The following is a 72,089-nucleotide window of genomic DNA, read 5'->3' on the forward strand; positions in this document are numbered from 1 at the left end:
GGTTGTTGTTACCGGTACTCGGAATACATCGGACAGTATTGGTTTAAGCGTCATCTACTGATTCGAAGTCCCGAAATTGAGTCCCGATTAGGGGCGTTTATAACCTTTTATAAGAATTTTTAAAATGCATTATATGGTCAAATAATGTGTAATTTGGAAATTTTAAAATGGTGGTGAAAATTTTGAAAATGATGTACTTTCAGCCATATCAATATCTCAAAATGTCCCATACCACCTTCATTTTCCCTTACGACATATTTCTACCTAAGGTGACTTAAAAGTTCTTACAATAATTAAGATCAAGATTGTTGACTATTTTGAAGAGTATGTTTTTATTACAAAATACATTTAAGTACATTTATTATCAATAATGAATTAAAATAATTTAAAGGGAAAAAATAATGCAGTGATAGCTTGTATAAACTTATACAAGACGGTTTGTTCAGATTGAGATAAAATATTGCCACTTCTATAAATGAAAAAAATATGAAAAATCCCATCTGTGTACATACAATGTATGTACTAACAATGATTACTACAAATAATTCTAAATCCAGTCAAGTTTGAAAAATTCAACAACTTCCTCATGAAACAACACTATGATGTAGATTTGACACAGCTGGTATTCAGTTGGTGAGATGAGATTAAGCCCGATTTGTGGTGGGGGGATATAGCCCCTCCCTCCTGCCCTTCACCCTCAATGCCCCATCAACTCCCTACACAAGAGACCGGTGCGGTGAGATCAGGCCTGGTAGGTGGTGGAGGACACGTTCCCTCCGTGTCCGGTCCAGTTTGTGTGGATGAAGTTTCCCGGTTTGTCCAGAAGCTCGTATGTGTGGGCTCCAAAGTAATCTCTTTGGGCCTATAAGAAAGAGGTGTCATTATAAGCATACTAATATCATTTGTTTTTGAAAATGGTTAACGGAAGATCAATAATAACAATCAAATCGTTTGTAACTATCATTACCCTAAAAGTGTAAACTTGTATTAAAGTAATCTGAAATGATTCAATTCTAGCTTTGACTAAAAATAAAAAATACAAAAAAAACCTTTTTAATGGCAAAGAATCAGCTTTGTTTTATTACCTGAATGAGATTAGCTGGTAATCTAGCAGATCTGTATCCATCAAAGAAAGCCAGAGCGGTGCTGAATGCTGGGGTGGGGATTCCTAAGGTCACAGCTGAGGCCACTACCTTCCTCCAAGAATCCTAGAAAAAAATCAAATTTAGTTTAGATACCCATCACAAATAATTTTTCACCTCAATTCCTTAGCAAAACATAACTTAGTTAGAATATAATTAGGTCAATTACATGTAGGTTAAAAGCCACTAATAGGGGTCATCATAAAGATCATTTTTTACCTGACATTTCTGGACCTCCTTCTTGAAGAAATCGTCCAATAAGAGATTACTGAGATTTGGGTTCTTGTCGAAAGCTTGTTTGATGTTACCTAGGAATACACTAAATGGAAAAAAGAATAGAGATTTTTAGACAACTATTGCATGGGATCAATTGATAAACAGTCAGAATCACTTGATAGTAATACAAAATGTACATAAACTATGAGTTTCTTCTTCTTAATTGATATTTGAGACAACTTTTTTCATGCCCAAATGAGTTGGATAAAATATAAACATAATTATAATCATCATGTCATAAAATTTTATATTCTGATTCTATAATGCACAAGAAATGATACCAGCAATTTGATGCGACAAAAGGAGCTTTAATCTTGTACAATAATACTGTATTTCACTTTGTTGTACAATACAAATTCATCTGCACAAATCACAAACTTTACACTGCAGATCCTCAGCTTCCCGGCTCAACACACACCTTCTAATGATACAGCCTCCTCTCCACATCAGGGCGATACCTCCAAAGTTCAACTTCCATCCCAAGTCCTTGGCAGCTTCTCTCATCAACATAAAGCCTTGGGCATAGGACACTATCTTAGAGGCATACAAGGCCTGCAAAACAAAATCAACTGACATCTAATTGGTCGAAGTATCAGTTTTGTTAATAGGTTTAAAATATTCTCCTATCCAATGATATAACTTAAATCCAGGATTGTCAAAAGAATTGGAAACTTGTAATGTATATTCTAATGTGCAGTTATATTATCTGCTTACATATTTGATGTCATTCACAAACTGCTTTTTATCTCCCTCGTACTTGGTTTTACTGGGACCAGGGATTTGTTTGCTAGCCTCGATTCTCTCCCCTTGAAGTGAGGACAGGCATCTAGCAAACACTGCCTCAGCTGATAAACAAATCAAGAAAAATCAAGATTTCCATCAATAAGTATTCTACACATAAACCTACTGGTTATTACCCCATAAGTATTGAGAGAAGTTTTAAAGTTCAGAGCAATAAAAGCATTAATATGTAATACATTAATTCCCAATAATATAAATCAAACAACAAATAGCAATGTATAATTTGAATATCTGATTATTCTTGCATCAATGACCTCTATACATACATGTAAGTACATGTAATTTAACATCCTTACCAATCAGTGACACAGGGACTCCATATTCAAGTGCAGAAACGGCAGTCCATTTGCCAGTCCCTTTCTACAGATGAAAATAAAGTGAAATTTTTTTTTATAAAACAATATTCTATTTTGCTGAACTCTTTTTCATTGACTAAAAGAACTTTTATATGTTTTAGTTTTATGGCCTTATGGTTTTGGTAATCTTTGTGACTGACCTGTCCCGCTGTGTCTCGGATCTTCTCCAGCAGGTACTTCCCATCTTTGTCCTTGAAGCGTAGAATGTCGCGGGAGATTTCTATCAGGAACGAGTCCAGCTCGCCTTTGTTCCACTCTTCCAGGACCTAAAGAGATTTCAATCAACATATATATCGTAAAATTTCATGCTTCATTACCCTTGGAAAATTCAACTATTAAGGATCATGTTTTTCATCTAGTCTTGGGTTCAATTTTTCCTAAAGCCTAAAATTGGTGAGGTAATTGATTTTAACCTGCAAAACATGGCGCTAACAACATTAACCAGGCGGAAGTAATTTAACATGCAATGGCCAATCCAATTGTCTATAACATGTTAAAATCAAATTACTGAGATATATATTTAGACACAAAGCATTTATTCACCAAAGTCTGAATAATAGAATAATGTAGAAAATAACCTGATTTACATCTAGATGTACATATAAGTTAATTATTTACTTTCATTAATTTCTACAACTTCTGAATGTAAAGAACTGCTGGAGAATTTAAGAAATATTGGTAAATTTAATTAATCAAAACAAAGTTTTCTATTTTTGGCATCTGTGCATTGCTAGCAATGTAATGAATCTCTGACAGGAATAAATGACTACCAATTACTCTCAATATAAACAGAGCTTTCTACTTTGACGGCAAAACAAACAGAAAAACTCTGCTGAAGGGAGAGAACTCATAAATCTGCAAGCTGAATTTAATTGGCTCAAAGTAAATACTGGCCAAGGTTGCATTGATTTGGATTCTTACGTCGGCCATTTCTTCCTGGGACATCCCTAGCGCGTCCTTCATCAGGTGGTAGGCTTCACATATCAGCTGCATGTCACCATACTCAATGCCATTGTGTACCATCTTTACAAAGTGTCCGGCTCCATCAGGACCCACCTGGATAAACACTCAGGAGTAAATGCATGTGAGAGAGAGAGAGAGAGAGAGAGAGAGAGAGAGAGAGAGAGAGAGAGAGAGAGAGCTGTTCAGATAATGTTTTGTTTTCACAATGAGAGAGAAAGAAGAACAGAAGGAATGTTTCATAAATACTCCAAAACAATTTTGCATCAAAATGAGAAAGTACATGTATTTCCTATATCTTGGTTGTCACCAATGTGAAAATGTGCTTTCAACATATGATGACCAGAAAATATACTTTCAACACTGTTAGTAGCTAACCTACTGCCAAAACTAAAATGCTTTTCTTTATTCTTTATACATCCCTTACATCCTAGCTTTAAAATTAAAGCACATTGTCTTTCTTATTGCGTACATTATTTCTAAATGAATTGCTGTATTTCATGCTAATGGCTTGACTTTTTGTACATACCCAATCACAGCATGGCTCGTTGCCAGACTTGGCTGATATGGACTGGAAAATACCCTTGATAGCTGGCCTTAAATATTAAAGAAAATAAATGAGTCCGTTGAAAACTTTATTTCTCTTATTATTTGACACCAACAAGATGTCAACTCATGCTTAAAACAATAAATGTTAAAATATATAGATGAATATTAATTTAAAGAGCTATTTAACACAAGAAATGGCAGTTAGTGTATATCAATTGTGCTTGTCCTTCAGAATGTCTGATACCGGTACGTTGTTTTTATACAAATGCAGAATTCTAACTACCGGTACAAGTAACGAAATTACTATCCATCGTTTGACCAATATATTCTGTACTGGTTATCAGATTGTTCTGACTCACCAAGCTTGTTCTGACCCCCCTGGCATCAGGGAGGGGCCGTATCTAGCACCGTCTTCTCCCCCCGATACACCACTCCCCACAAACAGCAGGCCCTGGGCAGCCAATGCCTTACAGCGCCTCTATAATCATGTCAGAGTTAAAAATAAAGCCAAGCTGATAAATAATCCAAGTTTTATAAATATCTCTTTCATCTTCGATAATTTACTTGATTTTTCATAAAAAAAAAAAAAAAGCTTGTAATAGATGCTAAAATAAAAAAATTACTGAACAAATGTTTTTAAAGGCCGGGGTCGACCTAGATTTTCTGCCACCTGGTAGACAATTAAGCCTATAAGGGCAAAAAGGCGGGGCTACCTCCATCACTGTCGGTGATGTATTCTCTTTTGAGAAGTGGACAGGCATAGCCTACATCCAGTGGATGTAGGCTATGCCTGTCCACTTCTCAAAAGAGAATATCGGTGATGCTGATAAGAGTAAACATTGCATGTGGCTCAGTCCGCTTTGTTTATATACTGGGGAAAACCCAATCTATTAAGAGGGGCTGTATAAATTTTCATATAAAGGGATTTTGATCAGTTTATAATTTTATTTATGTTGTTTTGTAACATATATGTGTGAAGATGATAAAATTTCAATACTGATATATGGCATCCCTGAAACAATAATGGTTTCAAGCATGAAACTTGATCCAAGTAACATTTAGCAGTTCCCCCACTTACAAAGAATAATCAGAGGTTCTCTAGGGATATTTTTCATTCAACTGACTAAAATCCCAGTAGATTGTCATTACGATGTGAGAAGAAAATATGAACACTAATTAACAGCTGGTTGTTGAGAACTCAAATACAACGTTTATAAAACTTTCATTTGCTTTTACAAGCAAACATATATTCATATACCCCTTATTTACCCCATATTAATCATCCTCTGGTGGGAACTAGGAACCAGAGTGAAATTGGAGGGAAATGGAAGGACATCACAATAAGCAGGTAGAAATGAATATTCCAGCTTTGGAAGTAACTAAATGTCGTGGAGAAACTTTTTTTAGCTTTTGACACACTGAGTTGCGATTTTGATGAAGTTCCCGTTGAGAAAAACAGTAAAGGGTTTATTACAAAGTTCTTAGGACAGTGACCCACATTTTGATGACTTTGTGATAAGTCAGGTTCGGGAGACTGAAGATTGAAGAATGTCAGCATTGCTTGTGTTATTTCGTACATCACATACAAAACTATGGTGGCTAGTGGAATGTGCAGATCGAGTAAAGTAGCTTATACCATTGGAAGGACAGAAGGTTGATTTAAATTTCGACACAGAGATATCAAACATAAAATAGGAAGTTTTGCATATGAATTTACTCGCATTTTTTACAATTTATCTACCAAAGATGGGACATTATGCATCTTTATTGCGGACTCATGAAGATTCTTATGTGGAACTAAAAGTAATGTGATAATTTTAACTTAAGGTTTTTAATAAATTTCAATAATTATCACACCAACAGTGTTATTCAAGTGATGGATTAATTTTTAATCAATGCCAAGGTAAAAGATTTTTGCAGGTTCATTTCTCATGCTGTGATGAGTAATCTACAGAGCACATGGCTACAGCCACTTCCTGTGTAAACAAAACATTGGTAATCTCCGCCTCCAATGTCAATCACTAGTTTAGAATTCAAAATTTTGAGCTGCTTCAGAACTTTATAAGATGAATACTCTTTTAATAATTTTTTGTTTGTAAAAACTTTGACGTCAATTGATAGCTGCCTTGGTAGCTACTTCCACACCAAAAATTAGAATTTTTTATTCATGAATAATGCTATTAATTTGAAAATATTCTCTCTGAACTGAAAGCTGCAAAGAAAATTGAATTTCCCATTCATTTTGTGATTGGCTGCTATTTATACCTGGGCCCCGGCCTTTAACTTTTCAATGAAAATCTGTTTTTTTTTGTGTTTCTTTTTTACAAATTAAACTCACATTACTGTCCTGGTATTCTGAATTTCCTCCATCAATAATGATGTCTCCCTTTTCAAGTAATGGTACCTACATCCAACCAAAGAAAAAAAACACAAATGTAAAACATCTATATTCACCAACAACTGTATCAACAACATTTTTCAGTGATTTAAATATATGCAAGTTTCTCACAACCAAAAGTTAAATATTACAGTTTAATAGAACAAACACACTTAAAACAAATTCATATTATTTAAATCAAGGTCAATTATAATCCCCTGCTACAAAAACTTAAGGATTTAAGAAAATGAAGGAAATCCATTAAATCAACCAGTTGTCTGAAGTTATATAAAGATTGTCCATTATGACTTTCAAATCAAAGAAACTGCGTGTTTCTACAGAAAAATAATAAAGATACATCTCTGCTCTATATCTTAGTGCCTAAAAATGGATTATCCCCTGACCAGTTTGAGAATGAAGTCATCCACTGCCTGCCCGGCCTTGACCAGTAACATGACCCTCCTTGGCTTCTTCAGTTTGCTGACCATGTCCTCCAGAGATTTGGCCCCCACAACCTTTGTACCTTTGGCCTCATTTTGTAGAAACTGTTCTACTTTTTCGACAGTTCTGTTAAAAGCAACGACCTACAAAAACCCGATTTCCAATTAACTCAGACCAAAAATTGAATCCAAAATTAAAATATCAAAGAACGTATAATTTTAATATCTTATTTATACTTCAATGTTGACTATGTAGCACTATAATACAGAACATGCTTATATTGAAATCAAGCTTATATTAAGTAATTTTCGTTCTTTTCTATCTAAAAATGTTCCAGTATTACAAATTGATTGCATACATGTATATTACATTTACAATGAATCATTCATTCATGGGACTTTTCTTTGAGTGTGTTTGCAAAAAGCTTAAACTGTTGAATTCATGCAAAATGTTTGGGGTTTTTTTCATACAAAACTTGATCAATGTCTTACTGTATAACCGTTGTCATTCATGTTCAGAATTAGATTCTGGCCCATGACTGCCAGTCCAATCAAAGCAATGTCCCCTCTGAGGAGAGAAAAATATGAAACTTGTTGAAAATTCTGAGACCAAATTACATGTACTACATACTGAATTTACAATAATGGCCTATGTTTTGTCTTATAAATAATTTTTTTTCAAAATGACGATATCGATAGTATAGAATACATGGTCATCCATGCTTAATACAGTTATTTGAAACTCTCTCTCTCTCTCCTCTCTCTCTCTCTCTCTCTCTCCAAATTGAATTTATCAAGTTGATTTAATGCTTATTCCATCAACACATATATATATGCAAACTGACATTTTACAAAGCCAGGCATTTTCTGCCCTTCATGCTATGGGTAAAATTTGTAGTGTTCCATAAACAGAAATATTGTAATTCAATGACCTTTATGTTGATTTTATGAACTTGTTATGTCAAATTTTGACTTGGTATTGATTACAAAGTTTAACACGACAATTTGTTTGATAGTTAGTGAGGCGTATCAACAATAAAATTTCTGTTGAACAGAAAACAAACTGGTCATTAAAAACAGCTGAGTTGATAAATTAACATCTAATACATATACATAGCTACAAATAAAACTATAATGAAAAACTTTTCACCCTCATCAAATAATAACTAGAATGGTCCCCAACAAATGACATTTTTTTTTATCATCAGGTACTAGTGTTCCATCTCTCCAAAAAATATACAAGCTATAAAAAGAATAATGAACTCTGTAACTTATCTCCTATCTCATCAGCATTATACATACAATACAGTCAAGATGAAGATTTATATCAGTATATGGTAAAGTTCACTATATTCAGATAGCTCACCCATTCATTTTAACTTACATGGGCACTAATTTTTTAATCTTTAATAATATCTCCACTTTTACTAACTTTCATGTGACAAAATGGGAATTTTTAAAATTTGGTCTTCACTTGATTTATCATTGCATTTCGTACAAACTAAATTTATTTTAGTAAAAAAATTATGTATTTTGTAAGTTATGAAAATTTGTTTAATTAATAAATACAAAAGTTGCGACAAATTAGAATTTCAGGTGATTTGCAAATGCTGATCTAGTCATTAGCATTGATATGCATGTCCTTGCTCAGAGTATGACATTACAGATTTGCTCCCTTCTAGCTACTTCAGCAAATTTTTAACACTGGTGGTAGATAAAAGGATGATTGCATTCTCTGCAATGATGAAACAGGAAGTTTGCGTATCTATCATTTCCCTCCAAGTCATAGACACTCATATCCCTAATCAGGAAGTTAAAACTCGCTTATGTTTGTTTTCCAAGTTTCTTTACAACCCTCCCACATATACGCTAAAATAAAAACTGATGTCAGGAAAAGAAATATGCAAGGAGAAAAAGTTCCTTTATTCTACATTTGGGCAAGGAAACTTAAAATTTTCAAAAAGTACAACAAAATTTTCTAATCTCTGCTTAAATATAAATAATACTTTACAGTGAACTTTGATTGCATGCAAAGTAACAGTTCAGTGTATGTGATTTCGTGACATTTTATAAAGGTAATATCTTTTGTGTGATCAAATTCCCTTGTAGCTTTCACAATTGGAATCATGACGTGTTTTAAAGGTAAACATTTCTGAGGGTGAAATTTTCCCTCGTTGGTTGCTTTATATAGATGTTAAATTCGTTTACAAAAAGACAGACTATTTAACCTGTCTCACCATAAACCTTTTTGTTCAATTCATTTTTTTTAATCTGAACAATTTTGACCATAGGAAAGAATTTTCGCTGCAAGTGTAACCAACACTTTGGGACCTCAATAAAATGTTTATGTTGAAATGCAGTTGATCTTAATAGATATTTGAAAAAAAGATTGACAACAGTATATACATGTAGAAGCTACATGCTACAGTTGGAAGGGTCCATGCAATTTCCCTATATACAATTTAAGGGGGCATACATCAATTATTTAATATCAAAATTACTTACACCTACTATAATGTTTATGTTCAATGCTACAATTAAAACTGCTGTATCAGCATTCTTAAATTTAAAAGATCAGGCCATATACTGTAATCTTATCTGGTTTACTACCTTTAATAAAACAGTTGGAATGGTCAGGAAATGTTTATCATTGTTATTTGTTGAAAGGTATCGCATGCATGAACTTTTTAGTATAAACTCCAGCTGATGAAGAAAGTAATTGCATTGCGTGTCTTTAAAGCATATACACACCTATCAAATATCTATATGTGTATGAAGAAAGAGTTAACCATTTGTTTACAGGGCATAATACTTTGTGTACAGAGGTTAATCATTAATCAGAGTATACATATTACAAATAATTTTTGTAAGACTCTGGTTATCATTAATATCCAAAATATTTGATTCAGAAGAATTAATTAAGATTTCACTGGGTTTTTTTTTTCAAACTACCCTGGACATTGAATTTGAGCCGATGTGTGCTGTCGAGTCAGGGAGAGAGTCCGGTCTTCTTGATCTCTGATGTAGTATTTAGAAATTTTGTCTTTTTGTCATTTTACAATTTTGCACATGCATGCATGTAAATGCCTTAATTAATTGTACCTGTCACCTGTGCAATCAGTTTTGCGCAATCAGTTTTTACTGTCTATGTTATGTTCACAGTTTTATTGCATTTTGAAACATCAGATAGGAAAAGTTGTTCAATCAAACAGAAATTTATCCACAAGCGTCAGTTTTAAATATAGCTTCACTTGCATACAGAAAACAAATTGCAAATATTGAAAATTCAGAGGGAAATGGGTGCAAATTATAAGAATGAAGTATGATTCTTTGTACATGACTTTATGTTGTTTAGCAAGTATGATTGATTTATGCCTGTAATGTCAAACAAACACAATCTCTTGAGTCATAAATAAACTTACTTTATCAGTTCTGTTTATGAGTCTTCATGAATCAATTCTAAAGGGCAATTATTTAATTTCTATCTGATGTGACAATTGTATCCATCATAATATTCCCTTTCATTACCAAGTGTTAACGAGATAGCCTAAGTTAGGTAAATTGTTTCTTACATCCGTGATTAAAAAAAACAAAACCTTGAATATCATGCAATACTGCAGTACAAGTAAAATGCATGTAAATTTTCATGACAGGAAATGTCATCTTTAAAATACATAGAAAATAATAGTGATTGTAAAATAGTAGTAGAAAACTAGCTACTCACGTCGGCTGTGCCATGTTTTTAATCTGTCTGTAGCTACGATGACACTCCACCAATGACTAAAGCAGCCGGTTTCTTGCACGTCTTGGTCCTATTACCTGATCCCTGACCTTTAACCTTATTCTACTTTCATTTTTCATTCACCCCAAAATTCTTTTCTATATAATGAAAAACAATGATATGGCTATTTTGATAAAATAAATAGATACAATTCTGATTAATATAATATAGAAATATACAAATGTTTTAAAGTTATTTAAAGACAAATATATGTACCTATCACATTTTTTGAACGACTTATCTAATAAAGTGAACAAACAGAAAGTACAATATACCCTTGCAACGTGATAACAGAAAAAAATATATAAACATGGTTTTCTTGTCTCGTCAAGTGTACGGTAGACTTCATCGTCTCAGGAAAATGCATGAAGGAATTACACATCCAGATCGAACCAACAAAAAGAACTTTATTTTCAGAATGACTTGGGTTTGTAGTTGATGTTTTGACGAATTGGCCCGAATTTGCACTTGGTTCATACATTACTCTTGTATTCTCAATTGTATCTGTCATCAAGACATTACTTAAGCCCTTTTTTGTAATCTAGTATTTGAATTGAAATAATTATTTATATTTTATTACGGCAGCTGATGTGTAAAAAAGATCATTATAAACATATTTTATAGACCCAGGTACAGAGGTACATGTATATGGTGTATTTTTCAGCATTTTTATGGCAGAAGAAGGAACTGTTACACTATAGCCATTAGAGCAGCCCAGAAAATGTTACAAAGAGCTTCCAAAAACCGACATCAAAAGAAAATTAATATGAAAGCTGTGAGTATGAAGAATGTGTATAACATGTTTATGTTTGTAAATACATGTGTAGGTTTTATAGGTGCCGGTAATAAGACCAACATCCCAAGTTTTCTACCCCTGGCAGGAGTTAACCAACCTGTCAGTTCCAGGGTTTGGCACAGGACCAAATGTAATGGAATCGGAGAAGCAGTGGCAGATCAGACTGGGATTTGAACTTTGGGCCCCCTTAATTTTCTATAGTTAGGTGTTCTACCAACTAAGCGTTCTGAAGTCAGCAATCAAGCTAGTCATCATATGTCTGATTATGCTACTAAACACAGGGCATTGCCATTCTACTCCTCTCAATCTTCTGTATATCAAGTTATATTTGGGTTAGAAATAAAATGCCAAACCTTGTACCAAAGGAGTACCTGGGAGAACCAAAACTTGGATGTTTCTGAGATATCTTTCAGTTAAATTCAAGTATGTTAATGATGATAATCAAATAATATTCCATAGGATTTTGTCAGTGTGCACTCTTCTGGCTTAGTATTTAAATTTTGAGTGGGTATTAAAATAAGAAGATAGTTGTTTTATTGCAATGTTGCATCTTAATTTTATTGAAAATAGATAGCATTTCAAGAAAGAAATAATCTAATATTGTTAATTGAATACAGACAAAAAAGACTATAATAATTGAACCCTAGTACATAAACCGTATATATTTTTAATCAAACTAAAAATATCAACAACACTGAGGATTAAAGTGTAATATAAAAAATGCCCATCCATGTGTGATGTATGCTTTTTGGTGGATTTTTTTTTACATGCTATCTATTATTAAGTGTCTTGTGTTGATAATTTCAGCTGTGGGTCCAGCGTATTACAGCAGCATTACAAGAACACCAATTTGAATATACTCCATTCATGTCAGTCTTATCCGAGGTAAGATCTTTAGTATTTAATCTATGTATCATATACTAAATTTATCTTGCCTCATGCTTGTTAAAGAGAAAAATATCTGTTCTTTATGGTAGTCTTGTTTTGATCTAATTGAATACACAAAAAAATTGATCACTTTTACTTGTATCTTATTTCTGTGCAATATATTTGCAGGCAGATGTCCAATTAAACAGAAAAGTCTTACACGACATATGTATATATGAACCAAGGACTTTTAAGGTATGATGTTGAAATTTATGTGTAACTTTGACATTCCATTTATTGATAAATTGGTGCCAAGACCAGGATTCTAACATTTGACGTATGAACTGCATTGTTTTACAGAGTCTGGTGGAGTTTGCTAAACAGAGATACAATGAGATGGGATTATACGACGCAGTGGCTCCAGTTCCACCAGGAATCATGACTAGATCCATGTTTGAAAAAGGAGAAAAAATAAAAGCTAAACGAGAAATAAAGCGACAAAAACTAGGACAGAAAATCTTGAAGTAATGACTTTTTTCACTTAGGAGTTGGTACAAGAAGGGATTATTTACTGGCAGTGCATTGCCAGATTGGTGTGTTCTATACATTTGGAGCTGACAAGAACACTATATATAAAGTCAGAAATGACTGTAGTTTGTGAGACTTAAGTACAGCTTCCAATATTCAGCATTTGAAAGAAATTATAAAATGGCTGACAATTTCTATGTTTGCTTGTCCTTTTCCGTGTACCTGGAAATTCCTAGGGCTGATATTTCAGGTGCTTGTTGAAATGTTACATGTTTGACAGTGCAGATAATACAGTGAGCTAACTTTTCGTGTGTGAAAGTACCGGTATTTGAGAATGTGAAATATTTTCTTTGACAAATATGTATGTATGCTTGTTTGTTTTTGTATGTTATACATGGTTGATAAAAATTTCTTAGCATTAAAAAGTCAAATACAGTTTTCAATACTTGTTATTATTAAAGAAATATATCCCACTCTGAAAAACATTTAAAGGAATAAAACTCCATCAGTCTTCGAGATATCAATTTGCTGTTTGGGGCAACTGCTAGGTGTATTTCTCAAAACTCTTCCTGGAATTTACCAACTGTCAACTAATATATGTAAGGGATCAACTTGCTGCAACAGTTAGTTTATCAGAACTCATCCTCACAATGTCAGGGGTCCTGAGTCCACTCGGCCACAGTATGAGGATGATCAGAACTATAATGGCATATTACATGTACCGGTAGGAATTTCAGAGATTACAGAACCTTGGATGCTTCACAAATACTTTAATTGTACCAGTATGTAAAGAAGAACATGATACAAGTACATGTATATGCAACACTTTAATTAATTGTACCTCTTCTATTTTTGTTATTACCAAACATTTGTCCAAAGATTTACTATCCACTTTTGCATATCTCGAGCTATTTGTACATCATAGATAATTCAGGCTAGGAAAATCTTGCAAAGAACAAAATCATATCTCTAGCATCAGTTCATCATTTTTATCCCATTTTTCTGAGAAATTCAGATATAAAGATATCAAAACAATACATTGAGTAAAAATTTTATTATCAAACACAGCATTTAGAACAGAACTTAATTTATTTTATTTGCATTTCAATGTGCTCAGAACATGTAAACATGTAATAATGCTGCTCACCTAAAAGGAAATACCCACTCCAACAACAGGGGCATCTTTTTACTCTGCTCTCTTTGTCATATAATTACATGTATATATAAATTATATGTCATAGAGAGCAGAGCAGATAAGATGCCCCTGTGCTTCAATATATTATATACATTCTTACAGAAAATGAGATTTCTTTTTTTTAATCACAGTGATGGAGTAATTGATATAACAGATACAAAGCGTGTAATTGTATAACTGAATAATTTAAATACTAGTTAATTAATAAGGTTTGACAATGTTGTACCATCACCTCTTCTAGACAGAAATTCTTTTAACACAAGAAAACAGTATAAACGAGGAGCACAGAAATAACTAAGATTCAACAATGAGAAAGTACTGTGAAATCATTAAAATTCACGGTGGCTCAATTTTCATGGTATTCGTTGGTAGCCCTCACCCATGAATTTACAACCATTACGAAAACTAATTATAAAAGATTTATTTTTCCTGCTGAGACTGAAAACTGATGCATCCATTGAATTACATCCCCACAAATTAGCAAAAAACTCACAATACCAGAAAATTGGCCCCCATTAAATTAAATGCTTCCATGGTAACCAGTGAGCATATCTGTTTCACAAATGCACGGACTTCTCTAATTTACCGGTATACTCTATATATGATACATTACACACTCGCACACAAATAATCCAACAAAAACTATCAGTTTAAAACAAGAGGCCCAAGGGCCACATTGCTCACCTGAGCAACAATAGCCATTATAAAATCAGCTTTACGGAGTAATATACCAAAAAAATATATGGACAATGTAGTCTAACAGATCCTGTATATCAAAAATTCAATTTTTTCCCAGGATATTCTGTTTATCATTGATCCCTTTTTGTCAGAGTATAGTCATTTCACATATTGAGCATTACAGTTCTCAAGAACATCTAAATCAAATAAGATATAAACCTACATCAAACTTGTGTCAGCCCAAGAATGGCCAAATGGTTTTTGAGAATAAATTTTTTTAAAGATTAACTCTATTTACTCCTATGTAAAACTTCCACCCCCCCATTGTGGCCCCACCTTACCCCTGGGGACCATGATTGGAACAAACTTGAATCTACACTATCTGAGGATGCTTCCACACAAGTATCAGCTTTTCTGGCCAAATAGTTTTTGAGATATATATTTTGAAAGTATAACTCTATATACTCCTATGTAAAACTTCGACCCCCCATTCTGGCCCCATCTTACCCCTGGGGATCATGATTTGAACAAACTTGAATCTTTACAATCTGAGAATGCTTCCACACAAGTATCAGCTTTTCTGGCCGAATGGATTTTGAGAAGAAGATTTTTAAATATTAACTCTATATACTCCTATGTTAAACTTAGACCACCCCCCCCCCCCATTGTGGCCCAACCTTACCCACGGGGACCATGATTGGAACAAACTTGAATCTACACTATCTAAGGATGCTTCCACACAAGTATCAGCTTTTCTGGCCAAATGGTTTTTGAGAAGAAGATTTTAAAGATTAATTCTAAATACTCCTCTATGTAAAACTTCGACCCCATTGTGGCCCCACCTTACCCCCGGGGACCATGATTTGAACAAACTTGAATCTACACTATCTGAGGATGCTTCCACACAAGTATCAGCTTTTCTGACCAAATGGTTTTTGAGAAGAAGATTTTTGAAATATATCACCAAATTTTCAATAAATCCTAATTATTTCCCCTTAAAAGGGTGTGTCCCTTTATTTTAACAAACTTGAATCCCCTTTACCCAATGATGCTTTGTGCCAAGTTTGGTTGAAATTGGCCAAGTGGTTCAGGAGAAGAAGTCGAAAATGTAAAAAGTTTACAGACAGACGGACAGATGGACGGACAGACAGACGGACGCCGGACAAAAAATGATAAGAAAAGCTAACTTGAGCTTTCAGCTCAGGTGAGCTAAAAAGGAGAATGCAGGCAGTGATAAAAGCAAACACAACAATGGGCTGGTTTGACCAGCCTTAAGATCAACAGTGAACTATGTAAGTACAGGGGTATGAAACTAAACTAATACCTGGTAAAATAAAAAAGACTATAAAATGTAAACATTGGATCAGACACTGATAAATCATGAACAAGAAAATCAGGCTGAAGTCTTAAGACTTGTCTTGTTTTGCCTACCATCTATCTACATGTGCATATACTAGTACATGTAGTGTAAAACAGATCAACACTAATTCTAAATTCTGATCCTAAATCAAATTTGAGCGTTTATTTTTTTGAGTCTGAGTGAAACAAAAATAAACCGAATTTATCAATATAACTGAGAGTTTGAGATAAAAAAAAAACAACAAATTACTAGTAATTAAAAATAAAAATTATACAAAACCAAAATATTGGTTTGTAAATTAATACCGAAGTTTGAATTAATTGGTGTAGATTTAGTTTGACCACTTGCATTACAATCGTACAAATATCTATGTTATCAGAAATGGTGGATGCCTTAATAAAATATCATATAACAAAAATGCATACAATGTAAATAGCAAATTATAGAAATAATAATCATATAAATAGTGCAGATACCAACTGAAGGCAACATTTACAGTGTTATAAAAGGCTGGGTGTACATAAAACAATCGATGAAAACTTTTGAACACAAAAGTGAAAACCATCAGATCGTTTATTACAATAGTGAGTAAATAAAGACTTCCCTATTTATCTTACAAGACAGGATTTCATCCTTCTATTTTATATAATATTCCTACATTTCTACATATACACAATTTATCTTACAAGGCAGGATTTTATCCTCCTATCAATAATATTCCTACATTTCTACATGTAAACAATTTCTTAATGATATACATGTACTGTATATAAGGAAATATTCGCCCCCGTTTTATTTTTGCCCCTTTCGCCTTTGTTATCAGCGAGCGAATTAAGGCTGGGCAAATTCCAATGTCTCAAATTATCTCTCTTAAAACATGACTGTGTATGAGCGAATTCAAGACAAAGAGAAACTGTTTGCAAGTGTAGAAAGTCGAAAATTATATGGGGTGATAATAACCCTGTATACAGTATAATTTTGGCATTTCATAATCTGAGAAAACACAATGAATACTGTTTACTACATGTTTAGTTAAAAAAATAATTATTACATTTCATATTTAGTATCTCAATATTCTTAATACGTTGAATAATTTAATTACCATATATGTAGTCATCTTTTCACAACATCAAGATCAGAATAGAAATTTTATTTTTCACCTCTCAAATAGAGATGGTCAAGCAATAAGTAAAAATAGGCATACACAATAGTTTACATGTAAACAATTAAATTTACAGCCAAACAACTACTGCTCTACTACTAAACAACAAAGAATGAATTTCAAAATATAAATATACATGTTCTACCAAAAAAGCCTAATTTAGTCCGAACAGATTCTAAAAAATTATCTTTCAGTGAAAAAAATTATGAAATATTGGGAAAAACGTACATGGTATGTAAATTCTATCAAAAACAGCACCACAAGTATCATTTTAATCTATAGTCTGCCCCAAGATATCTATGCAGCAGATTTGGACGATTTTTAATAAAAATGCACATACATACGTATGAAAGAAATGCAACTGAAATCGTTAAAAAGGAATATATCTAATATATCTTCATCATGTTCATTAATTGACACATTTTCATTTTTCACTCTTAAAAATTCACAAGAATGAAAACAGATTTCTTACAGAGATTTATAACAGGAAAAGTTTAAATCTTTTATCCAATCGGAAGTCACTCTGAATACCTCATACAATTTTTCAACCTTATCATCCGGGTACTTATGTCTGTTGCAATGCAAAATCCCGTAAACTTTGTGTAGACCGTGTATTGAAACCTGACAAGATAGTGGGGGCATTTCAAAGGAGAAATCTTGAGACTTTTTCATACTACTGATGAACATCGTTTGAACCCTGAGGTATTTTAAATATTGAATGATTGAAGAAAATGTGCTGCATAAATATCTTGGGACAGAATATAGTGATTTTTTAAAAACATAATGCTGCATGTAAACTCCATCATGGGAAGAATGGTATGTTTGGCTCTTGAAGTGAACTAAAAGCTACGATCAACAAAGAATACTTTGTTTAAAAAGGCAAAATTGAGATCATATTAATTTGAATCTGTGACACAACAAAGTCTACAAAAATATAATTTGATGAATACAGAAGAACTGTATCACCAGTTTCTTTGGTAAAGTACAATAGATTTTGACAAGTGATTTTTTTTGGTAAAAATTGACTTTGAGATTGAAAATGTGCACAACAGCAAGATAGGGAGAGAATACTCAATACCCAATTCAAATATCTACATATTATGTATATCATTAACTGTATAAATGACAGTCCAATTCAATTCTAGAATGACATTGACCTTGGATCCCTATCTGTGGGTAGGTCAAGGACAAGGTATGTAAAGTTTGATTTTTGAAAGAAACAAAACTGACAAGTGAATTTGAAGTTTCCCCTGACCTGAAATCAGAATCATAGTGGATTGCATAGTAGATATAAAGACAACACTTTCTTGACTGGTCCTGGAAATAGGACTTGTTGTACAGATAAAAACATTACATTTTAAGCATTTCTAGATTTTCATGGGCATAGATTGTTCTAAATTTCTATTTTCTAAAAATTTGTAAAAATACTAAATACATTTTTTTTTACTATCATATACATGTATAAATTATACTAATTACATTCTACTTTCAAATAACTTAATAGTATGAAGAATCTGTGAACATACAGGTATTTTTTTTCCCTAAGAGTTTTTGGGATCCAACACCTTTTTCCTGTCCGGGGGTGGATCAAGGAGAGGAATTGCATTAGAACTGTTAGACATTTGGTCTCTGGATCTTGCATGAGCGAGAGAAGTGATTTCATCAGACAGAATACTGTCGTCGTTCCCTGGAACAAAACCTAGCTTCCCGTTGGCATCCGATTCACTGAGTGTCCTCACCTTCTGACTAATCTTAACGGGGCCTGGTGCGTCATTAGGTTCACCATTAGCGATGCAGGGTAGAGATCCTTGATTCACCGAGAATTTACCCACGTTTGTTAGTTGTTGGTTGGGTGGTGGTATCTTGCTAGATGATACGGAAACGAGGCTCTTGACATCTGATTCGGAATCGGAGAGACAGTAAAGACTACCATCGTGGTTTGAACTGATGCTGACTAACCGCGTGTACCCATTAGCCATGCCTCCTGGTGATGATTCTATTGGTGGCCAGTCTGGATTCTCAGTTATTTCTCTTTCAATTGTTTTATACTTCACTTCTGTGTGGTGGAAACAATGGTCAATAAATCGTGAAAATTTCCTTCGTAAATATGGATTGTCAAGCAGGTATGTCTGCAAGTAAAGGAAAGATAATACATGTACTATTATACTGTATAATAAATGTCATTAAGACAAAAAATTAAGTTCAATATCACTGCACATTCTTTAATCAAAAAGCACTCAATGGGTTAGTTTTAAAGTAAACAGATTAAGGGGAGAGAAAATGGGTTCAAAATGAGATATTACAGAGGACTGCTAAAACCTTGACATTTGACTACAAAATTGGTTCAAGGTCACAACACACTCCTTACCAACAGGCAGTCCTTGATAGAAACTGAGCCATTTTGGAGAAAATAAACTTATAAAGAAAGAATTTTTTTCACAAAGGTCTTGGTCCAAACTCATTGCCTATATTTACCCAACAAGTACAGGTATTCTTTATTTATTCTTTAACAAAGTTAGGTGAGGGAGAGAGAAAATGGCTTACACAAGTGATTTTGGATGGACCAAAAGATCTTTCACTATTGGGCAATTGCAGTATAGGGCCCTTGTAAGATTTAATATATGACTATGTTCCAAAAGATATCTCAAATATACATGTACCTACCTCAATCAGCACGGACAGTAAGAAGTTGGCAGCAGCGATCCCTAGATACAGCAGGCGATAGCTGACCTGTTCCGGCGGACGAAGCTGTAATGAAACACAGGAAACAAATTTTGAAACATTCCCTAAAGTAGTAGCTTATATACTATGCTAATAATAATTTGTTGTCATTAATGTGAATAAACTTTGAAAAGTAATTCATTAAAACATCAAAAGGTAGCCAATGAATATAAGACATTTGTATTGAAAACACAGAATCAATACATGTATATGCTTGTATAAGACTGTGACCTTGATCTTGCACAACTTGTACAAAAGTTGCTGAGATATTGATAAGATTTGACTTGCCTCCATGAGGTTTTTAAATCCTTCAGGTTCGGGGTAAATTGTGACCCAGACAGTTGTTAAAAAGCAAACAATCACATTTGCTAGAAACCAATCTACAATACAAATCAAATAACATTTCCATCAAATTCGAAGAAAAAACATAAAATAGATGTATATGTTCCTGTACTTCTTCAAATGGGCAAACGTATTACAATATGAAAACTTACAGTTAATGGCAGACATCCTTTTTAAATATTTCAATAAACATATCAAACTTTTTAATGAGCAAAAGTACATGTAAGACAATAAAAGAACTTACAATTGGTAAACATGTTTTTCCGATACGGATATCCTTTGGCAAAAGTGACGGCCAAAATGATGTACTGATAGGTGGAGATGGAGAAAACAGCGGTGTTCTCATAGCTCCAGTAGTCATCATCAGGGTTCTCCTCAAAAGGCTCAAACCTGCAGCAATGTTATACACTGAATGAGTCAAGTATCAAATTCATGCTAATACATTACTGCGTACGCAACAATCAAATACATGTAAATCCTCTCCTTTGATGCGAAAACAGTGGATTTTATTTTGCTTTCTTGTGCAAGAATTTAGCAAATTATCTAAACAACTTATTGTCATTACAAAGGATTTTTAAAAAGTAGATGAAAATCTTTTTTTTTTGGAACAAAAAGTGATGACCATTCAGTCTCATCTTCATTCCAATGTCTAATCATAATCTGTTACTGTAGATTCCTAATTAATCGCAACAAATTAATATTAGCGTAAAATTGCGAGAAGGACATCTCGTGGATTTTAAATTCTCAATCTTATTTTTTGGATAGATATAAACTTAATGGCCTCAATAAAAATTTGGTGTTCGCAATTTTATATTTGATGCAAAACAGTTGAATTGCGGAATTAAGTTTTTCCGTAAAATAAGGATTCAACAGTAAATAAGCCAGCAGAAAATAAAAATGATGTTATTTTTGTTCAATACGTGCTTTGAAAATTTTTGTAGTTGAAAATTTGATCCATTTGTTCCAATACAGTGATCTTCCCACTGCTAAGTTTTACTTACCACGGCTGGGCTTTGATGTGGAGGAAGCAGAAGGTCTGTGCCGCCGCCTGGATGATCATCTGTAGCACCAGGGACATGATGGGGAAGATGTTAGTCAGGCTGATAGGAGGGGGCTCCTTGGCCAGCTCTGGATACGGATGAGTTCTTCCAACTGTGAACACACATCAAAGATTAAATTCATAATTTCTTGTAGCTGATGTTTACGAAATTTATTATGATAAAGATTCCACTGAAAGTACTGATGGTAGCTGATTCACATATATGTATACATTTGTATATTTACATGTCAACTTTTCAAATTAAATTAAGAGAATTATTTGGAAATAAAAGTCCTTTTTTACAGGAAAATCACCAGCAACTTACATGTAATACTGAGAGTTGACAAGAGGAACAAGTCAATGTACAGGAATTCTGGATCTGTCAAGCTTGCTGATATCTGCATAAAAAACAAGATATCTGTGAGCTAATGCTCACTAAAGATGCCCCTGCTCTGATGTGAATATACAAAATAAACAAAGTCAACATTTAACAGGAAGTTGACACCAAGTTTGTTAAAGAAAAAAATGAATCCAACCATATCGCATGCCTTACCAAAGAGTGTGTTAGAATTTCAAGTATCTGCAATTAAGAGTTGCTGACAAATCTGAGACAAAAATTTGTTAAAAAATTAAGGCTTAAAAAAAAAAACAGTCGTCATTTAACAGAAATTTGAAGTCTGACTTGTTCAAACATGAATCCCACCATATAGCATGCCTTAATAAAGAAAGTGTTAAAATCTTAAAAATCTTTGACTAAAATATGTGTAATGGACAGACAGACAAACACCCAAGGGTAAAACAGCATACCCTCCCCATCCATCGGAAAGGGTGTATAATGAGAAACCTTTCATTTCATTGATTTACATTGATTGGTCTTTAAACCTCTTTCATTGCTTTTGACTTTTTTTGGCAAACGACAAAACACATGACACAGTAGGTGTTATTTAGTTACTTACATAGTATAAAATGGACACAGACACAAATTGGGTCAAGCTGTAACAGGCCATGTACTTGAATATACCATATGAAGTCACCAAAGCAGCTCTCCCTTGTCTGTGATAATAAAAATCATTAAAATAAATAAATTTAGCTACTAGAACCTTTTACGATGTAAACACAGAGTTAGAATATACTGTATATGGGAATACAGAATTTCAAGTTTGTTTAAAGCTAAAAGTTTACATGATTGTCATTCATATATATTAAGGTTAAACTGCAGCTTAGTGTTCACCTGATTACATTGGGGACACACTCAATGTTGGGGACTTTGGAGGTGAAAGGAGAGGCAACTGACGCCTCAGCCTCGGACAGTGAGATCCCGGCGTGGGCCATCTTGAGGGCCCCACAGTCATTGGCCCCATCTCCACACATACCAACATAGTACCTGAAATCACAATGTTTCATCTTCTTTATAAAATTGCATCTATTTCTGTTAACCATTATACCTCCAACATGTTTCAACTTTGCGAACACTTACCCAAGATTCTGCAGTAATTCAACAAGTTGACCTTTTTGCTCGGGAGACATTCTAGCAAATACAGTTCCTTTAACAGCAATCTACACAAAAAAATGATAGGCAAATTAAGTTAAAATTCACAAACAAACATAAATTCTTTAATTAAACCAATGCAGTGATAATGGCAATACACTTCTATAACCATCAGTGATATTCCAGTACATGTAATATTCACCTTGTCTAAGATCTCGGGATAGTGTTGCTGCAGTACGGACCAGGACTTTCCCTCAACAGCAAAGTGGAACACCTGGTCCAACTCCTCAATCTGGATCAAACTTCCGGATCCACCCCCTTTCACCTCCTCCACCGGTTTTGTCTTGTCGTCTGCGTACACAAAGTTCAGAGCGGGCTTGTTGTCCTTGGCAACAGCAGCCTCCACTAGTATGATCTGGTCTGCGGCGTCTACCATGCGACACTCCCGGGCAACACTTATAGCAGTCAATAGATTGTCACCTAGTGAAAAAAAATATAGCCCTGAATAATATTAATACACTCCTTGGCAATGCCAATGGTGGTAAAAAGATATACTGTATGTATTCACATAATCATTCTACACAATTAATGAAATAATCATGTAATAAAAAATATATACCCGGTAAGGCAACACATTAATTAACAGATTTTTGCTATGGTAGCTCTTTTCTTAAACATTTTTTCATTTGTTTTATCTGTATTATGCATGTGTCTGTATATAAAGGTCTCAAAGTACCGGTACACTTTTGTGAAAATGTATAACTTACATAATAGATACAGAATTTAATGTCAAATATCACACAAAAACCCCCTTGAACTCACCTGTGACCATGATACACCTGATGTTGGCCTCCCTCAGCTCCTTAATTACGGGCGTGGTCTCTGGCTTCAGTTTGTTCTCCATCACAATCAGACCCACAAAGTTAAGGTTCTTCTCCACCTGCTCCCTACAGAGACAATGCCACAATTAATACTGAAGTTGTACTTATCATCCTTGACTGTCTATCATTTCAATGCTTTGAGCAGTACTCTGGAATCATCAAAATTCATGGTGGCTCAATTTTTGTACATTTTATAGCAATCTTTCACTCACAAATTAATATCCCTATCAAACTATGACATGCACATTTTCTTTTCTTAGTATGCAACAAACAAATATAATTTTAGTGCAAAAAATCACATGCTGTCTTCCAGTCAAAAGGATGATATATACATGTATATTTTCCAGTTGAAAAAAAGATTAAGTCAAACAAACCTTGGTATTCTTTGAACTTTGACATAATTGATTTTAGGAGGCAATTCCTTCCACGCCATTGCAATCACCCTGTAACCATGTTTGGTAAAGGACATCAGCTTTTCCTGGAAATCTGGAGGAACAGTTTCCGGCTTGCAGAGGGAGGCTATCATTTCTGGGGCACCTTTTGTGTACAGTTCAAAGTTCTGTCCGTTTAACTTTCTGGATACCACAGACATTCTTTGAAGTCCAGAGGAAAATGTAAACTGCCTGATTACTCCATACTGAAGTTCATCCTGTGGTGCATGTAAATCAAACCAAAAACCTTTAGTGGAACTAACACAACATTTGAAGCCAGGAATCAAGGCCATATAATGATATTCATATACTTTAAACATTGCTAAAAATATGAAAATTAGTAACCAAACTGTTACTTTATATTAGGTAAACCACAAATTATCAGTCAAATTGTGACATGTACTTAAAAAGTCACAACATTGTTACATGTAGTCAAATTATGATTTTCCAGGTAAGTCACAAACAAATTAGTCAAGATACAACTTGACTTACCCATATGACTTCAATATATCAGAAGCTAAATAGTTAAAGAACAATGTAAAAGCATAATTCTAACCAAACACAGACACTTCCCACTCCAATTAATGAAATACACCAATTATTTTAAAAAAGTCTTAAAAAAGTCTTACATGTAACATTCCTGTAAAGATCTATAGAGCTCATCAAGGCATCAAGCCTAAACAACATCAACCTTTAGCCTCTATCTTATCTGACGGTGAGGGGGGTGGATTACCTTGGACCTGAGGGGTGAGGACGACCCTGGGTACACCACGGTAGGGACCATCATGTCGAACCTGCTGCCTTCCTCTCCCGGCTCCTCCAACATCTACAATCATCACACCAATATTTACACCCCAAATACATCCTTAGAATATCATTACATATATGTAAATTCATATTCACTAACTCTCATAAAATTTTATTCCTCAGACAAGCTCTTAGTGCTTTTAATCTATAATTCTATACATGTACAATGAATTCAAGAGAACATCAATACAAAACTTGAAGAATTTCATTGCTATAAGACTCAGTAAGTTTGAGCTGATGTTTTAATGTTGATGTGACATATTACCCAGCCAAGGCTGTTGAACATGATGACGTCTAGAGGGTCCCCGGCAATGCTATTGTCTATGATGGTCAGAGAGTGACAGGTGGCCATTCCCACCAGTAGGGGACTAGGTTGTAACAGACTAGGGTCCAACACTTCCTCACAGAAACTGTCCACATGGAGAAAACATTTCAAATTTTAACTCCACTTTTACTGTATAATGTATTTGATCAGCTTTTTCTGTTATTAAGCTTTGCCCTCTTGCTGTTCCTTAAATATTCTTTCCAATTGCACATGCAAGTGAAATGATTAAAGAATTTTATTGTAAGCAAGTTACTATCGGGTATAGACACAAAGCTTGACACAAATGACCAATCCCGTTTGAGTGGTAAATTGTACATACCTGATGTTGCTAGTTGGAATGACTCCTTGCATCATAAGGCCGTCTTCTGTCAAAGTCCCTGTCTGCAATAACATGGGCAAATTTTCATATGAAGAATTCTTATTACTGAATTATGAAATATTCAAATACTCTGGAATCATTAGAATTCGTGGTAATTGTGGATAACCCTCACCAACAAATTGACATCCTCAACAATAACAAAAATTTCAAAGAGTTTTTTTATTGAAACTGAAAACTGATGCATCCACTAAATAACATCCACACGAATAAATAAAAATCCCACAATCCACGAAAATTGACCCGCAAATGTAAATGAGTATACAGTATACTGCAGAACATAGCACTGAATGTTTCAATGAGCCGTTGTATATTCATTTAATGTAAATTGAGGTAATTCAATACATGTATTATATTAATTATCCTAAATTAATTTAAAAAATAAAGCATCTCATACACATAGTAATGAAAATTTGCAGTAATAAAGATCAAAATTGCACTTTATTTTTTAATGGTTTCTTCAACAGGTTTGCATTTCCTCATTAATTTTCTAATATGTTTTTGTGCACATGTATAAGATTTAACTTCTGGATAAATACCAAAGCATTTGTGTGGCCAGTGTCTATCAATTACCTTATCAAAGCAGACGGCATTGATTCCTCCACACACATTGATGCTGCGGGGACTGATACAGTAGATCTCGTGGTTCTTGAGTCGCCGCTGAGCGAACACGATCCCCACAGTCAGCGCTGCAGGCAGGGCAGGGGGTACAGCAATGGTAATGATGTCCAGTGCATGCAGGATGATGTCTGAAACGTCTTCTCCATTATGGACCTGTCAAGATAAAATTCTCTTATGAAACACTTTTTCAACAGCATACAGTAGCTGTCTGTTGTATTCGACAGAATTGTCTCGAAACTAATATCTTTACGATACAACAATTGATTATCATAAAATATTACACATTTCCTTTACTTTTCATACTAAATGTACCAAGTACCAATATGTGAAAATTAATTAAAACTGAATGATATAATGTTTTAAGATTGAGCTACATGTATTTTTCAAATTGACCCTGTATGCAGTAGTTATTTTAAACATGCACAGAACATTATGATCTTACCTCCAATACGATGGTATAGATGAATCCCATTCCAGCAATGATGGCTAAAACACCGACAAAAATGTAGGTGTCTCTCTCAAACTTAAAATCTGCCGGCTTTGGGTACATGATGGATCTGACTAGCTCTCCTTTGGAGGTGGAAAACCCTGAAAGATGAGCAAAAACATGAAAAACAACATCCATCCATAACAACTGCATATTAAAAATTACATCAAAATTTCCGTATTGAACAATGTTTTTGTTACCTGTTCTGATGACAACAGCCTTGACCTTTTGGTTTCCATAGAAACGAGTTTGAATGACCTCGGTGCCGCAAAATAAGACATGTTTGGCATGGTCCTTCATGTTGAACTTCATATCGGAGTGATCTGATTGGTTAGTTGTGGGTCCTGCAGGGTTAGGCAAAGGGGTCTTTGTAATTGGTACACTCTCCCCTACACAAAATAAAATCACCAAAAATAATTCCCTTTTCCATCTTTACTCTATCACAATTCTAGTCTGATGCAACTTGCAAGAAAGGACCTCTTCACATGTGTTGGATCCAGGAAAATGTATACATACAACAGTACCTACAGTGTAAGCTGTTAACAAATGTAGAGTACAAGTTAACATTGATACATATGTACACTTGCTTCATGTTTATTTAGACTATGCAACGATACCCACCAGTGAGCATGCTCTCGTTCACGATACAGTTCCCTGTTAACAGCACAGCGTCACACTGCATGACACAGCCTCGTCTTGGTATCTCGATGATGTCACCCGGAACGAGATCATCAGAGTGAATCTCAACAAACTCTGTCAACAAACAAGTCATAACATTACCTAGTTAACAATGAACTGAATTCATAATTAAACTTACAAACTCAGTCAACAAATAAATGTTTAAAAATACCGGTAAGAGCATATGTTAGATGTATGAGTAAAATTAATTCCTGAGTTAACTAAAACTGGGTTTGTTGTACACTCACCATCGTTCTCCCTGCAAACACTGACTAGTGTAGATGACTGGATTGTGTTTCTGAGAGCCCTTTGCATCTGTCAACAAATATATCAATACCATGACACAAGACCAGTATTTTATTCTGATGTTTATATTATACTGGTATTCAGTCTTTTCTATATCCTTGTTCTCATGTTATATACTGTACTTGATTTGAAAAAAAAAAGCTTTCTAAAAGCAAATTTGACCTTTGTTTCATGTTTGTTAGCCAAAATTTTAAATATAATTTAACCCTTTTGGTAGTAATAGAAATAACAAAATAACTAAAGTCTTTCACCCCGTGGGTGTGAAATCACAGGTACTTCAATAAAATAAAATATGCAGTGTAATGCGCTTACTTTTCGGGTTTGGTAAATGGAGACAATGATCGAGAGACTTGAGAGGAAGACAATACAGGAGGCATAGATTTCATACTCATCGGAAAACCAGACCGAGGCACTGAAAGCTTGGAACACATAGAACGGTGATAAAGCCTGCAATCAGAACAGAAGCAAATAAGACCATGTGTGCTTTTTTAAAGTTATCCTATTTAATACATGTATTTAGTTTTGCTAACCCCATAAAAAGTCTACACATGTATTCCAGTGATACAAGACCTTAATGACCATATGAGTAGAAGCAATCTTTTCCAAAGTAAGTTAGTTTTGAAATTCTACATGTATTAAATATAGCTCAGAGCAGAAATATGCTTAACTTCTTAACGTTTATGGACAAGCAAGACTAGAAATATTGCAGATGTCTAAATTGTAAAAAGACCAATTGCCTATATTTCCTCCTAGCACATAAGAAATTTTTGACAAATTTTTCCCTTGTAAGTATAATAAATAGTTAATATGTTTACATATTGTACATTATTTAGATCAATTAGAAAACAAGTGAAAAGCTGTCAATGTGACAGCAAACCGGGTTTTCTTTTATGTAAACTGTATCCATAATCCATGTCAACCCTTATCCAGTGAAATGGAGTACCCTACATGTATATGCAACATTTTGCCAAAAAATGACTAAGTTCAAAAGCTAGTATTTTTTTTATAAATTATCGGAAATCAAAATCCTAGCAATATGCACACCTCTGATATATGTACAATTGATCGGCAAAAGAACAACTTCCCATCTTAAGAACTGTAGGAGGAGTTATCCGTACAATGAGGGTACCCTATATGCAATATTTTGCCAAAAAATGACTAAGTTCAAAAGCTGGTATTTGTTTCATAAATTATCTGAAATCAAAATCCTAGCAATATGCACACCTCTGATAGATGTACAATTGATCTGCAAAAGAACAACTTCCTATCTTGAGAACTGTAGGAGGAGTTATCCGTACAATGAGGGTACCCTATATGCAACATTTTGCCAAAAAATGACTAAGTTCAAAAGCTGGTATTTTTTCGATAAATTATCAGACATCAAAATCCTAGCAATATGCACACCTCTGATATATGTACAATTGATCTGCAAAAGAACAACTTCCTATCTTGAGAACTGTAGGAGGAGTTATCCGTACAATGAGGTTTCCCTATATGCAATATTTTGCTAAAAAATGACTAAGTTCAAAAGCTGGTATTTTTTCGATAAATTATCGGAAATCAAAATCCTAGCAATATGCACACCTCTGATATATGTACAATTGATCTGCAAAAGAACAACTTCCTATCTTGAAAACTGTAGGAGGAGTTATCCGTACAATGAGGGTACCCTTTTGGCAGCCGCACGCCCGCTATCCGCCCACCCACCCGCCCGCCCGCCATTTTCACCATTTTAATAACCAGATTTTTGTGTTGGAAAACCCAGTTAATTAATTAAGGTAGACATGCCTGTAAATATTTACCTCTTTGAACAAAAGGTACAGAATAGGTTTGACATGAACAGCAATGGAATTAGCACCATAAGTAACTCGTCTGTTGAAAAAGAAAAAAAAACATCTCTAAATACATAGTGTATAATCTAACAATTCCCTTGACTTCCCCACATATATACACATTACATAATTTGTAATTACATTTTGTTTCAAAATTTCAAAATTTAGGCATCAATAAACTCCACTCTAGGCATCATTGAACATGGTCCTGCATTTTGCAATTTGTTAAAAAAAATTCTAAACTTATGGCATTGTTGAACTCTACTCTGATTATTTAATCCTGGTCTCTCCACATTACCTGCGACATTGTTCTGCTACAGACAGACCCTGCAACCTGTGGAACTGTGAACAGCTCATATCATCCTCCAGACCTCTGTAAGATTAAAAAAAAAGATCTGACCATTTTGAGGTCTGTAGATAAAAAGGTCAAACATTATTACATCTGACCATTTGGAGGTGAGAAAACAGTCTGTCACTTATATCTTCTTTCATGTCAAAAAATGCAAATCAAAGATGTATCCTTTTGCCTACAGTGTAAATATATACCAATTTTATATATTATTCAAAAAATGTGCATTTTCAAATTTCTTATTTACCTAAGACTTGATGTAACAGTCATGGTCAAAAGAAATAGAGCAGACACCATTTGAATGAGTACAGTACAAGCTTATATAAACCCCTGACAATTTAACTAAGTACTGTGTACTTTGGAAACATGTTGTTACAGGGTTTGGTTACAATAGAAACCATCGATTGAAAGTACTGTCATATTTATCACTTCTAAAATTTTCAAATACAAAACAAAATTTAAATTACTAGAAGAAAATATTGCGAGTGAAGGACTTGTATCATTTTTAAAGTCATCACTTCTACATTTTTTTGTCGTTAGCAAACAAGTATGTTTTGTATTTAAGTATTTTTTAACAAAATTAGTTGTTCATTTGGCATGATTGTCTTTTTTACCCTTTCTGCCACCCATAAACAAGCTCAGACATACAAACATGATTTTAGTATTAACTATTTTGAAAACTCTTCACCAAATTTATAAGTGAATATTATATATATGAAATCACATACAATGTAATGACAAATATTTACGGTAACAGAAGATTGTAATTGTTATTTGCATGCATAAAAAAAAATAATCATGAATTATAAGTCAAAAATTGTATGATTGAATTATGAAATAAAACAGCTATGTTACATATATATGCATCAGAGGGAGACCTGTCCCTCTATACATATATGCATTAGGGACAAAGTGACTGTGATTATTAGAGGCCTACTGCTTATACTTTAACTCATGCTTAAATCATAAATGTTTATGTATTTACATCTATAGTTTTGTAACATTTTAAATTTAACTTCATTTTATTTACTGCATTTCAAAAATGTACTTATTATACATGTGCATGACTATGAATATTTATGCAATTATTGTACTTTACATATGATTCAGTTTATACGTAGAATGATAGACCTGATTTACTTCTGTTATTAGATTTATTAATTATTATTATATGCATATGTATGTATTAACTTGCAATTTTGAAAATGTAAAAAAAAATATAAAGAGTTCTGTAAGAGCTGGGTATACGCAGTCCATATATTTTTGAAAGGCAAAAGTTATATACTGTTATATACTGTACTAATTATTTCATGATTAACAAGAGAAAAAACTGGTTTGTGGCGACTGAATTTTTTGATGTAGATAATCTGGAAAATAAAACATCACAGACATTTGAGGACTGGTTAGTGGCGAGAAATATTTCCGATGAAGAGACTCTCACGAAATAAGCCAAAATTTCTCACATAAAAATTGGTTTACAGTACATTTATCAAGAAAGTGCATCTATTGATGTGCAGAAAATCAATAGAACTGGGTTCATTTTTTGTCAAGGCTGACATGAATGGGAAATACCATTTTATTTCAATGTACTAGCTGTCAAGCAAAATGTTGTCACAGTTTATCATGTGAATAGGCTACAGCTGTGCGCCAGATGACATTTTTGACCTGAAAGTCATTAAGGGTCAACTTCTACACATGGTCTATTACAGATACAAAATATCATAACCCTAGAAAGGGGTCCCAGAAATATCGAGTTAAATATCAGACACACTTGCTGACCACTCAACTCATAGTCACAGAATTCAATGTCCTGTGTTATAGAAAGGACACCAACACAAATACAGGAATAAGATCTTAGAACATGTTTTACTTCTATATTTACTGACTTCGTGATTCAAATTATTGATCGAAATATCCTTTCTATATCAGATGACCTGAAGATAAATGTGCATGAAATCAAATCATGTATTCCTGATTTTTGTAGGGGTTGAAAATGAAAATTATATCAAATTTAATGTATTTTCAGATATATTTACAAGTATTCAATATTTGCCATCAAAATATATGTATATCATCTAATAGTCTATCCTGAGATATTTATGCAACACATTTGGACGATTTTTAATAAAAATACAAATACCTTTGAATCAAGTGCAATGGCATTCAATGAAAGAAAAAACATCCATTCACACATTATCATTTTTCAGTTAGAAAAATTCACAGGAACCAAAACAAATTTCTAACTGAGATTCAAAACGGAAAATGTTGTCATCTTTTCTCCATTCAGAATCACTCGAAATATCTCACACAATAATTCAAGCTAGGCTACTATCTGGGTCAGATGCAATACAAAATCCCCATAAAGTTCACTTTTTTTCAGCTGTGTATTGAAACCTGATAATCTAGAGGGGGGTGTTTCAAAGAAAAACACCTATTATGTACAGTTACTGTAAATGATTTATTACTGGTATATGATATTTTCATTGTAAGACTTACTTGAGTTTCTCAAACTCTTGAGTTTCGTTATTCCAGCAGTACTTGACTTTCTTCACAGTGAAATATCTCATCAGATTTTCATCAGGCTGAAACATAAGAAAAAAAACCAAATCAGAGACAGAGAGAGACCAAAAAATGGTACACTATTTTTACCTCATTCAGCTTCATTGTCAACGAGAGAATCTAATTATGTGAAATAATAATAATGCAATCTATTTTATCAGTATGAATTATTTGAGAAAATAATATGCAGCAAAAGATCAAATCAATTTTTGCTTGAAAAAGTTAATTACACCTACCCCTTGTCCTTGATAAACAAAACCAGCCGTGGCTTTTCGACGTCTCTTGGAGAAGGAAAAAGTGGGAGTGGGACGGATTATTTTGACTCTGCAGAAGAAATAAAATCAAAGGCCTGACAGGCTTCAAGGGCATCTCACATGGAAAACAACTCTAAATTTTGGATTTATTGTACTCAGAATATAACTTGGCTCAAATTTATCTGGCATCTGCAAAAGAGATGCATGTGACTGATTGATGTAGAAATTCGATGCATCTTTCTATACAATTACTTGTCTGTTGCAAAACTTAATATATTTATACAGTCAAACCTGCTGTTACGGCCACCTTCAATCAGTGGCCACTCACCATAAGCGGCCAGTTTCAACCCTGCCTGTTTAGTTTTTTACTACATTTCAACTGATTTAAGTGGCCACCTGTCTAATGCGGCCAGCGGCCAGTGTTTTTAAGTCCCATGGTTTCCACATGCCTGTTTTCAATGGCAATTTTGTCTGTTTTATCACATGACTTCTGACTATTATGTACTTATATACTTAAATACAAAGTTATTTAATCGCCAACATGTACAGAAATTTGCCGATAATACACACCTTTTTTCTAGAAAATATTTAAGGGGTGCTTATCATACATCCCTATGGAATTTTGACACTTTGTTTTAAGATGTAAAACAGTGGCTCTCGTAGTTCAGTACATAGCCCTTGTATGGAAACGCTACTTCTGATTGTTTACCGCATTCAATCAATTGAAAATTATTATTTGGGCATATTTAGCAGAATATGTTTTTCTCTTCATCCATTGATAGATAAATTGAATAAAAACGGCCATTTAAAATTAATATAAACTGTTTATTCAGCAATCTGAGCTGTGCATTCACCATCTCTTTGTACGCCGCCATTACAGATGCTATTAATAAATCTGCGCAATAAAGCCAAAATGAATATACTTGGTGTTTTTTCTTCATTAATATGAAACCTGAAATAAGAGGCCACCTGTCTTAAGCGACCAGTTTGTCACTGTCCCACAAGTGGCCTCTTAAAACAGGTGTGACTGTATGTTTAAACAATACATGAGCATTGGTTTCATTTTCAGTATTGATCATTAATTACTGTATACAGGGAAATATTTGCCCCTGTTTTATTTTCGCTCCTTTTCACCTTCAATGTCAACGGGCAAATTTAAGACTGGGAAACTTCCTATGTCTCCAATCATCTCTCTTTAAACTCAACTTTATCTTGGCGAATTTAAGACATGGTAAAAAACTGTTTGCAAGTGAAGAAGGATGAAAATAACACGACAGAGCAAAATTAACACAGCATACAGTGTCTGATAGGTGAAAGATCAAATATAGAAAGCTAAGTCAGATCAGACAGTATGGTAAAGGAGCAAACTCCCTTGAAGCAAGGTCATATCAAATTTGTAAAAAATTAGGATTTTCACTATTTAATACAAGACATGTAAATCCCAACCAGAAATTTAATTCTACAATAGGTCATACCCACAGACAAGAAATCCTGCTCAAAAGCAGACTTTCCAAGTGCAGTACTACTCTCAATTCATTTTCTCTTTTTCATTAACAAGAGTGGGATTACCCCCTCTTTAACATAAAACCAAATAATATAATTCATTTAAGTGTAGCAATCAAGTAGACACACTCTTTAAAGGGTGTGGTAACCAACATGGAACTTTAAATAATTTCGAAATTCTTTATAATGATTTTTTGAGTACAAACATATAAATAACTTACATATGCACTTGTAAAGAAGAAAAGAATATATATTCAACACATTCTTTAATTTAAAAGGGTGTGGCTATACAGATTTGGAACTTTAATTTCTAATTCTAGTGGGTTTTTTTATAAAAAGAAGTAAAATTTGTCATCTGGGTGAATGATCACATTGTTTTTGATTGAAATTATATCCAGATGTACAGAATAAAGATTTTAAAGAATTAACGAAACTTCAAAAGGATAAAAAAAAAAAGCTCCACATTCATGTTATGCATATAACCTTGACCCATGAATTTCACAATTTTTGAATTAGTCACTCTAGTTCATTGGAACCATTTTGTTTGCATATTAAATGTTACACCAAAGGAGAAGAGAATATTATCATTTTCAACACATTCTTTAAGGGTGTGGTAACCAACATGGAACTTTAATTTCTTAATGTTAAAAAAAAGAATAATAAAAGAACGTTGCACAATTTGGAACAAATCAGTCTTCTTTATCAGAACCATGTGTGTAGTTTGTTAGCTTAATCTTAAGGAGAAGAGAAAATTTTCAAAAAAATCAATTTTCTTTGAACTTTCATTATATGATTAACAGAGCCCACGCTACAACCACAACTTCGGTCCCTTAAGTCATGACACCTTTAGTAGATCCTTTTGTCATCATGTTCATGACCAGTACTTCATTTTTTGGTAGCTACTTTATAACAACAAAGTATACTTAGTGGTACTCGGATAAAATTCACATTTTTTTATCCACAGAAGGCGTGTCACCCATAGAGGCTCCACACCAGCACTGGCTGATATTGAAAACAATAGTTTATTAAAAGATACGTATACAAGCTTGCCTTTAACATGTCACCACTCAGAATGGCTTAATAAATTCTAGATTTCATCTATGATGTTCCAAAATCAATTACATCAAGATGTAATATAGCCATCTGTGTTAGATAATAAAATCATTTCTCCAGAAAAGAAAAATCTAATAAGTTTCCCAACTCCATACAAGATATCATTGATTACTAATAAACTCGGTCCACAGTTTTGTGGTACAGTTGTAATTTTCATATAAATGCCAGCTAGATAATTACAGAGATTACCGGTATTTATTTTGTCTTCCTATTAGATATCATACAAATTTAAAAAAAAAAAATATACACAAAACACAAATTGAAACGTGATCAGGTTTCTATTGAACACAGAGTACACAAACTCAATAATGTATGCATATCTCAAAAATAAACACCAATTTATCTTTTTGGATCAATAAACAGGAAGAATTTATCGAAATAAAAAAAATTATTTCCTCTGTTGTCCTCTTTCTTGCTGATATATACAGGTAACTCTACAACACCTAATCTCATATACCTACCAAATAAACTGTCAAACTGAAGCAGAATTGATTTCATACATGGTATTGAGTACCCCAGACCAAGTTTCTTCCAATCATGGCATTAAATAAATGGTAAGTTCTTACATTTAATGGCATCTTTGGCTTTTTAACTTGTATCAAGGCCAGTTTAATGTTCATCATATCACATTCTTTAAATATGTCAACATAAAGTAAACATTACTTGAAGGATATTAAGGAAGTTCATCTATCACACAGATCTTAGATGTTGAGGTGGATATACCTTCAGTCATACTCCATCAACACATTTAGATATTTTTCAAAGATATCAAATGCATTTTGACTCCACCCATATATTCTATCTTTGATCCATCTCAATTAACACAACTTATATTTGCCTAGTCTAGAGTAAATGGGATATTTTTATGTATACATTTTATGTAATCTTACCTTGTGCCATCTTTGGTAACCAGAATGATTTCAGCAACAAACCACTGCTCATATTGATCCTAGTTTAAAGAAGTTTAAAGATAATTAACACATGTACATGCATAAACCTACATGTATCTCATAAATTTTTCGGTAGACAACCGAGTTGTAAAATTAGTTGTAAAATAAGATTACTAAATTTGCTACAATTCAATAACAAGAAAAGGTGCATAGATTCAGTTTTTTATTATACATGATTCTACAGAGATAATTATATTTTCTCCATTATGAAATTCTTTTTTGGAAATCACTCTGAAGAGAGCAATTAACACTTCTATTTTGTTAGAACTGGGTTACAACAATGCAGGGTACTTGTAGTTATATCCTATCCAATCTTCTATAGGAATAAACATACCAGTACATGGGGAAAAAAATGTTTTCAAAAACATGTCCTACAACAAATGCCTATACATATACCAGTACAGTAACACACCGTTATAGCTAACACGCTTATAATAGAATCACACTAACAGCGAAGTGATTTTCATTCCCCATGACTATAATACATGTTGTTAATTTGACAGAAAGAATGAATTACACTTATAACGAAGCATAATCGCCCGTCCCTGGCACTTCGTTATAACCGTGTTTTACTGTTACAGTAGTAAATCAATGGCTTACAAGCTATTTTGGTCCAAAGGACTTTCACTTATTCTATGTTAATAATAATATTGTACTGTACCATATCTATTGTATGTATATGGGGAGCAGAAGTATTTGTTTTACCTTGAGTAGTACTTTGGTAGCGTCGGCCAGCTTGGTCTTGGTGTGCGTACATTTAATGTACCACTGTGGACACCAGTACATCACTAGGGGCAGTATGCCAGCCGTCAACAGGTACCCCACGTACATCCCCCACCTCTTCATCCTGTTCGGTCTGTAACCAGTGATTTCCTATAGAAAGGACCACAGAGCCTAATAAGAATTTAAAACAAAACTGTACTCACAGAGAGCACAGAAAACAAAGAAAACTCAAATCTAAAAGACGCTGCTGGAATGGGAAATATAAGGGAATTACAATTATAGAAAAATCATGACCAAAAATCAAACTTTGTGAAGTCTTTATTTTACTACTGTTACATTTCTTAGCATTGTGCATAGATATGATATGGTAGAAAATACTTTAAAACATACAAAACCATTTATCTTTAAGTTCTACAAGGGCGAAGTCCATTCACAGTTTACAGTGTTAAAAACAACTATATATTAAACAACTAAGTATAGATTTGACCCATTAACAATCTTACCAGTATTTTTTATATTTGTAAACAGTTTTCCAGTTGCATTTTGAATTGTGAATTCAGTGAGATCTTGTAAAAGGCAATTAAGTATTCAAGAAAAATGATTCAAAAAAACAGCCTAGAAGATTGGTTTTTCTTGTCTAAAGTGTGGCTAATAAGACAACTTCTTTAAACTAGATTAAATACCGGTACACCTTTTAAATTATTGTAGAGAGATTTGAGAAATTTTTTAAAATTTAATTACCATTTGGTCATCAGTACCCTTGTTAAGGTACAGTACATCCTTTCTCAAACTGGTGTCCAAGCCTGCCTTCATCTTCACCTGGTGGTATTCACCTGTATAATACACCAAAAATGTTGCAAAACAAAATGGAAAAGCATCCCAGTTTCTCTGATTCTAATATGCTTGGTGCTTTGCACCAAGGTAGGCTGAAGGTATATGTACCTGAAAGCACGACAAGAGGCCCGTGAGCCTATATTGCTTACCTGAGTAACATATCTAAGTTTGTTTTTTATTTGTATCTCTGTGTGTTTTTTTTTAATATCTGTAACCTATGTGGCCAAATTCTGGATATCTCCTGAGACTAGTGACTTTTACATACCCAATTTATGACAATACACGGTTACTAAAAATGTAGGTGAACCCTGAAATATATTTGGGGTAGTTTTATTTCATTGTCAATTTTTTTTCCCATAAACAACATACAAATCAATAATACTAAAATTAAATTAGTTTAAAATCTCTTACAAAAATTTAAAAGATTACATTATCAAATCCTCTCCTTTCGTTTTTACTGATTTGACAGTACTGATGTGATTTTGAGAGTATACATTTGGGGTATGTTTGACTTTATCAGTAAAGGTACTACTATTTTCATTCAGACAATGATAGACATAAATTGTATGTACTGTCATCGGCAGTTACATGTATATGTGCCGAAAAGTACTGGGAGATTAGTATGACCTAGTTGCCTGTTCCTCATTCACACATTCTAGCTGTTAACAACTTGAGAACAAATATTGCTACGTTCATTCTACTGGTATTAATGTACCATCCTAAGAATAGACTGAGGAGCATTGTTGAGTCCGTCTTTACAGCAATTGACAACTGTAAAATAGGCAAATAAACAAAAACAAGATATAAGATAATTCCCCCCATCTAAATGGTAAAACAAGGGTCAAGGTTACTTTCAAGATAGCTACAAAAAATTGACAAATTCATAATATGTTATCAATATTTTTTGAAAGGGGTTCCTAAAGCAGGGGTGGGGGAATGATAGCTAGGGTGTAATGAGTTTGGGAATCTATATGGACTTTTGAAATTTCTTTTACTAACCAAATTTTCTATAAATATCATTGATTGTTAAATTGATGATAAATTGGACATGCACAGATAATAATACATATCTAATATAATGCTACAAATACTTGCAGTTTCATCAGGATATATCTTTTTCCATAACTTGATATCAAAATCTTCATTATTTCCAATTTCACTTTCTATAATCCAAAAAACTGCCAGGTGTTATGTTACATGGATTACATATCTGTCAGAACAGACTGACCTTTGAACTCTTATAAACCTAGTTCCAACCAGATATGCCTTAAATAGACATCTCTAGACATAATTACAAATAAGTTCTTTAATATCAACATTTTATCTTCTATGGTTATATTTAACATACCAGCTCATATTAAGGTGGCTCATTACACCTTGAAATAGTTTCTCAAATCAGCAGGACATTACTTGATTATGATGAATAGCATGAGTTATAAGAAGTACATAGGAATAAAGGCAATGAATGTGCAATTTTGGATGAAAAGTTATATTTCCAAAAAAATAATGCAGTAAATGGGAACAAAAGCCCCAGACGGATTCAAACTCATGATCTGCTGTTCACAAGCCCAATATTTTAACCACTCTGCTATGAGGATATTCAACCAAATCGATAAAAACAAAGAATTGAACAAAACATTTGAATCGCCATCTTGTGACATAGTGTCCTAAAAAGTATAAGTATAGGTGTAGTGAGCTATCTTAAGATCTTCAGAATTTTTTTTAATGCAAAAAAGTATATGTATGAAATCTATTTTAGCTTCAATTTATCTGCTCACTGCATCACCAATCTTGTAAACTGAAATAATGTTTACCTGCATTTTTGCCGATTCATGGTATTAATTTCACTGAAAGAAGTTCTTTGCTTCACACACCCTAGAAGACAAAATGGGAGTTTGCTGTGTGGAGACCAATTACCATAGAATGATATTCTTTCACATGACTCTTCAATGTATTTTAAGATATCAGAGCATGTGATGCTTTACCTTCGCTACATAAAAGATGAACAGAGTTCAAATGGGAATGTAATCTGTGTCATCAACCTTCATCACAAAGCAAGGATTGAATAGCTCACAGCTAACTAAAGTACAGACATGCAAATAATGTCACTGTTTTTTTCTGTAAAAAAAAAAATACTACTGTAATATAAATACCAACTCTAGTCATATTTGCATTTGCTACATGTACCTTGCATATATACCTAAACTAGGAGGATTTTATTCTACAATCACTCCAGAAAACATGAATAAATTGAATTGATATTTCTGAAAAACGAATTAACAGAGTACAGTCCTATGGTGATTGGTGGGGTTTTTTTTCTTCATGTTTTAATATATGCAATATCACTATAACTCAACTGCATGTATCATCTCTAATCCCTCCTTCCTTTTATCACCCAATCTGTGAATAAATGAATAATGCAAATGCTTCCTATAAGGCTAATGCGACTTAACAAAATGCTCCATTGAAATAAACAGGAAATACACACTTACTTTATTCTGATGCCTTATATCACACTGGGCATTGTCTTTTGTTAAACTTGAGGGGTAGTACAATGTAATAAGGTCTGTCTATTAATTTCTTTAAAAAAAAACAAACTATACTTATTTGATCAGGACAAACATAGAACATGTTGAAGCTCTAGTATTAATTTCTTAAAAAACAAACTATACTTATTTGATCAGGGTGTTAAAAAGGACAAACAGAGAAGCAGAACTAAAGTGGCATAGTCAGTTGATTACTTGGAAATGGTACAACTCCAATTCATGACTACTGTCGCAGTGACCTAATATTTGAAATGTACTATTAGCTTGATATGTACAATGTAGTATACAGGAAACCTGATTAAATTATCTCTTGTTGTTTTGGGTTGTAGTAGAATCCTGACCTCCTTTCCCACACCAAAAAAAAATAGTCAGAATCTCGAGTCTACTTCTTCCTTTGGAAAAGACTACGTTCAATTCTGAATATGAGGAATAAGAATTTGTAGAATGGCACCTGGTTTCTCCAACAATGGTCTGTTTTACTTGTTGCATTCCAATTTCATACAATCATGCTTGGTTGTTCGATTAAGACACAGTACCATGTTAGCTACAGTAAGATATAATGTGCTGGTGCGGGGACCAAGATTGGATGTGTTTGAATTAAAAGGAAATCTAAGTGTATAAATGCATGTATCAGTAATCATTTACCTAATGAATATCAAGTATCACTGTATAATGCAAGTTAAAGACAGATACTGGCAGAAAATCAAGGTCAACAGAGTAACCCAGACTAATTGAACTACAGATCTGAATCGTTATTTGTAAGTTTCATCACAATGTCCAGATCTTGTCTGCTTTCCATTTAAAGATGCTGGAACAGATGGTGTACAAGCCTGTGGTCATTAGTTGTTAATGTTGATTCATTAATTATCATTTGTTATTTCATTATTTCATATGTTCTAAGATTTTACTTTGAAATCAACCCCCCCCCCACCCCACCAAAAAAAAAAAACACAACCTAGTAGAACCATTTTAATAAGAACTTGGACTTTGAGTAGTTGTGTCAAAACAGCAATGTGACGTAGGCCTGTCTATTTCTTTGCTGGCCACTCAGCCATAGCTCTTTGAAATCAACAAGATTTGTCTGGCTTTTGAGCTAAGACTACTAATCCTAATCGGTGTATATTTTGCTTAAAACCAGCATCATTTTTAACTTGTTTTGACGCAAGAAATAGATAATTGCTTCCTACCGAAAGTCCCAGGTCTTGTTAAAATGGTTCTTTTTGTAATATATGTACCATGTAACAATGTATCTTGCTTCAGCAGCACATTTTCTACAAATGATGGAAAACCATGTGCACTAGCCATTAAAATGAAAATAATTTATTTCTAAGCAATTCTGGTGATATATTATAATAATTATAATAATAATCTTTACAAATCAAAATTATAATTTGTGTTTGTTCCTTTACAAAAGTCAGACAACTAAATGTCAAGTAGGTAATTGGCATAGCTATTACTTTTACATATTGTTTTCATTTGGTTTGAGTCGGCTTTGCTATTATATCTAAACTGAAAAAAAAATTCATACAATCTTGGGTCAGTCCTATTCTTAATCCCCAACTTTGGTCACATGTATGAAGTCAAGGTTAACATGTTATATACTATACATGTACATGATGGTTTGTTTGTTTTGTTTTTTGGGGGGAGGGAGGAGGGGGGGGCACACTAGCCCTATTGTCGCTAGGTTATATAGCAAAATTTGTATTTCTTTTTAAATATTAATTAAATTTCTCAGACTGATTTTCATAGAAAATTCTGTGGGCAGTGATAGATGTTTGTGATGGTAGACAATGAATGGAATTGAGGGGCGATGACGTGTGAGATTCGATATATACTTAGGGACCGTCAATAAAACTAAAAACTTGTAATTCATAACAACACGTACAATTTTTTTGTCCTCTGACTTTTTTACCCACTATAAAAACAAAAAAAAAAAAAAACAAAAAAAAACACAAATTCTTTTTTGACGAGCCCCTGTGGACAATGAAACACACAATAACCATGACTAACAATTTGTACAATGGAAGATTTTATCATTTACCTCTCTCACTCTCAGTCATCGTCACAGGCGTATTGCTCTCCTCTTTCCAACTGTCAAAACACCATTATCGTTTGACTAATATTATAAACGAAAGCTTTCACAACCATTTATGGACCTATAACAAGCGTTGATATCTCTCCTATGCAAGAGTGAATGCCATGTGTTGTATTTTTGTTTTGTGCCTAATTCTGGTTGTAAACCGTCTTTTGATTGGTCAATGAAAAATTAGCAAGTTGTACGACCGTTGTGCAACTTCTGGGTCGCTAAGTGTCTGTAGCGGGAAAAATGAAAAGTAAAAAATAAAAAAAAAATACCAACGTATTTATTAAACAATTGTAACGTCACAATTTCAATATATTTTAAAAATTAAAACACTGTACACGCGCTGTGCTCCGGAGTCCGTGCTCCATGAAACTCATTCTCTCACCAGAGATCGTGCTACACAGGCTTCGCTTACACATAGGCGTCGGAAGCAAATTGAAAGTGGGGGGGCTAGACTAATCCTCAGAAATATTGAGAAAAAAGTAATTCCAAAAATCCTAATCCGTGGGGGGGGGGGGGGGGGGGGGGGGAGTATACCTATACTTCCAAAAAAAAAAAATTACTTACCAAACCGTGGGGGCGGGGGGGGGGGGGGGGGGGGGGGGGGAGGCTAGTATGCTTCTGAATCTAACTTCTCAATCTTTCAAGGTAAATTTAGGAACAATAATCTTTCCTACGACAAACAGTGGGGGGGCTGAACCCTCTATTATGCTATGTTTGTAATGGTTAGGTATAACTTAGCAAAAAAAGTGGGGGGGCTAAGCCCCCCCTAGCCCCCCCGGTTCCGACGCCTATGCTTACATGCGTAGCTTGTGTAGCACGACCTCTGGTGAGAGAATGCATCAAACGAACAACCTTATTTATGCGTGCTCTAAGATTGGTCAAGATAAACTTAGTTCAATTCATTTTCCATCCATTGTATTCAGGCCGCTAATAGGCAAAAAGAATAAAAGACCAACAACATCAAACTGAACATTTCAAATACACATGATGTACATGTAGCATATATATATACATTTCAACCCGTATAATTATATATATAAAATATGTCATCTTATTCTTCTGTACATTGCATTTTCCCCTTGAACGTTGCACACATATTGTACGCAATATAATCTGAGGTTAACCAAAGCATTACAATTAAGACTAATGCATGCACGCCCTTATAAACACGCATATGTACGTCTCGAGTAAACGGCTGGAAGACAGTCTTGCAGATACTGAGTATAAATTCCAGGGTTCAAAGGGCCAATTGCATCGATCGTCATTGCATTGAAGATCTGAACTGCAGAGAAAGAAGTTGAATCCAGTTTATTAATTGTAAATAAGACGATGATGATAAATTAAGATATTTTCTACATCCATTAAGCATCAGACTTTATGGACGAGCATAGAAAGAGTACTATAAACCAAATTTTCGCGAGAATCTCGACGCCTCTTCGACGCGAATCCTGCTCGCCGCGAACTTGTCTTTACCATATCATTTGAAACGAGAGTGGATTAAGCGTGGTCGCGAAAAATAGTCATTGCGAACCAGTTTATCTCCGGTAAATCGCAAAATAAAGACGTCGCGAATATAAACTGGTTTAAAAAATTAGGGTGAAATGATATTTGATCATAAACATTGAAAATACTGAATGTTTACGTAACGCTGCCTGCATGTATGGCATTTTTTGTAACAGTTTACGGAGTGTTTTTGTAAAACGTCAACCAACGGAACAGGTTTTATGTCACCCTGTATCTAAAACGAATGAACACAACAATCAAGCATAAATGAAAATGCAAAAAAGATAACATAAATTGTTAAAATCTTATACCTACCCTTTGTCTTTTCAAACTCTACATTTTGGCATCACCACCGCCGCGCAGACCTCGGGGAGGATCGACGGAACTACCCGGGTTATTGGGGTTTATTATCAGTCCCGGTGCAGGCGCTGGTGGGGGAGGGGGAGAAGGGGGTTGGTGCTGCATGTTTGGTGGTGCAGAGCCTGAATAATTATAAGAATTAACGATAGGTTTTTACTATATTTCACTGGCTTAGAAAAATCCAAAGATTGAATCAAAATATTTTCAGATGTCTTACCCATGAACTTTTCCGCCAAACGGTTGTATGCCCACTTCACAGTTAAAAACGCTAAATGGCTTGCCACAATCATTGTGCTGCTCACAGATTTTTGTTTGTTTGGAAATATGATGTCGTCACAAAGGAGGGAGGGTGCAATAGAATGACGTCACAAACATTCTTAAATCGATTGTGACGTCACAAAATATTGAAAATGTTTCCGCGGGATGATAAAAATCCGAACGTCGGAACCCACGGGTTGTTTTTTTTTATCTGTTACACTTAAAGCAGTGTAACGGATAGAAAACCCGTGGGTTCCGACGATGTAAAAATCCGGAAAAACAAATGAATTTTTTTTTACAAAAACAAGTTCTCAATGTAAATAAAAGTTGTTAAATATACTAACATACAAAATAAGTTTTTTAAACTTTGATTTCTTTGATAATCTCTCTATTCTACTTCATATTCTCTTGAGTACATACACATGTAGTTTAATTTTTAAATAGATAAATTTTAAATCAAATTCTATACGCAATGAATCTATTTTAAACCACGGAGAACATTTGCAAAAGATGTAATGTTCACTTTACTATTTGAATCGAGTGTTTTTAAGATATCGTATAATACATATTCAATATAATTTCTGCCAATTTCAAATCTGGAAGGATTATATTATTCACCCTGTAATATTCAATTTTCCAGAGCGTTCTCTTGGCGAGAAAAAATCTTTCAATCCGCCGTGGTGTAAGTTCTACTTAAGGCTATAGTTACGGTACAGTTTGATAAGGTAAATATCACATATCATAATTTTACGTTACAGTACGATCTCATTATTATGAATTAAAACGAATTTTGAAAAATTACGATTTACATGACACAAAAGAGAATTAAAAATTATCTGAGCACATTCACTGATATGCTACCGAATTTGCGTCAGCAAGTGATTCACGGATATCCTTTTCTTGGACATTTTTGAAGTGCAACAGAGACTGATAAGTTGAATCAAGATTAATACATATATATACACAGTTACATAACTTATCTAATTAGATGCGAGTTGCGATATTTTGATACACATTTTATGTCGTCAAACGTAAGTAAACAAACATTTAATACAATACCTGCTTTGTTTTTTATAGTGCCATCATAAGTGACAACATAATTTATTAAATTAAAGAATACATAATTGAACATTTCGACGTTTCGTAGAATATCATCATTTCAAGTAAAATCCGGTTCAACCCCCCCCCCCCCCCCCCCCGATCAATCTCGCCGCCCCGATATGAAAAACCTTTCGACGTCCCTGTATTGCATCGTTTTACTCATTTAAAATCTCTAAATTCAAACAGGCATGTTTTTATAAAGCTACCTTTGAAATAAGAACTACTTTGATGTTCTCAAAAGTATCGTAACTTAAGAATGTTCAGAACAAATGACTTAATCTTAGTACAACTTCTGACGTATCTTAAGTCAATTTTCGGTCAGTATCCCCCTCTATCTCTTCTCTTACGGCTCAGATACAATATTGATTTCATAGTTTCAATCTCTGAATCCATATTTGAAATGCGTTGCCGTACGCTGAGGAAGGTAGATGCACTGACTGGTCGCTGAGTCAAGGATAACGACGACCAAATAAGAACTTTTCAAGTTTTGGAAAAAGAAAAAAGGGCAGGGGCTAGATCTGGAGAGTATGGTGGGTGTGGCAAGACAGTAACCTTCTCCGACTGAAATAAACTTCACAAGCTCAGACGTATGTGGTAGAATATTATCGTGAAGTATTGTATATGAACGTGCCTGAATCGTGATACAGGGCGTCGCTTTTGATGATATTTATTGAGCTTTTTTATTATTACGGGCCGCCGGAAGGCGGTCCGTTATTTGATACACATTTAAATATTGTTACTGTGTTTCTGCGGGATAGTTCTTTTTTTAATAGAATTAATACTATGCTTATTTTTATGAATTAATAGTAAATTTGCATGTAGAAATATTTTTTATGCCTTTTAGAAAATATCATGTATTTTTTGTTTTACTCGTAAATGAAAAGAGTAAGTCATACTTAGTAGATTGTCGTATTTGGCGCGTTTTTATCGAGACTATAATCTATTCGGAAAATTTCGGAGTTCTTCATTCTTTTCAAAACAATGCATCAGGATCGGTATGCGGGACTTACTAAAGACCTGAAATACTAAAGACCTGAATGTCATTAAATTTTATATAAATGATATTTTTGAATTTCTATGTGCCGTGTCAAATAAAATGACTTTGCGTGTGTATTTATTATATTTCCATGTAAAATGTTGTAGAAAATATCATGAAATGACATTTAATTTTATATCAATTATTTACGCAAGAATATGACAGAAATGAAAATTTGAATTGACTGGAAAATTTGAACTAATCCATTTTTATTTTATTATGAGGTCCCTTAAAATCATATGTTAAACTAATGCATTAAGTTTTCATTCAATACAATGCAACAAAAAAAAAACCAAAATGGTTTGAAATACATAATCTCTAAGAGAAATATGATGAGTTGAACTTTGTATTAGAGTAATGTACAAATCATGCAATGTGTTCTCCATTACTTCATACTATGGCAATGATCATACAATTTCCGTTAGAAATGCTTACAGTAACGAAATCAATTCTTTATGATAATAGTAAAATGTTAAACTCTACTAAAACAAGTTGCTGAAAGTATATTAAAATTTACCATGATAAAGATTAGTACAACCAACTCTTATTTTCTTCTTTGTGGTGTGTTTTTATGTTAACAACCAATGATTCATACAACAATTATATTTTTGCGGCCCATTTGACGCTTGCGTCAATTTGATTTCTTGTAACATCTCTGTGATACCGATCTGTAACACTTTTGACCATCGTTCGGTACCGGACTTTGTACGGCTATATGTACCGTCACATGAGAATAATGTGCAATAAAGAACCATCTTTGTACTTATGGTTCTTTTGGCAACTACAGGTCTTCTAGGTACAGTGTTAACTTTTCGTCCCCCCCCACCACCCCTTGTGTGTCCCCACCATAACTTGAATATGCACTACCTGAGAATGCTTCTACACAATTTACAGCTTTTCTGGTCAGTTTGTTTTGTTTTAAGAAGAACATGTTTTGTGCTTATGGTTCTTATGACAACTATAGGCCTTTTACAGTGTTTAGTAAGCCATACTGCGTTTCCAGTTTTTCTTCTTGGTTCGAAGTAGTGAACTCATGTTTCGTCACTCATAACAATTATTACAAATTGTCTTAGAGTCAGACATTTTGCGAATATTGTTACTTGTGACGAACCAAGCCGAAGTGTTTGTTTTCACCTACAAACTGTTTAATAAGATACCTGATCAGCCCCATAAACTTCCCCAAGTTCAGTAAAAATCTGTATTGAATGACCGAGTTTGGAATGAACTTTTATATATGCTCTATCCCCCCCCCCTCCCCCCTTATTCTTAACCCGTTTCCTAACTATTTTAAATAACATTGGTCAGCTACTGGTCTACTTGACTACGTGGAGGTGAATGCTCGTCTTTACATGGCCCTAAATAGGGTTCAATTTCTATGAAGAGTCTGAGAGCTGCCTAAGGCCCCGAGCACTCTGCCGTAAATCGGCTTTATCTTCCATCCTAAGCCATTTCCTAGCAAGTTTTTCTTCGTTCATTAATATGAAAAATGGAGCCATGACCCCCCACCCCGAGAGACATGAATTTTACAGTTTTAAAAGTAGAGAGTTATCTGGTCTATATAACCGTGAATTCAGTTTGTTCTTTCGGGTTTCCAGAAGTAGAGAAGAAAGCTTTTGAAAAATGGTCAAATATTGGCAATTTTTCTCTGCTTCTGGACCCCCTGTAATGAAAGACTACGTACAATTAATTTTAAAGGAATTAAAATTCCATTTTCAAGTTGTTGTTTTTTGTTTAAAGAGGAGTCAAACACTGATCTATTGCTAGTATTTAGAAAACTTCAAGTATTCTTTTGGAAATAAAGCTGCAGTTCTTCAGAGGGATGGTATACATGTACTATCTTAATAATTAAGATTAATACATTGTAGAAACATGTACAGTTTCTTAAATAGAATTAAAACATATTCAAACAACCATAAACCCCCATACAGGTGTACAGTAGTAGTAAAAGTAAAAAGGTAAAAAGGTCAAAAAAAGAAATTTGGGGACAAAAACTAAATTGAATGGAATATTTCAAAAATTTCAAAAATATTTTTACAAAATTCAATATCTTAAGTCAAATATCGAATACCGTATTACCGATCATGTTTGAAAGAATATGATCAATTGATAAATCATTTCAAAATTGATATTAATTAGTTAAATTGTGCATGCAGTAGTTGGAAATATTTACTTCTGTCTTGTTTTCGGACATAACAATAAGATGAGTAAAGATGGAGTAGAGAGTTTACTAATATCAAACAAATTAACTTTTGCAAAACTTAATGGGTATGCATATAATATCCAGGTTTTGAACAATGACATTTGACCACTTTTCTTTCAACAAGAAATTTTGTAAAATGATGAAGAATATGTTTTTCCGGATTTATATTTCTCGGTGAAGGCTTTACGATAATGTGTGACGTCACAATCGATATAAGAATGTTTGTGACGTCACTTTATCGTTCGCTTTGTGACGACATCATATGTCCCCTAACAAAAAAACTGAACGGCACGATGATTGTAACAAGTCATTTAGTCTTTTTAACTGTGAAGTGGGCGTACAACCGTTTGACGGAAAAGTTCATGGGTAAGACATCTTAGATTTGTTCCTGAATTATTTCGATCTTTGAATATGTTTAAAACTATAAAAAAAATTGTAAAAAGCAAATATTTATTGTTAATTGTATCATTCAGGCCCTGCACCACCCGGCATGCAATATCAACCTCCCTCTCCTCCTCCCCCACCAGCGCCAGCACCAGGAATGATAATAAACCCCCATGACGCGGGTAGTTCCGTTGATCCCCCCAATTATCACGCTCAACAACCGGCCCCTCAATCCTGGGTCCTACGACTACGCTTAAACCGCGTGGACCATGAAAATGCGCGTCGGTTGTGATGCTGGATTTGAGTTTGAAAAAGAAAAGTGTAGGTATACCATACCCCCTCTGATTTCCCCCTAATTTTCTAAGATGCAACACTTCATTATACTTTAATTTAAAAGATTTTTAAAAATCTTAATTTATGATGAATATTTATCATTTTGTCATTATGGTCAAATTCTATTTTTAAGTTTTTATTATTTACAATGCTTTAGAAATGCATTTCTAATGATGAAATTCAATTTGAGAGTCATGCGTAGAGTTATAAGCAAGATACATGGATCACAATTCTTTGTCATGTAAACAGGGCACGTGCCCTGGTTTTGTTTACATAGGTTCAATAAACCACTAAAAATCTTTTTCCAGCTCATTTGTCTATCCTTTTATTTATTTTAGGCATAGATAAATAGTTCCTAACGTTTAGCACATTCATTTTAGGTTTAAAGCTGCTTGGTCCGATTTTTTTGCAATTACAGTATCAAATTTTTTTCATACAAATCATTTATCTTAGAAAGTTATGGACTTTCTCCTATTTACACCAGCAGAATCAGTCTCCTTTCAAAGTTAGAAATATTCAAAGTAAATAAAATAATTTCTCTTTGGGCAAACGAAAAAACAAACCAAAATGCATCACGGGAATGTTTAGAAAAGGAAACCGGCTTGGTTTCGTCCCCCGAATGATTGGGGTTATTCAACCCGCATGCTATGCATCGATTGTAAAGAAAGAAAACTTTAGAAATATTAGCAAACAAAACGTACACATGTTTATTTGTAATTTGTCTGATCATTTCGACCTTTATTTAAAGCGATGTCAAATTCGTAATACAGCCATACCCGTCTCGTCGTCAGGGGTGAAATTTAACATGAGGCGAAATAACGCGGTACCTTTTTATGTCGTTTGTTTTGTTTAGCAAATTTTGTACGTATTTTTCTTCATTGAAATTTGGCATAATTGACGGGTAAAACTACTGCAATGTCTATTATTATACATATACTAAGCATAGCCATCGTTTAAAAGCGTGCATAAAATTTGATATAAGATCGGACCAAGCAGCTTTAAACTTGAAATTTTTACCTCAACGTTCAACATGTAAACAACCGCTTTTTTCACATAGCGAAGAATTTCAAGCTCTGTAACTCACTTATAACTCAACAAATGACACTCAAATTTCGGTTTTCAATTGAAAATGCCTTTCTGAAGCAATGCAAATATTAAAATTGGAAAAATAATTTTTGACCAAAATCGTGATCCATTAAAGGCCGAACATTTTTACCGGGTGGTAAATCTCAGTGAGGGCGGGGCTTAATTATTAGAGGTGTGAAAGCCTCCGGGGCTTGCAGTCTACTTGTGGTCGTGAACGCTGCTAATCGCTATACACTGGAGGCACATTAATACACAGGAAATAAAGAATTAGTCAGAATCGGTCTTAGTTTAAATATCTTATTGTTCTAATTTACAAAGCGATTTTATACGGAAATGGTATGTGTCGTCCGAATTATCTCTAAGCACACGTGTGTAAAGCACAATTGAAAAAAATGCATTAAATTAATTCTGCTATAAAAGTACAGCTCAGTACATTGTGTTTAGCACTTGACATTGTTTAAAAAGTTAATTTTAACAATTAAAATAGTATAAGAAAACCATACGATCAGTAAGAATGTGGAATGTAAAGACAGCCATTATACGTCGACAATTAATGGAGTTCGTTTTCCATGGAGTAACGTCTACATGCACCAACTTCCAACTGAGTGAATTGCCAGTAAATATAGCTTTAGTGGCATAGTGGACGTTAATTTGTTGTAAAAAGAAAATTTTATATGTTTTGGAGCTGTCCATGCATTTTCGTAGAATTTATTAGGTCACACACATTCAACATAATTCAAATATAAGTTGCGCGTATTTTCAATAACTGAATAATTATTTTTCATAATCAATTTTAATACTGGTAATGTTTAAAAATCAATTTTCAATTCCCCCTTTTTCATACATGACGGAAGATATCAAAGATAACGTTGTTAATTGCTAGTGAACAGAAATCCGCGAACCTGGCAAGATCACGCTCGGACGATCACGTCAATCAAACTGGGTGCTATTGTTTCAAACTTGATTGACAAGCGGCATCATTTTGAAGTTTGTACAGGTAAAAAAGGGGGCGTTTGTAAAATGTTCGGCCTTTAAGGATGGTTAACCGGTTTCTCGGTCGGAACAATTGTATTCGGTTACATAATCAGTAATCTATTAGTCGTTAAAAAATATAAAAAGTTACATATTTTTTTTAGCGCTATTTCATTGCATATTTAATTTTGTACTTTCTCGAGTAATTGACTTCGAAATTACGGCAGAGAAATCATTTCAAGACTATTTGCTTGTTGTTTTAGTTTTTTTCCTAAAAATTATTATGAAAAGCTTCATATGATATTATGACTTATGTAGATATAGAACATTCCTTTCATTTTTCTGTAGCCTTAATAATGGCAGTAAATTAAGAAACAAGAATATTCATCATATACGTATATGCACAAAATTATGCGTTTTGATACGAGTAATCGGTTAATCGGTCGGAAAGTAATTGCGATTAACTGATTAGCTATTCTGCGATCCATCGCCATTCCAATTATACCAGTCTTCTTAAGATTCTGTTTGAAACAAAAATTATTCTTGTTTTGTTGTTTAGGTCTTTAACGCAATGACGATGCTGTTTGGTCCTTTGTATCCCGAAAGAAAACATGATTTAATACAAGATAAGAGGAAAGCGACAAGCTTGTCTACCACTTTGTATGAAGAGCACCAAAGCTTCAGACAAGCATCTGTATGTTTATACGGGTGTGCAATCTTGCTCTCTAATCAACCTTAAATATATATTGTACGAGATAATACAAAACTCATCATATACGATGGGTCAATCAAAAAATACGAAAACTTTTGCCATAGCTATGTTACTTAACATTATATTATTACTAAATTTAGTAGACATAATTTAGAAATATTTTTAAACAATTTAGAATCAAAAGAGTTTTTCTAAGAAATATTTAGAATCTAATCCTGCAAACATGAGGTCACGGGCCACTTTCAAGATTTGTGTTATGTCTACAATTAACCATATAATAGTTAAAATTTGACTTAAAAACAAATATTATTGTAACCTCAGATAAAGAATTGTCATGATATTCTATGTACTAAATAATGACGGGATATATAGTTTTGTTGAACAGATATCAATTACTTACGACAGATAGCGCCAGATGTCACGGCGCAACGAAAAGTCTGAACAGTATGGCTTTAACTCGGTAAAAAGCTGATACAAACTGAAAATGTTCAATGGTGGAAAAATTAAGTCCAAATTATTTGCATGATTGTGCACAACTGTAATACATTTTGTGGGGGTGGCGGTCATTGTATTTTTAACATAAAACAGTACGAAAGAGAGTAGAATATATGCAAATATTTGGTCATAACATTAAATAACGTCATCTGACGTTTAGGGTTTTTCTTAATGTAAACAAAGAGACGTGCGATAAAAGATGAAAAGTTTGAGGATCAAACTAAATTATGATTCTCTAACAAACGTGAAAAAATAAGATGTCAAGTGATATAGTGCCGATTTCAATTGTATGGTGAAGAATAAAGATCAGGTATTTATATTAACAGAGCGTGACGTCATGTTTTCACCATTATCGTGCGCCGTAGTGACAAACATGTTGTTTTTAAAATCGGTTAACAAAAGTACATTTTCATAAAGATGAATGAAACTTCGTATCTCAATAAAACAATTGTTGGTCCATTAAGTAATTTGTTAGGGTGTTAGGTATGTCTTTTATGAAAAATATATGATATATATAGACAGCCACATTGTCTTCGTATTTTTTGATTGACCGTCGTATAAAATGTTTGTGCAAATTGCGATACGACCATAAGTTCACACCGAGAAATAAGATTTTAACGTAATTCATATATACTAGTATACATGTATATATGCTGCATGTACATCATCAATTTCAAAATGGAACTTATTTCTGAATATTTTGAAAATGTCATTTACATGTAAACTTGTATATTTTTGTGGAAAAAATAAAATATTATTTCAAAACATTGAATATCTCTGTTGCTTTATGGTTTAGCGACAAAGAGGTGTAATATGACATGGAATCAAAATCTATATATAATTGTCGATCTTAGAATGATTAGGTATAATATTTGCACCTTGTATGCCTAAAATATTTAGGAATGCATAGATGCGTGAGTGTGTGTGTGATATATGTAACAAAACAATTGAAATCGAGAGTCTTTGATGACATTGCATTGTAAATATCAACCCAACTTTGAATATAGTGTCATATTGTAAATTTTGAATTTAGTGGGTGGGTGTAAATACAAACTTTACAACATGACAAGTTGTAAATTTTGTATTGACACCCACCGAGTGTCAGATTTTGCGAAAAAAGAAAGCGAATTTTTGACTACGGAAAACTATTATTTTATAAATCATAAATTGTAAACTGGTACGTAAAATGCATAACAATTGGAATATATATTCACTTTTAAAAAGGTGACAACTGCGCAGCGCATCATAGGTGAAGACCATATGACGTCACCACGACATCGGTTATATGCTTTTAAATCAGAAATAGTAAATGCGTGAATCTAAAAATCAAAGACTTCGAAAATTATTGTAAAAAGGCTAACCAATTTGTTAATGCACAGAATACACAGGGAAACAATCTGGAAATAACGATGTATTCCGAGTGGAGGGTGTCGAACTCCCCGGCTCGATGTCTTATCTTGTTCAGGCTCACTGGCTTATTGTGCAACAGTATCAATCAATTTATCACATGTTTATCCCAATATACGGTGGATATCACTCATGGGATAAATTTTTGATATCCAACTGTGTGTTCTTACGCCACGTGACGTCATAGTTAATCATTACGTAGGTTTATAGACGGTTGATTGACGTAGAATGAAGCAGTAGATAATTAATTCAGTTGAGGGGTGTTGAGATATAAATTTGAAACATTTAATGTTGTTTCAGTTGTTTGTCATGAATTCATAAAATGATCGAAAATGAATGTCTGTTTGTTAAACTTCAAGGAACTTTTTTTCCATGCGTAACGTTGTTGACGTGTTGTAAATAATGTGTTGTGCGGCTCACAATCACAATTTTTACAGAAAAAGTTGGGATTAACAAAATATTTGGTAAAACATGTGATAAAAAGAATCTCTCATGATTTGCGATGGTATATGATTTTTAAAGCGCTAAGCATAGCTCAGCGCTTTATTGTCGTTAGACTTCTATTTCCGGTGCAAGGAATAACTGCCCTCTATGAACAAAAATATACATCATTTAAACTGGTTAGAAGTAAAGGGAACCAGTTATCTGGGTGACGGAAATGGCCGAGTAGATACGATTGGTTTGCGGGGCTTACGTACATCAGCACGGGATGCTACGCAGTGATGAAAAAATATAGTGCGTATTCAGAAGCTAAAATATAGAAAAATAAAATCGATTCTTTGCAAGAAAATGTCAAAAACTGTGAAAAATTACTGTTCAAAAGGTATAATTTGTGATTTTAACATATCTTTTTTCAGGCAAGTATCCATATACAAGTCCAGCTTGTAATTCAAATCATCTTAAGAAAGTAACATATATTTAAAGAAATCTGGCCTTCGATACTTTAAATTGATATTCATTAAACATAAACCAAAATTTCAATAAGGCTCATTTTCGCCTACGCTTGCACACAGTAAATTTTCTTTGAACCAAGCTAGGTTAGCGCTTTTCAGTACTTTCAGTACTTTGATTATCCAACTCGTTGTGTGTTTTCTATCCCCTCGCCAAGGCTCGGGGATAGAAAACACACAACGAGTTGGATAAAAATCATATACCATCGCAAATCATGATAGATCCTATATTTATCTTATTCATTTATTCACTATTTTTCATTAGTTTACAAAAAATCAAAATCATTCAACAATGTCAACACATCATTATATAGGCTTTTGTTACATCTTCACTTTGATATGACATATCAAAGTGAAGATGTAACAAAAGCCTTTGTATTTTAGCACAAAGCCTGCAAATATAAATAAACACAACAGGATAAATGTATTTAGATGTTCAAATGACGTTAATACGAATCAACTATTCTTAGTGTTGAAATTTGAAGTAAAAGCTACATGCCCTATAGCATTCCTATTTTCGTCATGCAAATTGAGCTTTATTTAGTAAGATGTTAGCAGACGTCCCAACGAAGTTAACGTTAAATTGAGATATTATGTCAAAATCCAGACATCTGACTGATGTTTTTAATCTATAATTTTAAATTAACTGATTTACAAACTGTTGGAATATGGATCATAGGCACAGATCTAGGAATTTTCCCGGTGGGTGCGAGGAATTTATTTAGTTGTAGGGGGAGGGGTAATTTTACTATGTGAATTTAATAAGTTTAAATTTTCCAGGTGGGTCCGTCCAATTTTCAATATCAAATTCATATTGTCTATTCATGTCTCCATAAGGATCATAATGTACGAGCAACGCTGGATTTTTTTTATTAGATAAAATCACTAATATCTGACAACATATAATACTTTCGCCACGATCCGCTATATTTCCGTACAATATATCGCCTAGTATTTTTTTTATTTTACAACGTTGTAAATAAACGTTCTGTACCTGCTGCATTATTGGCAGTTAAGTTAAAAAAAATTCGATTTTTCTGCATGCAGTGGCTACCTTGTTGTAATTGTGCACAGTAAAATAGTTTGACTGTATCCCTCTTTAACGGGATAAATGAATGGAAATAAGCTAAAAATGTTGCCAGTGCTTGTGTGTAAACCAGAATATTTTATTGTAAATAATTGAATTAAATTTCGAAGAATGTGTCGACTGTTTTGTATAATATTGATACTCTGAAAAAGAACAACAAACGCTTACGAGCATCCCCCCCCCCCAAAAAAAAAAAACCCCGCCATTTCAGAATCATAAAGATTCAAAATGATATTGTACACGTCATATTAGTGTTTTCATAACATAGGGTTTTCTTCCAAGATTGCTCTTTTTTAACGAGCTAAGATCTCGACAAGCAAACATATATTTATGTTCGATTTAGTGTCATTTTAAAGAGAAGGTAAACAAAATATTATATATATCGTTTTTTGTTGTTGTTGTTTTTTGTTTTTTGTTTGTTTTATGTCGATTCGAGATTCGTACCTGATTTTCTTTATGAAAGTTTCAAAAAAGTCTTTAGATAAAATTGTTATCATTAATCTGTAGGTTACTTTCATTTCACTAGATGTTGACCTTAACCAGTCTCTCCCTCTTATCAAAATTTTAGACACAAAGTGAATCAACTTTTCGTGATAGTGTGGGCGTGGGGTGGGGGTGGGGGGGGGGGAGTTGAAAGAATCCATATTAAATTGAAATTTCCCAAATACTTCAAATTTGAAATTTTATAAAATTTGTATTGTCTTAAAAACTTGTAAAAAGTTTTGAATAAAATAATTTTTGTTTATTGCAAAATAGGATAGAAATTATTAATTAACCATCCCTAATCTCCGTTGCAAAGTGCCTGGATAATGAATAAAAGTATGTTCTTTTACTGTGATCCGCGCCTCGTCCTTTTTTTAACAACGGAAGGACGATAACTCGTGTTCATATGACTTACGCATGCGCATTTTATCGATTTTCATTATGTACGGGGTTTCACATGCAAATACAGGGAGGACCGCACCCCATTACAGGAAGACAGACATCATACTGATTAATGCCGGACTAAAATAAACGATTCATCGCGTCTTTATGACAATTTAAGGGAGGTTTCGGTCTCCTTTTTCTCTACTTTTTGTAAGTATGCTATGCTAGAACTAAAAATTGATGTAGTTGCGTTTAATTTTCGAGAGAAAATCAGGGTTTTTGTGCGTGATGTTTTCTTGGTCCATTTCCGCTTGATGTATTTTCTGTTTACATGTCAAAATTAATGATCATTAATAAGTTTTGAGGTCTTTTACAAGTGCCAAAATGTTGAATGTTCAAGGAAATTGTCTTTTGTTGGTACATTTATTAGATAAGGGTTAAGGGATGTCATAAATGGGATGCTGATGTAGTGGATGGAGCCTCCATCTTGAATGTCGATAATTTTATGCAAAGATGGATTCACGTCAAACCTTGACAATGCCTTTTATGTCTTTTTCTTGTTTTTGGAAATGCTTGTTTGTGTTAACGTTATCAAGAACATTAACTGATGTTATATATGATAAAAACCACCTTATTTTAGCCCAAAATATATTTGGTTCCTACTTGGTATTTCGTAAGGGAACAGGGTGGGGTACTAATTTTCTTGATTGTTAACGCTCTGTACATAAAATAAAAATACTGATCTTGCTGTGAATATTGGTTTACCAAAGAATGACACACGTCTTGATTGGTGTGAAGAAATAGGTCACAAGATAACTTGATTTAGTGCAGGATGTATTTGTGTATGTAGGGAATTGTAACCATCTGACAAAGGATACACGTAGCCTTCTCATCTGAAAGTTTTGTGAAGAAAGCTTCAACTAACTTTCCTAATGACTTTTCAGATTGTGTACCTGTAGATAAACTGTCATCATGAGCAGTGAACTAGAAGCCCTTCGCCAGGAAACAGAACAGTTGAAAAACCAGATAAGAGTAAGTTAATGAATTTTAACCCTTACAAAATGTTCAGAGATCTCTTTGTTTCAGTTAACATGTGTCTTGACTTTTTAGTTCTGCATGAAATTTTTTTTGGAGAAAATACATGCAAAGATGGTGAACGAAGGGTGTCATGAATAGTAGAGACATTTCATGTGATTGAATGATAAAAGATTTCTCTTACATCCAGAGACTTTGAGTTAGTTATGCTAAAAATACCCTTAAACACTGCTTAAAGGAATAACATTTTTGTGAGAATGAGATAAATATTAAATAATATAAAATTAGACATGAAGTTTGATGAAGAAAAAGCAATCATTTTTCAAGGATGAAGAACACAAGTACAACAAATAAGGTAGTCTCTTTCAGTGGAAGTAGACAAACAGACTACTGAATTGTATTTAAAATGAACCTAAAACTGGCTAACCAAAAAATTGATTTGGAAATAACATGCTTGTAGAAGGTTTAAATAATGGAGAAAAAATCAATATGGTGACATTGCTGGATTCGTGACACAGGATACCCTTTCTTGTAGAATAACAAATGAATTATTCATTTGATAGAAACAGTTTTCGTGTTATTTGAAATTGATATAGTTGGACCCAGTATTTTTTTTCCCAACTTGAATTCATTATCATTTGTTTAAAGTAATCAAATCCTCTTGGAAGATGAGCAAATATTTGTATGTTTCAATTCAAATTTAAATATATGACAACCATTTAAATGTAAATATTGAACCCAATGAAGAAAAATTGATGCGACAAACAAAAAAATGTTTGGTTTTAAATTTTCAGTACAGGCATGGTTTATTTCTTGCCAACTTGATAAAAAATGTTTGTGATCCTTTGCACATACTTACTTTTTTGAATTCATAAAGATGAATCCGAATAAACAAGTGAATTATTATGATACCCCTTGATCATTTAGGAATGGGTTATTTAATTATAATTATTATTTAATTAGCAATGCAAGTTTACACCAAAACATCATTGGCAAACTATTTTTTGAGGGGGCAGAAAGTCATGTATTTTACAGTATGCATTCTTGAACCTTCATCCAGTGAGCTGGTACCAAATAGCTATATTGAATTAACTCTCATTGATTGTTCTGAACATGTATATGGAAAGACAGAAGCATAATGGTATTAGATGAAATTGGAAGTGTTTTTTAATTTAAAAAAAATGTTCCTTGAATTTGCAGGAAGCCAGAAAAGCAGCAGCTGATACCACACTAGCCAGTGCCACAGCAAATGTCGAACCAGTGGGGAGGATACAAATGCGCACTAGGCGCACCCTCAGGGGACACCTAGCAAAAATTTATGCCATGCATTGGGCATCAGATTCAAGGTCAGTTGAATAGGGTGGGAAATGCAGTGAATTTTTAAAATATGTCTTTTAAAGTATTTTAAATGACTGATTCTGTAAAATGTGAGTGGTTGATAATATTGTGTATTAAGTGCAATTAACACGTAAACATGCTTTTCTTGTTTAAAATGAGGGAAACCAAAGCTCATCACACATTTAATTCCCACTTAATTATTTCAGGAACCTAGTATCAGCTTCACAAGATGGAAAGTTAATTGTATGGGATGGTTACACAACAAACAAAGTAAGTAAAATTCTGAAAACATTGTGGGGAGGGACAGGGGAAAACACGTTTGCAAGAGCAGAAAAGAAATTAATGGGCAATAAGTTACACTAATGCTTAACTTTCCAAGTACGATTTTAAAAAAAACCTTATTTATTTAGTGTGCTAAAGCTTCCTGCTTTGCTGATAATTGTATCTATTTGTCTACCAGTGGTAAAGGTGTAACAACAACGCACTTCCTGATTGGTTAAACATTCCATCAGCACTCTACAATGTGTCCTGACTTGAATATTTACATGGCTGAAACTTACTAATGTCATATTCACCCACTGAAAAAATTATTTCTTCCTCAATGTGATCACTGTGTTTATTTATATATTTAGGTCAGAATTATTTATACAAACAACATGCTTGTAGATGATGAAAAGAAAGATAAGAATGTTTGGTGTCTAATCAAATATCTCTATTACAGGTCCATGCTATACCACTTAGGTCCAGTTGGGTAATGACCTGTGCCTATGCTCCATCAGGGAGTTATGTAGCATGTGGTGGTCTAGACAACATTTGTTCAATCTACAGTTTGAAAACTAGGGAAGGAAATGTAAGAGTGAGCAGAGAATTGCCTGGACACACTGGCTACCTGTCTTGCTGCCGATTTTTGGATGACAACCAAATTGTTACAAGTTCGGGAGACATGACTTGGTAAGTGTAATTAAGTAGATGGAGATTTTAGAACTACCAACAGGAGAAGTAAGACGGGGTGGGGCTTATTGATGAACATGATCAGATGAGATTGGTTTTAATCTTTACCTAAACATGTCACTCACCCTGCATATGAGTGGAAGCATGTCAGTCTGTATGGATAACAGAGATTTGTTTTTCATCTCTCTCATCAATTGTTGTAAGCTTTGAGTTGAGAAGATAATTATAGATTGATTCTGACCAGCCATAAATGGGCAAATCCATTTTCCCATAACATGTGTCTTTGTAAAACAATTTCGTTACGAAATGTGACGTTTGTGTAGTCTTGTTATGTGAGCTTGTCAAATAAGTAACACAGAAATTGGGTTGAGGAATGAAATTAGTGGTTTATACTTATGTAGACTTTGGGCAATATGAGCTTAAGTGTCACTTGAAAACCAATTAGACATGTATGCCAAGTCTAAATGAAAGCTATCACAAAGGTTAACTTCCTTGTAGATGAAGTTTTTAGCACCAAAGGTAATTTATTAAAAGTAAACAGTGGGGAAATGGAAATAAGTGTGTGATTTTTAAGTCAGTGTTATTTGGAAAGTAAGAAATTGGTATTGTTTTGTAAGGAAAAAGATACTCATGTAAAAATGGACAAAGAGAAGAAAACATCTTTACATTTGACATTTCAAAAGGTCTTGACAAAAAGATAAGAGAAGGAAGTGAAAATGAAAGCAAGTATGGGTCTTCTATTTCTTGTAAGAGGATCCTCTTGTCTTCATTGCTCTGATTTACATTGAAGTCACATGTGTATAATTATAACTATGAATGTTGTGGAGACTAAGCGAATTCATGGTTTTAGCACCATTATTGAATGTTTAAACAGTGTTGCACTATTCTCGGTACAGGGGTTGAGTTAAGTGAATGACTCATCCATAAATGTGAGTGTGCCTCAAGTCTGAGTGCAAAAGCCATTCACAAACTGCCAAAAATAACTCGTAGTATGAAGTGTTACACACTGAACAGCCACAACAGATGCTTCACCGAGAAGCAAGACTTGGCGTGTGGAATGGAGCAGATTTAATAAGAGCAATTGATTTTCATGTTCTGCAGATTGACGTGTATAAAAATAAGTATTGATTTTGTCTGCTGATGCTGTACAGTGGGGGATATGGCCCAGTATTGATTTTTGTGTTGCTATTAGTTATGAGCACACACCAGAACTCTCACAATATTGAAGCTTTTAGCACACACCATCTTGGGGTTTTCTAGCCAGCTCCAAATTATTTCTGCATTTAAAAAAAAAACTTGTTTGGGTTCTATAATCTGGCAATTGTTAAGCATCAGGGTCATCTTAATGCAATAGTTTAATCTCCCCTAGTACAAAAAATCAGATGGGTTCATAAGAATGGATAATGTATGATGTTGTTATATGGTCTTAAGGAAATCAGCTTAAATGAAATTCCTAATACCCAACCTGTGACAGGCAAATTCATAAGATATTATTAGTTAACTCTATTTGAAAAAGAAATTTAAAGGGTATTAGTAGAGATAAATAATTATTTAAACATGATTTGTTTAATCACATTGAAAAGGAAATATGAATAAAATTTTCTTATTTCTTTGGTTGGACATACTGTAACTTGGTCCAATAAGTTAAAACATGTGTAACAGTTGTTACGAAGATTCCATTTTGGAAAAATTTTGTTGCTATAGATATTAGTAAAAGTTGATGAAAATGAGCTATTAATGCAAATGGTCAGATTTTGGGATTCCTCAAACATTTCAATAGTTCTCTTGAACCATGAAGCTGTGTTTTATCTTACATGTGGTTTTCATTCTGTTTTCAGTGCTCTGTGGGACATTGAAACAGGTCAACAAACCACTGCCTTCACTGGCCACACTGGAGATGTGATGAGTTTATCTTTGTCTCCAGACATGAGGACATTTGTGTCCGGAGCATGTGATGCTTCAGCTAAGGTTTGTATAGATTTATTGTGATGTCTAGATCTATTAAGACAGATCTATTAAGAACAATTTTGCAAATTCAATTGCTATTATAAAATGAATGGGATTTTTATTTAAGAAATGCATTTTTTTTCCCTTCAGCTCTGGGATATTAGAGATGGAATGTGCAAGCAGACATTTTCTGGTCACGAATCTGATATTAATGCTATCACAGTAAGTCTTAATCCTCTTATCAATTTATCACTTATCAAACTGATAAATGTTATCTCTGTAAGTGTTCTCAATTTTACTGAGTTAAACTTATATGCTTAAAATTTGTAATAAAAACAAGAAATTATCTGTAGGAAAAGGAAAATTCATTGTTTTCTGCATTTTGCAGTATTTCCCCAATGGGTATGCCTTTGCGACAGGATCTGACGATGCCACATGCCGATTGTTTGATATCCGTGCTGACCAAGAGATAGGAATGTATTCTCATGATAATATCATTTGTGGAATTACATCAGTGGCCTTTTCCAAGTCTGGTCGTCTATTGCTTGGTGGATATGATGACTTCAATTGCAATGTCTGGGATGTTCTTAAACAAGATAGAGCTGGTAAGACAAGAATTGCTTCCGTTTCTGTCCATTTTGTCAGTATAAGAATAATATTTCTTGAAAAGATGGATCATTTTATTGTGGTTGTGATCAAGATTCTGTGAGATTTGAGTTAAAGCTGTATATTTTATGAAATTGCAGGAGTGCTGGCAGGCCACGATAACAGGGTGAGCTGCCTGGGGGTAACTGAGGATGGCATGGCAGTAGCCACTGGATCTTGGGATAGCTTCCTCAAGATCTGGAACTAGAGGGAACAACAAACTGTGCTACAGTAACTATCTACTGCGAATTTTCTTCTTCATTCAGTTCTCATGTGAATGATAACAAAAAAACAATACAGTGATTTAATGTGAATGTTAGATAAAATTCATACAAGTAATCACACTTTATAGGGGGTTGATAACAAGCAGTGAGTGTCAGTTTTGTCAGCTTTGTCTCCACTGTGGTGACTCAAAGACTTGAAGATACAGAGCACCAAGGCAAAATGTCTGACACTGTGTGCAGGAGCGACATGATACTTATCAGTTAAAAATCCTTCATTGTGGAAATCAGATCTTATTAGTCTTATAGTTTGTGTGTATGGATCTAGACGTTTCACATGTGTGCCATGTGATGTGCCCTTTATATTTCTCTCAGAGTATCATGTGTATGACTGTAATTGCAAACACTGCTTTGTCTGCTTGTACACGTTAGGATGTTTCTTCTGACTCGTGGATTTAATGATAATGGAATAATGTAAGGGGACAAAAGAAGTACATGTGACTCTGCATCATGTCTTGATGATCAAATACACTAATTGTTTGGGTCATTTTTTTTTCTTTGATTTTTTTTTAAAAAGAAAATATACATGTAGATTTCTGTTGTTGCAGTACACCCCATGCAACAATTGTTTTAACTTGACTTTTAATAAGTTAGCTTAAGTGACAAGCGTTATCCATGTTGTCAGATTTTTATGATCTGGTGGGTATGACTATGATAGACCTAAATGTAGGCTTATATGTTCACACCACCCCCTTAAACCTGAATGCTATGTGTTGTTTTGTATCATATATTTAATTAGTGCAATGAATACATGTATTTTTCTCTCTTTATTTTTTGTGAGGGGTAAGCAATTGACCTTGCCTGTCCTCTTTCACAGTTTGTATCAAATTTTTACTTATGAATATGAATGTATTTGTAGAATATTTTCATGACTATAGAAGTTTTAATTTATACCTTTGGGGTATTGTTCCCTCATTAACAACAATCTGTATTGTGTTTTTTATGTCTTGATCAAATCTGACGAAAATTTAAAAAAAAAAAGAATCACTGAAATAACATTGAAATGTGGTCTCGTTCTCTCTGTAAAATATTTATTATATCCTGAAGTACTAAATCGTGAGTAAATGTGTGTATGGGTGAGATTGTGTACAAGGTCCAAATTGTGTTAGTGATTTGTCATATGTAGTCCATATATTAAAGAACGGTTAGGAAGGCATTATTACAGTATGAGCGTTTGAAAAATATGCATGTCTTAATGGTCTAATATACGAAAATTAATTTCTTTTGACAATAGTTAACTGATGGAAATATTAGGCATAATACTGGAAGTGCTTTTCGTGTTTGGATTCTTGGTTTTAAAATTAAAGTGGTTGACCCCTGGGAGACAAATAGCATCCAACTTTGGTTGATAGGTTGCTTGCTCCATCATTCAGGGGGGTGTGTATTAACTAGTCCTTCACCTGTACTATTGTAATGTATTTCTCAATTGTCAATAAAGCTTTTTTGTCATTTGTGTCTGGTTTATTTGACTTGACAGAATTGAAATTGATGAGAAGAATAAAAAGATGTGTGAAAATTCATATAGCAAATGTGTATAGCAGGAGGAGACAAAACTTTGATAAGTTTGATTTTTCATGCAAATGGATTGCTAAAATTTCTTTTATTCCCTGCAAACCACTGTATTTTCCTGAAAGTTTTAAGCTACACTCTTCTCTAATTAGTGACTACCAGTAGTCACAAGTATATTCTTAGATTTTGAGAGGTGCCCTGAAGTTTGAGTATATGATATACCGTAAGTTGCTGGTGCACTTAAACATGTCACCGAAAACTTTCCAGCACATGAATAAAATGTACAGGAAAATGACCCTAAGGTAGAGTCAATATGACTATACAGTATAAATGTATTAAATCTTAGAAAATCTTCTTTACACCCATACATATTTGTTAAGGTGGAATAACACACCTAGAAAAGTCACTCAAATTAATAGTAAATTATTTGATTATGATAATTAAACTACATATGTCAAATAAGCGAAAAATTTGCAGTTTGGGGATAAAAAATAAACATCTAACAAATTCAATTCAGTAAGTAACAGCAAAAGCCCCCAATGGATTTGAATTAGGGATGTACGGATCACAAGCCCAACACTTGAACCACTCGGCTATGAAGCGAGGTAAATGTTACCGTCGAAAAAATCTTTTTAATGTAACGAAATGTCGTTTCGATCTGAGGTCAGTCATTTTGTGACGATGTGTTATTCCACCTCAAAAACTAAATGCATACCCGGTAGTAATGATGTCCAAGAAGTCCTCTACCTAAATTGTAAAATTTTTTGGTCCCAGGGTCAGACCCTAGGGCGGGCCAATATGGTCAGTTGGTTAAAATGTATCTTAAATTTGATAATTTTCTGCTAAACTGTCACAATCGTGGGAGATGCAATGTTATTGTGATCATGTCCTTGTGTTAAATTGTGAAATTCACTCCCAGGCCATGGGACAGAAGTTGAGGCTTTTTATTTGAAGGGGGAGGGGGTAACTTCACGGTTAATTGTCACTTGGCAATTTTGAATAAAATATGGGGTCTATTTTAGGAAATCAACTTATTATTAAAAAAGCATGCGTGGTATGTAGAAATTAACAGTATGCAATTGCAAAATTATGGCCCCTGGAGCTAAGGTATAGATCTATACTGTGATCCAAGGTTCCCCCGACTCTTGAACCCCACCCCTATACATTTTCATTAATGAATGTTTTCCAAAAATCACTTAATGAAATGGTGCAATAATCAGAGGAGTCTCAGATTAGTGTTGAGACTTAAATATGAAGCCTAAAATGCAAACATAAGACTCTGTGACATGTCAATCTAAGGGCTATGGTACTCAGATGACCATCAAGGTCAGTGGGCCTCTTGTTATTTATCATAGTTTTCCTTCATTTTTCACGTACAACACATACCGTAATGATCCAACTCATTCAATGGCACAATCCTTCATCTTTTTTCAAAAGTAAGATGAGCATAATCACTCATGGCTACAGAAGAAGAGATTTCAAGATGTCAAAAAAAAAAAAAGAAAATTGAAAGCAGATTCAGTCACTGTTTTTTATTGGCTAATGAGATACATGTACATTCAGCATAAAGATGCATTACAGGAATTGGAAAATAACACTGGACATTGATCTACATGTACAAGTGTAATTCATTAAAAGTCAATCAGTGGACATATATTCTCCCAATTTAGTACCATTGCCTTTTCTGATTTTTTTTTTCATTGTCAAAATAAGCTTACCCCACTCATTCATTTCTTTAAAAAAAAAAGATTACTAGGTTAACAAATTCAGGTACTGGGTACACCATGTACCGTAGTAGGTGAATACCAGTATTTAAATATTGACCATCGAGGATCATGATTACCAGGTAGTTTTGTTAATCAATTTCATGTTTAAAAGCACTTAAATTGGTATTGAAAAAATATCAACTTGAAATGGAAATAACTTCTCCATTTAAATAACTTTCCAATTACCCGTAAGTGCAAATTTGAGTGACCTAAGCACGTAGTTATGAAGACTCCCAACCACATAAGATTCAATTTCGATTTGACCTGTAGAATATTTTTCTTCAAGCACAAATGTAATAATGAAGAAAATATATATAAAATAAAAAATGATGGACTTGTATGCATGCTTCTTATATGAAAGAAGTAAATGAAATAAAACTCTTTCAAAGAGTTTTCCTGACAGATAAAACTGGACGGCACTTAAATAAAGGATTAATTCAAAATAAAGTACAATAAACAAAAATGACCTTGTACACGTAATATGCCAGAGGAGGGAAATGAAACTATTGAACACATTTGGTAAAAAAGAACACATAACTGTAATCAATAAAATGAAAAAGCTACATCTAGCACAAGCAATCTTTATTAAGCAGCAATATATTTGAGATTACACAAGCAAGAGTAAATCAAGATTCAGGCATTGGATATAATATTGGCTCTCTCTGTGCAGGTTTAAGTATGATATACAAACAACATGATCATAACAGAATAAATGACCTGCTATAAACATGTAAAGACACAATTTAAGATTGAGAGGATTGAAAAAATGTGAAAAGTGTGTATGGCTAATCAAAAGAATAGACATGTATATACATATAAGAAATAATTATAAGGCTGAAATACTGCAACAAGAATACGATTATGTGGTTGAGTGCATGCGTGGATCCAGAAAATTTTACTTGGGGGGGGGGGGGGGGGGGGTGTGTTAAGGCATATGTTTGACAATTTTATAGTGTAAATTTAAAAGAATTTAAAAATTGCAGGGGGTGACTGGTCCCCCCTTTCTAGTTCTGTGCATGGAGTGACATATCAATTACTGCACAGATATGTGGATTCACTATGGAAAGAGAAGAGATCAGGGGAGAAATTTTATGTATTGATGTATATTTTTGTGTGGGACTTGATTTATGCCGGTTTTTTATTTTAAAAGATTTTTAAATTCTATACACAATTTTTTGAACACTGTATTTCACTATTTCTTCATACATCGGTATTTATCATTTTCTATGCATACTGAGTTTTTGTTTTTTTCAAAAACAAATAGCATTACTCAGTAAAATAAATCACTGAAGCTGAATTCTTGATATTGGTGATGAACCATGCACATAAACAAGTACATCAAACACACATGGATAAAACTTGGTTTAAAAAATCTTGTGACACACAAATATATAAAACTTTCTTCTCATTTGATTGTGTTCAAATAACAAATAAAGTGGATTTCAATAACAGTAACAAGCAAGTGTACAAATTCTCTTGATTTTGGCATAAAACACTGAGCAAAGCTTGGAATGCTTTATATCACAAGATTATGAAAACAATATCCTCTGACCCTCTTTTGACATTCTCATCATAAAAACAAGATGCTGAAACTCTCACTGACAAATCAAGATTAAACAATTTTATTCATTTCCTGTTTTACTCATACTCGCTAGCCAAGGGTTTTCGGTCCACTTTGCTTCCCGTATGGAGAGCAAAGTGGACTGAAAACCCATGGCTAGCGAATATAGTTTTACTAATTCAAATAAAGAGGGCTGGATGGTCATGACCATTTTTAGGCTTTATTTACCTCCTTTAGACGAAAAGTTCCAATAAAAATAAAGAAAAATGTTCAAATATTTAGATTTTTTCTTTACTTCATAATAATTTATGGCCAAAAATATCATATTTAAAAGTTTCAGGCAAATCTGATGCTTAAATCTAATGACCACTCAGTCGTCTTAAATGTGAAAGAAATGTCTTTGTGAAACAAGATATCAAAAGATGAAAAAGTCCCATGGAAGTAAACTTGACCTTTTTCCTATCAATGACCTTGACCTTTTACTAATTTAGATAGTTATCATTAACAGACTTAAATATTTAATAAATATAGCATCATATTCCATTATTTGGGAAATATTTTATACAAATATTAAATGACCATATACACATGGATTGTGTAAATATTGCATATATTAAATTTCATTAACTCATACATATCCATGACCAACAAATTTGAGAAAAATAATTATAAAAATCAAAAAAAAAAAATCAAAAAAAATAAAAATAAATCTAGCAGTTTCTGATACAAAATACAGTTTTGCTACAAACGCATTTGTTTTTCATGTATTTTTTTTTTCATTCAGAAATTTGTAGAGATATTCTGCATCAATGCATGTACACACCACTGCAATGTGCCCTTTGGCCTGATTAAACACATCCGATCCCCGGATAGAAGAAAAGATGAGGCATGCGTAGAGAGCTCTTGTATTCCGACATCTGTGACATGGAGTCCATCTCTATTTGAGGACACCGGGACACTTTTCTTGACACCAGCAAGTTTACCTGAAATTACCAGATCACTACAATGACATGCTTTTTGAAATACTTAACAAGGATAGTATTTGACTTAAACGTATTAAATGTAAACCCCAACCCATCCACCCACCTTCAAATGATCACAGTCATGGAATGACTTCACAATGACACATTAATGGAACCTTAGCCCATGATAAATTTCAATTTGTATGGCCTCTTGTAAAAGGTCTTACTGCGTAATACCTTTTCTATAAGTACATGTAAGTTTTGGGATACTGTTTACAGGGTAATATTCGCCACCATTTTGTTTTCGCCCCTTTCGCCCTCGTTGTCAGAGGGCGAATTCTATGTTGCAAATAATATCTCTCTTAACACAAATTCTAGGTGAATTCAAGACGGGGCGAAAAAGCTTGCAAGAGTAAAAGGGCGAAAACTACATGGGAAGAAAATAACCCTGTATACAGTATATAATAATTTAAACCCAAGTCTTACCCTGTGCAGCATGGTACAAATGTCCTCACTCTTAGCGTACTTCATGAAGATTTGTACCAGCGCCTCTATGTACCAGCTGCCTCGCTCCCGATTCCTCCATGCATAGTAACCTGGGCAAAAGACAATTGAATATTAGTGTCATGCTGCGAGTACATGTACCAATAAAGAAAATTGTACAGGTATTTGAAATTTGGTGTTTTAACTGTACAAGACAGAGATGTATTGGTACTGAGCCTAATTATCAAGATAATAGGGTGGTGGTCATTATATGATATTTTCCTACATCCAAAATTCATTACAGAAAACTTTGGATTTGAGTTCATTTTTATTTTCCTTTACTTTGTACAGAGCTCTTCTCTTAAGAAGATCAATACAGTCTATAAATGGCCACCATCAAGCCCACTTAAGAGGACTAAATGGTCATGGCAATTTTTTGGATTAATATAATCTCCTCAAGTAGAAGAGTCATGTAAAAATACACAGCAAAATATTCAAATTTAAAAACTAAAATAAATCTATGGATTTTTTCTTTTCTTGTTAATTTTTCACAGGCAAACAAATCAAATCTAAAAATTTAAAGAAGATCTGACGATTAATTTGCGGACCATCCAGCCTCCTTAACATGGGACAATTTTGCTCCTCACCTGCTTGTGTAGGAAAGCAAATAATCATGTCAGACTGTGTAGGAAGCTGTTTAGATCCAGTTGATCCGTCGTGTTCATCAAGGAAGGGAACACCACTGTCTAATGCTCCTGAAAAATTCAACATTCATGCATAAATATTTACAACGTGTTAATAATGCAAATGGACTTCTGGGTTTAAAAGGGGACTATTAGATGAGTGATGAAGGCGGAAGATTTCCATTTGTATTTTTTCATGTACAAACACATAATTTTTGGACTGATATGGTGTTTGAATATTACTTATTTTTTTTTTTATTGAATTTTTCACTTTCACAACACAAATATGTACATACATAACTTGTACATATGTTTATATAATCATCTTGGAAAGCTTCTAACTATTTGATTATTCTACATTATACAGTTTGTATGTAGTGAAAGTAAAGTTGGGGGGGGGGGGGGGAGAGAGAGAGAGAGAGAGAGAGAGAGAGAGAGAGAGAGTGAGTAAAGTTACTTATTTTTTTATTGAAACATCTGAGGTTGTGCTTTCATTTAACAAGTTAAGAATATTTCACTTAAATTTTACTCTTTGATTTGGCAAAATCATTAAAATCCTACAGCTGCCACCCCCCCCCCCCCCATAGGGGTTAAAATGTACATGTTATTATGCCATGTAATGTAAATAGCTACAGCACTAGATCTGTGATTGTGTGGGCCCTGATGTAATATGTGTAGAAAAGAACAAGAAAAAAAGGGGAAAAGTACTGGGAAGCCAAAATATAAATTTGTTATAGTGTCAGAGATGAATATACCATATCTTATACAGGTACATACCGAGTAATACATTCATTTTCTAAATATTTGTCAATTTAGATATATTTTCACATCTTTTTAGTGTCATTTTTTTTAGTACAAAAGAATATTAAAACAAGCTTGAACTAAAAGCATTATGGTACAAACCTTACTGATTTAAAAAAAAAATTGTGATGTGAATACATATACATGTATCACTAAGAAAATCAAGTAAGATGCAATTTGGAGTCATTATGTCCATGAAAGTACATTGAATACTTGCAATCAATTTCACTAAGAGGAATTACAGCCAAGACTTGTACATATTCTAGAGTACATGCATTTAACTATAGATCAGAAACTTGAAATCTTTTTTACATGTATAATGGTAAATAAATACTATTCAAGAATTCAATGAAAGCAGCAATTGAAGCAAGTTCTTCCAGGTTTTGACTAATTTCAAACAACAAGAACCACATGTATTGTTAGTACGTAACCAAACAAAAAAAAATCTGTGCCAAAAACATCTGCTGTTATACCAGTACAGCATCCATAGTCTTGACCTACTTGCGAGTATTAATCAAGATGTATTTTGTGCCATTCTGCAGCTCAAAAGCCATCACAGATTCTTCCCAACATTGATTTTTTTTTTTTTGCGTACATGTACAAAGATATCAGATGATGCACTCCAGTAGCTGAGAATCTCTGGCGCTACCATCACACTGTGAACCACACAACTTGCAGTGTGATGTCAAGATCATTCCGGCTTTGAACCTGATAGTTGTTGTGACTGGGTACAAACCCTAGATTGGATCAATAAACCAAACTAAATCCTAAGAATTTTTCTTTAGATATACATGACTCTATCTTTAACTCATGATACGAGGCCAGACAGTATTTGAAATGTGGATGTCAAGAAAAT

The 72,089-nt window shown here is 33.7% G+C and overlaps 5 protein-coding genes across 6 annotated transcripts in view; 2 read left to right on the top strand and 3 right to left on the bottom strand.

Annotated features, from left to right (window-relative positions):
* Positions 1 to 313: 313 nt before the first annotated feature.
* On the bottom strand, positions 314 to 10,759 carry LOC128190005 (6-phosphogluconate dehydrogenase, decarboxylating-like). Its single transcript, XM_052861858.1, has 14 exons — positions 10,626 to 10,759; positions 7,394 to 7,469; positions 6,866 to 7,045; positions 6,423 to 6,488; positions 4,444 to 4,562; positions 4,065 to 4,131; positions 3,497 to 3,631; positions 2,716 to 2,841; positions 2,516 to 2,579; positions 2,133 to 2,263; positions 1,837 to 1,970; positions 1,362 to 1,461; positions 1,086 to 1,208; positions 314 to 862 (listed from the first exon to the last, which is right to left on the bottom strand). Exons 1-14 carry the CDS (start codon positions 10,637 to 10,639, stop codon positions 743 to 745), a joined length of 1,455 nt encoding a protein of 484 aa, XP_052717818.1. The 5' UTR covers positions 10,640 to 10,759; the 3' UTR covers positions 314 to 742.
* Positions 10,760 to 10,940: 181 nt separating this feature from the next.
* LOC128189335 (50S ribosomal protein L20-like) lies at positions 10,941 to 13,224 on the top strand. Its single transcript, XM_052860904.1, has 5 exons — positions 10,941 to 11,109; positions 11,347 to 11,457; positions 12,286 to 12,363; positions 12,535 to 12,600; positions 12,706 to 13,224. Exons 1-5 carry the CDS (start codon positions 10,993 to 10,995, stop codon positions 12,871 to 12,873), a joined length of 540 nt encoding a protein of 179 aa, XP_052716864.1. The 5' UTR covers positions 10,941 to 10,992; the 3' UTR covers positions 12,874 to 13,224.
* A 686-nt stretch (positions 13,225 to 13,910) lies between these two features.
* On the bottom strand, positions 13,911 to 42,650 carry LOC128187094 (polyamine-transporting ATPase 13A3-like). Its single transcript, XM_052857263.1, has 29 exons — positions 42,476 to 42,650; positions 37,796 to 37,887; positions 37,037 to 37,204; positions 36,272 to 36,330; positions 32,748 to 32,835; positions 32,449 to 32,534; positions 29,902 to 29,976; positions 29,574 to 29,643; positions 28,084 to 28,218; positions 27,714 to 27,780; positions 27,409 to 27,540; positions 26,988 to 27,176; positions 26,743 to 26,888; positions 26,253 to 26,453; positions 25,623 to 25,684; positions 25,244 to 25,388; positions 24,905 to 24,997; positions 24,115 to 24,389; positions 23,682 to 23,806; positions 23,062 to 23,339; positions 22,848 to 22,927; positions 22,602 to 22,754; positions 22,327 to 22,423; positions 21,696 to 21,768; positions 21,333 to 21,483; positions 20,576 to 20,721; positions 20,278 to 20,369; positions 19,933 to 20,016; positions 13,911 to 19,397 (listed from the first exon to the last, which is right to left on the bottom strand). Exons 1-29 carry the CDS (start codon positions 42,492 to 42,494, stop codon positions 18,810 to 18,812), a joined length of 3,969 nt encoding a protein of 1,322 aa, XP_052713223.1. The 5' UTR covers positions 42,495 to 42,650; the 3' UTR covers positions 13,911 to 18,809.
* Positions 42,651 to 57,320: 14,670 nt separating this feature from the next.
* LOC128187093 (guanine nucleotide-binding protein subunit beta) lies at positions 57,321 to 64,917 on the top strand. Of its 2 annotated transcripts, XM_052857262.1 has the most exons (10): positions 57,321 to 57,481; positions 58,216 to 58,303; positions 59,507 to 59,652; positions 59,851 to 59,914; positions 60,366 to 60,595; positions 62,434 to 62,563; positions 62,693 to 62,764; positions 62,931 to 63,147; positions 63,289 to 63,418; positions 63,540 to 64,917. In XM_052857262.1, the coding sequence occupies exons 2-9, from the start codon at positions 58,244 to 58,246 to the stop codon at positions 63,393 to 63,395; spliced, it is 1,026 nt and encodes a 341-aa protein (XP_052713222.1). In that variant the 5' UTR covers positions 57,321 to 57,481; positions 58,216 to 58,243; the 3' UTR covers positions 63,396 to 63,418; positions 63,540 to 64,917. The 2 variants fall into 2 exon arrangements, with proteins under 2 accessions (XP_052713222.1, XP_052713220.1); XM_052857260.1 differs by having other exon boundaries at positions 63,289 to 64,917.
* Positions 64,918 to 66,494: 1,577 nt separating this feature from the next.
* LOC128189072 (caspase Dronc-like) overlaps positions 66,495 to 72,089 on the bottom strand; it is a 13,368-nt gene continuing 7,773 nt past the window's right edge. The window contains exons 8-10 of the mRNA XM_052860511.1: positions 70,397 to 70,504; positions 69,753 to 69,862; positions 66,495 to 69,287 (exon numbers count right to left, since the gene is read on the bottom strand). Of these exons, the coding sequence (XP_052716471.1) occupies positions 69,153 to 69,287; positions 69,753 to 69,862; positions 70,397 to 70,504 (353 nt within the window). The 3' untranslated portion in view covers positions 66,495 to 69,152. The remainder of the gene's footprint in view (positions 69,288 to 69,752; positions 69,863 to 70,396; positions 70,505 to 72,089) is intronic.

The sequence above is a fragment of the Crassostrea angulata genome, chromosome 6 (assembly GCF_025612915.1).
Source record: "Crassostrea angulata isolate pt1a10 chromosome 6, ASM2561291v2, whole genome shotgun sequence".
Taxonomy (NCBI): Eukaryota; Metazoa; Mollusca; class Bivalvia; order Ostreida; family Ostreidae; genus Magallana; species Magallana angulata.

What these genes read in the sequence shown, in the direction of transcription:
- LOC128190005 (XM_052861858.1), bottom strand. An exon ending in TTGTGAATGACATCAAATAT is followed by an intron (nt 1,971 to 2,132) that starts GTAAGCAGATAA and finishes TTTGTTTTGCAG; the next exon opens with GCCTTGTATGCCTCTAAGAT. An exon ending in GGAGGCTGTATCATTAGAAG is followed by an intron (nt 1,462 to 1,836) that starts GTGTGTGTTGAG and finishes TTTTCCATTTAG; the next exon opens with TGTATTCCTAGGTAACATCA.
- LOC128187093 (XM_052857260.1), top strand. Translation starts at nt 58,244, where the DNA reads ATGAGCAGTGAACTAGAAGCCCTTCGCCAGGAAACAGAACAGTTGAAA. An exon ending in AGTTCGGGAGACATGACTTG is followed by an intron (nt 60,596 to 62,433) that starts GTAAGTGTAATT and finishes TTCTGTTTTCAG; the next exon opens with TGCTCTGTGGGACATTGAAA. An exon ending in CATGTGATGCTTCAGCTAAG is followed by an intron (nt 62,564 to 62,692) that starts GTTTGTATAGAT and finishes TTTTCCCTTCAG; the next exon opens with CTCTGGGATATTAGAGATGG.
- LOC128189335 (XM_052860904.1), top strand. Translation starts at nt 10,993, where the DNA reads ATGGTTTTCTTGTCTCGTCAAGTGTACGGTAGACTTCATCGTCTCAGG. An exon ending in TCATGTCAGTCTTATCCGAG is followed by an intron (nt 12,364 to 12,534) that starts GTAAGATCTTTA and finishes ATATATTTGCAG; the next exon opens with GCAGATGTCCAATTAAACAG. An exon ending in ATGAACCAAGGACTTTTAAG is followed by an intron (nt 12,601 to 12,705) that starts GTATGATGTTGA and finishes ATTGTTTTACAG; the next exon opens with AGTCTGGTGGAGTTTGCTAA.
- LOC128187094 (XM_052857263.1), bottom strand. An exon ending in CCATTTACCAAACCCGAAAA is followed by an intron (nt 27,781 to 28,083) that starts GTAAGCGCATTA and finishes ATTTGTTGACAG; the next exon opens with ATGCAAAGGGCTCTCAGAAA. An exon ending in GAATTACTGCAGAATCTTGG is followed by an intron (nt 22,755 to 22,847) that starts GTAAGTGTTCGC and finishes TTGTGATTTCAG; the next exon opens with GTACTATGTTGGTATGTGTG.